Here is a 64,816-nt window from a genome sequence, read left to right as displayed (position 1 = left end):
TGCAGTTTGATTTCAGACTGCTGTGCCAGCAATCAGTGAGACTCCGTGGGCATAGGACCCTCCGAGCCAGGTGCGGGACACAATCTCCTGGTGTGCCGTTTTCCAGGCCTGTTGGAAAAGCGCAGTATTAGGGTGGGACTGACCCGATTTTCCAGGTGCTGTCTGTTACCCCTTTCTTTGACTAGGAAAGGGAACTCCCTGACCCCTTGCGCTTCCCGAGTGAGGCAATGCCTCGCCCTGCTTCGGCTCACGCACAGTGCGCTGCACCGACTGTCCTGCACCCACTGTTTGGCACTCCCTAGTGAGATGAACCCGGCACCTCAAACGGAAATGCAGAAATCACCCGTCTTCTGTGTCGCTCAGGCTGGGAGCTGTAGACCGGAGCTGTTCCTATGTGGCCATCTTCGCTCCACCCTCCTCTTCTTGTTTTATTGCATTAACCAGGACTTCCATTATTAGGATGTTGAAAAGAAATAGTGAAAAGAAACATCTTTGCCTTCCTCCTTAGTAGGAAAACTGCTAAATTTCTCACCATTAAATATGATGTTACTGGTTGGGGATCTTTGGTAAATATTCTTTATCAGGTTGAGAAAGTTCCCCTCCATCCCTAGTTTATGGATTGGGTTTTGACTTTTCTCCTGAATCTCGATGATTTTTGTTCCTGTCCATATTCTGCATTCTACTTCTGTCATTTCAGCCATTTCAGGCATTTCAGCCTGGTTAAGAACCCTCGCTGGGGCACTAGGGTGGTTGTTTGGAGGAAGTAAGAGACTCTGGCTTTTCAAGCAATGCTCCACTCCTCAGTACCATTTTCTGTGGCAGGCCATTCTTATATTGCAATAAATACCTGAGGCTGGGTAATATATAAAGAGGCTTAATTGGCTTATGGTTCTGTAGGCTGTACAAGAAGCACAGTCCCAGGCATCTGCTCAGTTTCTGGTGAGGCCTCAGAAAGCTTACAATCATGGTGGAAGGCAAAGGAACCCGATGTCTCACATAGTGAGAGTCAGAGAAGAGAGAGTGAGGGAAGAAGCCATATACTTGTAAACAGCCAAACCTCATGAGCACGCACCATCACGAGGACGGCATCAAGTGGATGGGGCTAAACCATTCATGAGAAATCTGCACCAATGATGCAGTCACCTCCTACCAGGTTCCACCACCAGCAATGGAGATTACAATTCAACGAGAGGGTTAGAGGGGTCAACTTCCAAACTATATCATTCTCCCTGCAGTTCTATCAGTTTTTGCCTCATGTATCCTGATCCTCTGTTCTTAGGTGCATACATGTTAAGGATAGTCATGTCTTCTTGGAGAATGGACCCCTTTATCATTTTGTACTACATCATTATCCCTGATAGTAATTCTTGCTGTATAGTCTGCTATTCTATAATATACCTATTTCTTCATTTTGGTTAGTGTTAGCCTGGCATATTTTTCTCCCTTTAATTTGTATGTCTCTTTACATTTCAAGTGGGTTGCTTGTAACCAACATATAATTGGGTTTTGTTCTTTGATCTGCTTTGACAATTTTTTCTTTTTTAAACTGGCCCAGTTTTTCCATATAATAATCTATCTTTGAATTGGTACATTTACACCCTTGACATTCAAAGTATTTATATATTTGGATAAACATCTACCATAATGTTACTGTTTTCTATTTGTTAACCTTGTTCTTTATTCCTATTTTTGTCTTCCATTCGTCTTGTGCCTTTGATGGTGTTAATTTGGTATTTTATTATTCTGTCTCTTCTAGTGTGGTTTTCTTGTGGTTGCCCTTGTGTTTGCAGTATACATTTACAAATAATGCAACCCCTCTTTCAAAGAATAATACACTGCTTCATGGGCAGTGTACCTTATAGTAACAAAATAATCCTAATTTCTCTTTCCTATCCCATGTATCATTGCTGTCATTCCACTTATATATAAGCACCCCTAAGTATGAAGACTATACACACACATACACACAAATATATGTGTACAAAATCAAATACATTGTTGCCATTATTTTGAATGAACTGTTAACTGTTAGATTAAGAATTGGTACCGTATGGAACAGGTTAGTGGAACTTACTATAAAATGCTTTTCTTTGGGGGAAATTTTTAATTATTGAAACTATTTAGGAGGTGCGGGATTACATGTCTATCTTTAATTAGTTTGAGTAAAATACTCATAGTAATTTGTCTATTTTGTCAGTTTTCAAATGAATTGTTCATAATATCCTCACATTTTCAAATTTCAACTGCACTTATAAAATTTTCATTTTTCCATTCTCTGTCTTCTTGCTCGATCTTACCAAAATATTTTGTTCTAGTGCTTTTTCAATAAACAAGTTCTGGCTTATTTTACTTGGCTTTTGTCCAGCTCATTTTGTTTTTATTCCTTTCTTAAAAAGGCACCTAAGAATAGATTTCCCCTCTAGATATCACTTAAACTGCATCTCATAAATCTTGGCATGTGCTTTTTTTTTAATCATTAACATCAGTATTTCCAAATTTTTTGTTTGGCCCCAAAGTTTAGCAGTTCTTTTCCAATTTCCAGAAATGTTAAAGAATCTCAAAATGGTTCTTCTGGTTTCTAGCTTATTTGCGTTGTGGTTAGTCTGTTTGATACCAATTCTTAGAAGTTTGTTGACTTACTTTATGACCTACTATGCTATATTGATTCTCAAAAAATACTTCATGTGTGCTTGAAATGAAGGTTTAGGCTCTAAGTCTTGAACGTGACATTTTATATACGTTAAGTCACAGTGAATGTCATTTCGGTATTTTTCCAGTCTGCAGACCATTCTTCTCACATCTCAAGCTCTAGATTCCTAAGTATGCCATCTGTAATCAAACACATACTGACACAACCTAAAAGAACATTTAGCTGTCTGTAATTCGCAAGCTTTTATGGTCCTAGTTCTATCTCCCTAAGACAAAAAAAAAAAGCTGGAAGTGGGATAATGAGGGTACCCCCTACACTGTCTTCACCCTGTGGTACTAGTTTCCCAGATAGTACAGGCAGACTTCCTCTGGTACACACAAGCTAGATTGTTTTTTAAAGAAACCACTGTTCTTTAAAGAAACCACATCTTTCATTCCTATGTGTGCTCTTTCCTAAAACTGATCTGGCTGAAACGGTGCCTCATGCCTCAGGACAAGGCATCATCCTTTTTTTTTGGCGGGGGGGACAGAGTCTGGCTCTGTCGCCCAGGCTGGAGTGCAGTGGCGCAATCTCAGCTCACTGCAGGCTCCACCCCCTGGGGTTCATGCCATTCTCCTGCCTCAGCCTCCCAAGTAGCTGGGACCACAGGCGCTCGCCACCATGACCGGCTAATTTTTTGTATTTTTTAGTAGAGACGGGGTTTCACCATGTTGGCCAGGCTGGTCTCGAACTCCTGACCTCAGGTGATCCCTCCTGGGCCTCCCAAAGTGCGGGGCGCAGGAGAATCGCTTGAACCCGGGAGGGAGAGGTTGCAGTGAGTTGAGATTGCGCCATTGTAATCCCCATCTGGGCAACAGAGCAAAACTCTTGTCTCAAACAAAACAAAACAAAAATTATTCTTTTCATACTTGACAAAACAAAGATATACCTGTTATCCATTCTGAATCTTACCAATGCACTTTGGAAAAAAATCTCCAGACAATTGGTAAAGGGACATTTAAAAATATTGGTGAGAAAGAGATGACACTGAGTTAAAAAACTTTTTTTGTGATTTAGCTGGTTTCTAATATTTTGCTTTCAACAAAATTGAAAGATGATCCAACTGAGTCATCAATTGATAGAATTATGGTACATAATTCTAAAGGTGTTGAAAAGATTAACAGTACTACACAAATTGCTTTTTCATCTACTTGTCATTTTGTACTATAAACAAAGATTCTCAGGATTTTAACATCAGTGAAAACAAAAATAGGAATAAAATTGGTACTAACTTTTATTAAGAAAACTCAGAAGACCTGTTTATCCCACTATAAGATACATTTTTGGTAAAACTTTTTGTTTAACAGATCATCAAAATTAGACTATAATTGTAGTAAACATTACAAGCTATAACAGATCAACCCCCAAAAACTCAGGTAGAAAAAAGGTTTGTTTCCCCTCACCTGAAGTGTAAAATGGTTATCCAGGACTGACAGGTGGCCCTCCTCTAAGCAGTAATTCAAGAAGCCATTTTTTTCCTTCTTGATTGTATATTTGAAAGCTACATACAACTATGCATCAAGCCAGTGGAGGGGTAAATGGCGTGGGAGGAATGCATGGGGGAAGTTACACCACCAGAACTGGAAGTGCTACACATCACTTCTCCTGTTTTACTGATTAAAACTCAGTTACATGGCTACCCCATCTGCAGTGGTGGAAATAATCTAGCCACATGACAGGAAAAGGAAACGGTTTGGCAATCACTTAAGTCTCTACCATATATATTTATATGGTTTTAATCCACTGTGTAGTTATACAGTATAAAATTGGAGAGAAAGTTTTTAAATGCCTAGAATCTTACAGTTATAGGAAACAATCTCAAATCTAGATGTAAAGAGGTGTCACGAAAGATCGTCATTGTCTAACTTTCAAACATAAAAAAGCAGGATAAAATTCTTTGGAGGAAGCCGGGCATGGTGGCTCATGCCTGTAATCCTGGCACTTTGGGAGGCCGAGGCAGGCGGATCACCTGAGGTCAGGAGTTCAAGACTGGCCTGGCCAACACGGTGAAACCCCATCTCTACTAAAAATAAAAAATTTGCCAGGTGTGTTGGCACATGACTGTAGTCCCAGCTACTCAGGAGGTTGAGGCAAGAGAATCGCTTGAATCTGGGAGGTGGAGGTTGCAGTGAGCCGAGATCACGCCACTGCTCTCTAGCCTGGGTGACAGAGTGAAACTCTGTCTCAAAAAAAAAATTGTTTGGAGGAAGTAGAGTGGATGATAGAGATCAAATCACTATGGCATTCAAATTCCTTTAGGTAAATGTTAAAGAAACGTAACAATTATGTTTTAAAACAGCAATATTAACTATATCCTAAATTCCTTCCAACTATTTAAACTTAAGATGAAAAATCTTAAATGTCAACTTTAAAAGTACCAGGGTCATAATCAAGTTTTTCAAAATTATTTTTTAAGTGCTTCTAGAGCTCCAAAATGCCCCCAAGAAGAAGAAACTTGATTGTATTTCACAATGAGAAAGGAATGAAGAAAAGTCTTTTGAGGTTTTCTCCTCTGTTCCTAAACTCTGTTTCTAAACTCTTCTTATCACCCTTAGAAACATAACCTCTTCAGCTCATGCAGAGCACTGTTGTAGGGTCTTGAATTAATTCACCAAGATCCCACCATCAGAGCCAAGTATTTTAGGATCTAACTAAAACTCTCCTAAGGGAATTTTCCTATTCTTCTGTGCTAGCCCTTACTTTGAATCTTTACATCATAATAAAAGAAATTCTAAGACACTGACAGAATATGGCCAATAGGAAAACCTGCCTTGAAACTCCTCATTAAATAGCCCTATACAATATTAATTGTACTGCTTTCAGCCCTTTGCCCAAAGGTGAAATTCTTCACATGATTAAGTGCCCTGGCCTTGCATTAGGTCTCTATAATTCTCTTGGGCAACTGTTTCAAAGGAAAGAGGTGATTTGACTATTTCTCTTATCTTCTCTCCAGACATCCAGTGACAATATTCTTACCCTATTTGGGACAATGAGAGGCATACTTCTCTCACTTTTTAATAAGAAACATAGAAAGCAACCCAGTATAATTTTTAAACAAAGAACTTTAAAATACATTAACTTTAGAGATTATATTTCTCCCTTGTTGCAATATATATTTTCGAGATGAGGCACAAATATCTTGGTATGATTCATATTGAGAATAATGAATCACAGAGAGTTTAAAGCTACTGCTTCCTATGAGAAGAAAAAATTGTTTCATGTGAGTGTCACCTCTAAAGAAGACACATAACAGACACTAGTACTCAACATTCATTGTATTTATTTTACTAAACAGTATGGTTCAAAAAAACACAAACCAGAAAACCTTTAAAACTAGTCCAACTAACTGGATGGGGCTGAATCCATCCCATCCCACCCCCGATCTTTCTATATATATGGACCTGGAACCCTATCAGACAGTGAGCATTCATGTACACTTTGTCTTTCCTGTTGAACATGAATAAACGTCTTTGAACATAAATGAACTTCTCTGAACCAAAAGAAACAAATGAAGTTTTACAAGATACAGGCACTTTATGTTCCCAGTTTTAAAAATAAGCCAAGTGAAAAATATTTAATAAAAATAACTGGAGCAGAGAAAGCTTTAGGAGTTATACCATTAGTTCAAATGACTTACACTCAATGCAAATAGACAGCATCAAACAGGAAAACAAACAAAAATTTAACTGAGGTTAATGGTCGTATTTGTAAAAAAAAAGAAATCCAATTTACCAAAATTGGAGAAAAATGGCCATTTGAATCCAACTTAAAGGTACGCCAATAATGTGCATTAAATCTGTGTAACTATGCAGCTGAGTAACATCTGAAAGCTCTGCAAGAGTGTGTGGTTAGTGAGAAAAGCAAAAGGTGCTTTTATTCCACAGTATCTGATTAAACAAAACAAAGCAATTTACAAAAAAAGTACCAAATGATACTTTAAAATAAATAGTTCATCATTTTGATGAATATATACATGTAAAGTCCACTTCCTGGGGATTTAGCTATCTAAAAGTGGCATATCACTATCCAGAGGTGCAGGAGCAAGTTCACATAAATAAAACAGTGTAGCTTCACTAGCTTCAGCTTCAGTCAATGGCTCCAGGCGAACAAGCTTACTTTGGGTTGGTTCTGGGTCTAGGCTGCTATCCAGAAGCTCATCAACTTCTATGGGTTTATCTACAGAGGACAAAACTTCTGATGACGCTGTTGTACTCGCCTGTTCAACAGAAGAAGCAGGGTTCCCATCGAGGAATGCAAGAAGTGGGAAGGCAGTGTACTGGATAAGCTGCTTATCTATAAAGATCAGAAAAACACTCTTTTATCACCAGCTTATACCGAGTTCAAGCTGAGGGGAAAAAAATGAAAACAGAGATGCACACATAGGCAATTACTACTCTCATATACCCAAACAAGAAATGACATGATGCACTATGTCAATAAAGTTTAAAATGTGCAAGTCAATAGTTCTTATTCGACAATTAAGAAATGAGGGGTCTTTAGTTTCCTAAAGTTAAATAGGAAAAAAAAAAAAAAAACTTAAAGAATTGTTACCTCACCAATTCAACTTTCTCTATATACTAGAACCTCGAAACACTATTCACATAACTAAAGCCAGCATATTCAATTGTTAAGACTACCCTTGGCTTGCACTTGTTTCTGCATAGGATTAAAAAAACCTACAGAGACTGAATACTATATTTATACCTACCTGGTTTGGATTTAGATTTTCTTCCCTCTTCCGAAACTGGCTGAACTACATTGTTCTTGGTAGTTTCTAATCCTTTATTCTCAGACTAAAAGAAAAAAATATATATATAAGTACTTGTTTCATATTTTATGTTTCTGAAAAAAATGAAAAATTGATACAATATGTAAATACTGGTATATTATCTGAAATATATGAGATGGGGAAACATCAGGAAAAATGGGCTACAGAGAGAGATCTGAGTAGAGATAACAAGACTGGTAAAGGAACTATTGCTGTCACTGAGGGGATAAAACAAAGAACCTGAATTAAGATGTTCTACATTAAGTATCAAATGAAGGGGGATTTCAACAGCAGAACAGATAGAATTTGTCATGAGTAAAAGATCAGAACGAATCAAAGACGACTGGTTTCAAAATGTTAATTGAGAGATAATTAACTAAGCAATTAAATTCATTTTAAGTAGTTTTGATTTAAAAAATGTATTATACATTTCACTCATAAACAGAATATTTAGCATAAGTAAACATATTTAGAGTAGCTCAGGATGACATAATGACATCCTTAAAACTATTTATCACTATTTAGAAGCCTCAAAGTTGAGGTGGTGTTTCTTCTTGTCCTTTCTGTAGCTCTGTCAGTTCTTTTCTGTCATTTAAATTGCTTCTTTGAACCACTTTCTTCTCTCCTCACATCTGATTGTGGTAGGGAAATTATATCTTTACCGTTGTTAATTTCTTCAGTGCTCCTTTCAATGATGTTCAAACTCTGAGGTGCAGAGGTTCTTAATTTTTCCTGTAAGTCCCAGACATCTGCAAGTCCCAGATCTACATGCTGGCTAAATATATATGGTGTAACCAACTGTAAACTAATTCCAGTAATTCCCCTGATATTTAACATAAAATGAAGCTGTGTAAGTTTTAGGATTTAAGAGAAAATAAGGGCTTCAAGATATAATAAAAACTACGAAAGCTCTCCAAAAGTGTACATAAAAATATTTCATCACTTAGCATTCGCAATAAATACATAAACATTAATGAAATAATACCATCTTTATTTTTAAGCTTCCTAAAATAGGTATTTTCCAAAGATGTCACTGTTATTCTAAAACATGAGAACCCAATAACAAATGGATTTCAAATAGACACCATAAAAAATGATAAAGGGGATATCACCACTGATCCCACAGAAATACAAACTACCATCAGAGAATACTATAAACACCTCTACACGAATAAACTAGAAAATCTAGAAGAAATGGATAAATTCCTGGACACATACACCCTCCCAAGACTAAACCAGGAAGAAGTCGAATCTCTGAATAGACCAATAACAAGTTCTGAAATTGAGGCAGTAATTAATAGCCTACCAACCAAAAAAAGCCAGGACCAGACGGATTCACAGCCGAATTCTACCAGAGGTACAAAGAGGAGCGGTACCATTCCTTCTGAAACTATTCCAAACAATAGAAAAAGAGGGACTCCTCCCTAACTCATTTTATGAGGCCAGCGTCATCCTGATACCAAAACCTGGCAGAGACACAACAAAAAAAGAAAATTTCAGGCCAATATCCCTGATAAACATCAATGCGAAAATCCTCAATAAAATACTGGCAAACTGAATCCATCATAAAGCTTATCCATCACCATCAAGTCGGCTTCATCCCTGGGATACAAGGCTGGTTCAACATACGCATATCAATAAACGTAATCCATCACATAAACAGAACCAGTGACAAAAACCACATGATTATCTCAACAGATGCAGAAAAGCCTTTAATAAAATTCAACACTCTTTCATGCTAAAAACACTCAATAAACTAGGTATTGATGGAACATATTTCACAATAGTAAGAGCTATTTATGACAAACCCATAGCCAATATCATACTGAATGAGATTTCATTTCCCATGCAAATTCTTATTCATAGTGGCCAATTAAGATTGCTGTACTGAGGAGTATAAGGCATCTGATTTATTAGGAAAGTGTTGTAATCCATGTTATGTAATACCTGTCATGAGCAAGGGAAGGACAGCTGATGTGCCAATTATTTGAAAACATTAAAATCTAGATTCAGAACTATAATGAAAAGTCACTCTCAAATGTAATTTTTCTACAGCATTGTAGAGAAAAATGCAATTTGTTGCTTAACTGCTTATAGTTTTTGAAAACTATAATCAAGGTCTTGGTTTCAGGAATAAGAAGATGATCCACAAATAAAGAATGACTCAATGCCCAGTCGCAAATAAACAACAAAGCACATTCACTAAATGAACAAATGATATGGGTCCATTCAACTTAAACAGTCCATGAGAATAACATTCAGTAATGTATTTACTGAAACACAGAGCATGTTACACAAAATCTTATAAATCCAGGTAAACTTATGGTCCACATGCCAAATTCAGCATGCTGCCTGTCTGTAAATGAAGTTTTTTTGCAACACAGCCAAACATTCTTTTACATATTGTCTGTATCTGCTTTCACACTACAATTGCAGAACTGCATAGTTATGACAGAGAACATATGGCCTGAAAAATCAAAAGTATTTACTAGCTGCCCCTTTATGGAGAAAGTATGCTAACCTCCAATATAAATTATCTGAATACTGAATGTATAATCAACTTCCTACTTCACAAATTCATAAATTTTTTAAGCTCTAAGTTATCCATAATGTAACTTTGAAAATATAAAAAGACTGGTCAGGTTTACACATGACAATAATCATTAAATTCCACCCCTCACCTTAATCACTTATATTTATTTGAGATGTGCTCATTTTTGGACTATAAAATAAAAGAATCAAAATAAAATTCTGGCTTCACTAATCTGGAATTTGGACTTGATTTACCTTTAACAAGGCTTACTAAACAATTTGGTACAAATAAAAGATAAAAGGAGTGTATGCCTATTCATAACAATAAGTTATATAAAATATAATAATATATAAACACCTGCTCTAATAACTTCAAATTGTCCTTAGTACTCATTAAAAACAAGTTCCACAGAATCTCTTGTCAACATTTGCTAAGCCCAAGTGCAGTTCCTACATGTTAAAAAAAAAATCCTTATTACTTAAAAAAAGTAAAAAATCCATACGTTTCAACTTCCCTTTTCTGCAATAAATAAGAATTCCTGAATTTTTACTGTATGCTAATGATAGAACTCATATGGGTACTATAACTTTTTAATAAAAAAGTTGAGAATAGAAAAAATAAGAATGTAAAATGCTGCCCATAAAACATGAAGAAATCATATTTTAGTTATTTGTTTCAATATACCAAGTTTAGTCAGGTGATCTCCCAGCACCAAAAGAAGTTAATTTCATACTGGTAGTTAACCCCACAAGTGCCAAAAGTGGGTAATAGTTCACCACATAACCAAAAGCTAATTTTTCAACTAGAATTTTATTATCTTGATCACACATACTGGGTAAGAATATAAAATGCTTTCTGTGGCTGGGAGTGACATTGCTCTCTACTTATTAGGACGTTTTTGTAGATTTTTATAGCTATGGGTCCTGAGCAACATGAATTAAAACTTACTTTTGTATTATTGATGTAATCTGTGGGATTCATCTGCACAGAACTAGTGAAAAGCTGAAAGACCAAACAAGAAAGACGATAAGTTTAAAAAATAATTAAAAATAATTGTGTGTTCAAAATTTTTATACAGCCATGTTGGGTGAAGAGATGTAGCCCCTGCACTAGGAAGCTTCTATACAGTTAAACAAGTTTGAAAGAGAAAAGCAGAAAGAAAAACAAACAAAAGCAGAACAAGCTAGACCATGCATTAGATAAAATTTCATGTTGTAAGAATTTTTCTAAAAAACATTGGGGTAACTCACTTGAGAAAAATAGTGGTTTTCACCTCCTCCCTTCTTCATTATTTATCATTCAATTTCATTTCCTTTATTTTTTTTCTCTAAATGTCTTTGGCCTTAAGTGGTGTGCAGGGTTGAGACCTCTGCCCTGACACTGAGCCTTCACTGAATACCTGGTTAGGTAAAAAATTTACAGAACCTGGTCTATGAGAGTGGCTCCTAAACTATGCCTCAAGTGAAGCCCTCTGACAAATGGCATATCTACTTGTGGTTCTTTTCACCACACCTCACAAGGAAAGTTGTAAGTGCTAAGATCACTGCTTGCTGCACTCCTCAGTCCAGCCAGTTCACAGATGTAACTATAAGTCATAAGCTTTAAAGTCATTAATTCCATAGAAATTTACTGAGTATCTTTAAGAAATAACTGACATCATAAAGATATCAATCCTGCTCTCTTGGAGCTTACAATCTAAAGGACAAGGTAAGACCAACATCGAACAGCAACACATGTTCAGATATAATCCAGTATTTTAACAGAAGATGGTGGCGCTCAAAAGCACTAAGGAGTTAAGAGAATGGGAAGGGAGGAAAGCGCACACAGAAACATACATAATGAAACAAAAGGGCTGATAAAACTATGTGATACATATCAGTACCTGGAGAGTATTAGGTTAGAACTTGGAAAGGAGAAGATGAGGGGAAGAACACATGGGTATAACACTAGCGGCATCAACAAAGAACACATGGGTATAACATAGCGGTAGGATATGTTCCAGAAATAGAAATAACACAGAAGTTCTAAGTTGAGTAAGTTATATACATAGGTTCGAAAAGTAGAGGCCACATCCTGTCAGCAATAAGAGCCTTGGGAATGGCCTGAATCATGAAATGCACTCACTGAGTCAGCCTTTTATGAGAAGGAACACACCAAATGGTTCACAGGATAGAATGAGGTGCAAAAAAGCCACAGGCAGATTCTTCCTCCATTCTCTCTAGACACTGATTCCCCTCTTTAAAGTTCCACATTCACGGTAGTCCTATAAAATTCCCTGGCTTTGCCTTTTCATTTCCTTCTCCTTTCTTACCAACTACTAACCTCAGAAAAGGAAGAAAGCTCAGATCCCTGAGAGTAGATAGTGACTCACGATAATCAATCTCTGCCAGTTTAGTTTATCACTCCCTAAGAAGCCTAAACCAAATTTTGTCCCTACAGAGAGTGGCATCTGAGGAGGACCAGCACTGTAAGCTCCTCTATTTTCCTCTTTGCCCAACAACCCCTGCCCACTAACTCAGGGATATCCTACATGTTATTCCCAGGAGACAAATGGTAGAAAAAGTAGATCATATATAAGCTGACACAGCTGGTTGAATTCTAAGGCCAGGCCTCTCCTGCTGTGACCCCACTCTGGGTTACCAGTACTGGTTCTGAACTCTTCAGAGAGAAGCTGTAAACTTTTCAGCACACTTATTCACATTCTTACCATTTTTGTCATCTCAGAGAACAAAGTAGCATAGGTGGACTTTCCATTTATGACAATACAGCATAATTCAAAGATAAAATAATGAGGGTCTTGGATGAGAAAAGCAACAGTGAAAACTGAATACAGGGATGGTTTGTGAATGCTATTTTAGAAAACAGGACTTAGTGAATGATGAGAGAAAGAGAATTCAAGGTGATTCTGTGATAACTATCCTCCTAAGTAAATAGAAGTCTAATACCACTACAGAAAATGAGAAAGCTGTAAAATGTAGCTAATACAGAGAATAAAGAAGTTTGTTGTTAAATCAAATAATCTTAAGAGCTAACTGATGATCCCAAAGTCACGGAATTAGAATTCAAGTCAAGTTTACTTTAGAAAAATGTTAAGAGCTGGATATACACATTTGAAAGCAATCTTACAAGCCAAAATCTCTTCACAGAGGAAAAATGGAAAAAGAAGAGAGAGAGAAAAAATAAAAGAGGCTGAAAGATTGGGTGCATTAGGGGATGCCCTTAAGTAGAAGATAGTAGAAAAAAGAAAAGCTCTTAGATAAAACAGAGAAGATTAGGGAGACAGGGAGAGAACAAAAAAGTACAGCACCTCTAAAATTAACAATAAAAGTTCTATTGTACAGAATACCCAATAATGTTAATAATAGTGTTAATTATTTCTAATTCTTGCCAACAGCCCTTCATGTTAGACATTAGCAACATTTAACAGATGGAGAAACTAGGCAAGAGAGAATAACTTTTCCAAGGTTAGTAACATAGCTAGTAAGTAACATAAGCCAATAACAGAACCCAAATTTGTCCAATTCAAAACAAACTTTCCACTAGCCCAATGGACTAATACAGCAAAAAGAAAAGAAAAATCACACACAGCGTACTCACAATGGAAAAAACCAAGACAACACAGGCAGTGCATTGTTAGAGTTAATAAGCAACACAATACAAAGCTTTAGACAAAATAGAGTAAAAAAGAGGTAAATATAGCCGCTCATTTCTAAAGTTTTGTAGTAAAGGAGTTAGAGAAGCAGAATGGTAAATGAACAAAGCAAGATGTCAAAATGGTTGTTTTTTTAAGATGGAGTAGATCTCTACTGAAGGCAGACAGGAAAGATCAAGGATAGAGGAGACAAATACAGAGGCAAAGGATGGGGTACAAACTGATTTAAGGAATTACTTCTAAGAAAGAATACAAGATTGGAAACAGAGTCATTACTTATGAGAGAATGAGAGTATAGTTAATTATTCTCTGTGAATAAGGGGTTGTTGACCGGATAAGGTCTTTAGGGCAAATAAATGTGGCAAATGTTTTAAAGTTGAATTAAAATGACCTAGCTGAAGACTGTAAGGATTTGAACATGGCCAGAATTATGGAATTTTATTTTGTTCTTGGTGATCTAAAGGAAAAATATTTTGAAAGGTCTCTGGATCTAAAGAGGGGAGAAGAGCTGATAGGATCAAAAAACACTGTCAGGTTACCGCTAAGTTGAAGTAGGTCATCAACATGGATGCAAAATTCAAATTAACATGTATTCATAAGATAGAAACACAGGTCAAAATGGAAAAGAAATCTTCAAAGAAAGTAAAATCCACTCTGTGAGGTGCTAATGATTTAGTAAGAATAAGTCCTTGGGCCATTGACAAGGACTGGTGAGAAGCAGAGGAGTAATGCAGTAAATTAATGAACTTGAAATAAGATTGAAGAGCAGAAAGAACTAATTCTTGTTTAGCCTGAGAGGCTTTTAAAAGGGTAAGAGAAGCTGCAATGTAAGGCAAGAAACACAGAAAAAAGACAATAAAATTTTCCAGGATAAAGAGAGAAAACTGTTCACAACAGAAAATGGGAATAGGAGACAGAACAAGATTCATCTGAGCACGACCAGACCATGTAGGAAGCTTTAGATAAAGAAGGGAGGAATAGCAGGAACAAGAGAGAACAGAGTAAGAAAGGTGGTTAGTTGCAGAAACGGTAGATAAGAATTCTCAGTCCAGTCAATATTGAGGTCAGCTTCATAGGGATGGTGGTGGGGATTGGAGCAGGGGAACCTTGTGACTCAAAATATAAAAATGTAAAAAATAAGGCAAATATATTAAAATATATTTGAGTAAAAAATGTTAATCCTCAAAGTATTAAAAGGTGTCTCCATGCTGTTTCCTGGCTATGTACCTCTATTACTAATTTCCACAAATTTCTATTTACTGACAATTCATTCTAGAGCAACATAAAACAGCAACAAGTCCAGACAAGGCATGAACTTAACAGTACTGCTGAAAAGATCTGATATGTTCTCACAGGGAGATTAGCTCAATTGCTACTCCAAGGCAGGTGGTAATCACACTCCTTCAATGTCCCAAACCTATTTTTTCATTCTTTCTGATAAACAAAATCATTAATTTAAAAAAAGAAAATGCAAAAACAACCTGTAGAATACAAAACAAGATGACGTACTGGTTTTTAAATAATATACATAAACACACAAACTACCAGTATAGCAAAGATTACCCAAAGTACCTACATCAACCAGGAGATCTGGGTCTATGCTAAATTGTCTTCCTGATAGCATGGCCTGGAAGTCCTCTAAACTGCAATCAATACTGTCAAGATAATCCAACAGCTCAACCCTAAGGAAAAAAAAATTTTTTAATCAAATATTAGATATCTTTGTTTTTATGTTTAAAAATCACCATTACAACTTGGCTAGGCAAGATATTTCTAGCAGCTGCTGCATCCTTACCAGTTCTTAATATTAAGAGATCTTATTCTAAAGTAGGAATTCCTGAAAATCTGGTTAACTGAAAATTCATAGCCTTTACAGAAAACTTTAGTATTTACAGAAAAACACACCCTGCAGAAACAGTCTGATTTACCTTTTTCCTCTATACTATTATAAAATGTTTAATCTCATTACTGATTATTACTAATTATTAAGTTTTCTTTGTTATAAATCCCTTACTAGAAATTACATTACTCTGTAGTTTGGATACACAAATATATATAATCACAAACACTGTATGTACACTCAAAGGAAGTACATCATCAAAGGAATCTGAGAAACTACCAGGAAAATACCAAGATTACTCTTGGGATGACTAAATCCCATTCATTACAGAACTCAACACTGACCAAAACAGAGAAAGGTGGACTATGTGGGTTCATCATCTGAAAGGAGGATTACTCAAAGAAATAGAGCATGTGAAGTGAACAAAGAAAGCAAATAATTTTAGACAACATCTAGATGAGCACTCACTTCCCCAAAAGATTGATGTTATCGTTCAAAATGGAATCCATCATAGTCACTGGATCTTCTGAGGTCAGACTGGATGAGCCATTTAGCTGGACAGCACTAGACATGAGAGGGCTGCTGCCATCACTGCCTGAACTTAGGGATTCTCCGGCTGGTTCACTCTGCTCTCCGCTCTGAATGACAGGTGCATACTCATCTTCATTGTCATCTTCAACAATGACAATATCAGGGTACTGGCTACAGCTAAATCAGCAATAAAAGAAGGAACCTATTACATTTTCAAATTTAATAAGTTCATACTATCCATTAATTCTAAATGGAAACTCTCTCCCCATACCACATACTGAAAGGCTTAAATTTCTTGAGCGAGCAGCTTAATCACAATATTGGTACTTTATGGTATAGAAGACCACAAAGATTGAATGAGAAGTGCTTAACTCCAAAATAAAAATTAAAAATCAATTAGTTTTCAGTATTACCTCCTTTGAGAGGAAGAGGAGGTGAGGCTTTATCTGGTTGAATAATTTAGCTTAATTATTAAGTTTAATAATCCAAATGTGAGAAAGATTATCAGTTTTTCAAAGAACAAAGTAGTTTTGAATTTTGCTCTGTAATAAGAAAAGTAATCAATATTTTCATACATTTTATCTCACAAACTCCTTACTTGGAGGGATCAGATATAACATCCTCATTAGTTTCTGGAATAACTGGGATATTTTCTTCATCTGCATTATCATCAGTAACATCATAAATAATGATGTCATCTGAAATCCTCTCCCTTGGCTTTAAACCTTCAGTCCTACTGTGTGGAACCTAAAAATTCAGAGAGAAAAATATATCTAAAAATCAAAATCATTGACTACCAAACAAGATATCATTTACAAAATAACTGGGCAACTACTATTTATTGAATCTCGGGGTATGCAAAACAGGTATGTTCTCTGCTCTTACGGAACTTACATATTAATTGGTACTAGTAGCACCAATTCACAGAGGTATGAAATGTATTAACTGCATTCTACACTTAACTACTTCTTTTACTGTAAGGGACCCTGAAGATGACATCCCTAAAAATGTTTCTATGGAAAGATCTTCAAATTTTAAAGTATTTTTCATGCCTCAAGAATAAAAAAGTCTTAGGACTTCACTGGAAATTTCAAGCACAACCAGACAGCCACCGTGCTGACAGGGATATTGTTTCAGCTCAAGCTGCTCTGTTTTGAAATGTGTTTTATTCTTATTCATTAAAGACTCTCACTAAGAGAAAAAAACGCACTTCACCTCTCTCAGTTACGTGTTAGCTTGGCTTTTTAGCAATGATTTTTTTTTTAACTTAAGCTACAGATATATTCAGGCTATAGCTGTATAACCAAACTAAGTTCAATCCTGTAAAGCAAACTAAAGTCATTATTAAAATGCAAAAAACCTATAAATTCCAACACTAGATAATAAAGAGGCAAAGGATGTGAAGTACTTTAAAATATATAAACCCAGTTAAAAATGTAAAAATCTTCATCCACTTACATGAGCCTTCAATCCTAAAAACAAAATAGGTATGCTTGATTATTTTCTAACAGTAGAGGGAAAAGAAATCAGATGTGAGGTTAAGTTTGATTGTCCAAGAACAAAAATCTTGTTACTTTAATAATAAATCTAAAGAACTATTTTGAATTCTGAAGTTTGAAAGTAGTAACAAAAAGATAATAAAAAAGATCTGGACTTTGGACTGGACTAATTTGCCACTGGATAGAAATCTGACAAATTATTCAGAAAGCCTGTGACAAAATGAAGGTAAAAATTTAAATTGCTGGAGTAAAAAGCAGTCTAGTTGGTGCACATTAATAAAAAAAGTTGAAAATAAAATAACCAATGTAAGAATAATCACATTAAATTATAATAATTACGTTTTCAAAATATTCAATTATTATATAATATTGAAATGAGTAAGCCAGGTGCAGTGGCTCATGCCTGCAATCCCAAAACTTTGGGAGGCTGAGGCAGGCAGATGGCTTGAGTCTGGGAGTTCGAGACCAGCATAGGTGACATGATGAAAATCCATCTCTACAAAAAATACAAAAATTATCCAGGTGTGGTGGCACACACCTGTAGGCCCAGCTACTCAGGAGACTGAGGCAGGAGAATTGCTGGGGCCAAGGAGGTGGAGGTTGCAGTGAGCCAAGATCGTACCACTGCACTCCAGGCTGGGTGACAGAGTGAAACCCCATCTCAAAAAACAAAAACAAAAACAAAAAAAACCAAAACGAAACAAACAAAAAAAGAAATGAATAAACTAAATCGCTGTGTTTAATAAATCTCAAAAGCAACACCAAGTTAAAAAAAAAAGCCACACTGTAAAATGATATGCACAAAATGATATTATTTATATGAAGTTTAGATATATGCAAAATAATACCAAGTACTGCTCCTGGATTCACACATACAAAATGGCCATGAGAATGATAGATACTAATTCAAGATAGTGATTACCTCTAGGGTAAGCGGGGAGAGTAAAGAGGGGAGACAAGAGAGGGGGAGAGAGAAAAACTTGGAAACAGGCAACTGGAACAACTAGATTTGTAATGATTTATTTCTTACAATAATCTAAAGCAAATAATAAAAAGTCACAATTTAACAAAGCTGTGGGATGAACACTTGAATTGTTATTCACCATACTTCTTTTTTTTTTTTTTTTTTTTTTTTTTGAGACGGAGTCTTGCTCTGTCTCCCAGGCTGGAGTGCAGTGGCGCGATCTCAGCTCACTGCAAGCTCCGCCTCCCGGGTTCACGCCATTCTCCTGCCTCGGCCTCTCCGAGTAGCTGGGACTACAGGCACCCGCCACCACGCCCGGCTAATTTTTTGTATTTTTAGTAGAGACGGGGTTTCACCATGGTCTCGATCTCCTGACCTCATGATCCGCCCGCCTCGGCCTCCCAAAGTGCTGGGATTACAGGCTTGAGCCACCGCACCCGGCCCACCACACTTCTTTGAATGCATGAAACACTGCCATAATAAAATTTAGTGTGAGAAAATAAATATAAAATAGACTCTAACTAAAAAATTACTTTATGATGATGATTATCAGTTGGTTCTTTGACTATGTGCTGAAACAGGTTTTTCTTTTGGGCTCCATTAGTGTTTAGAAGTAGAGGCCTGAAAACCAGAAGAATATGCAGTTCAGTGAAGCAAACATACAAGGAATTTAAACTCCCTCTATTAACTTACCCAAACACACACACATGCACATTCACTTTAATAATCAATACAAAATTTCAGTAACAATAAATAAACTTAAAAATGATTGCACCTTAGGAACAGAAACTGTTGGATGAGAGTATCTGGGACTTTCAGTTCTCTACTTTTCTACACTCTTTTTGTTATAATAAACTATTCTTTCCAGTTATACTTCATTGCTTACTGAACCACACAACTCTATGAACTGTATTTATATAGAAAAAAAAATAGATAATATCATAAGAACTAATTAGTGGAAGTAGTTAAGGCCATAAAGCTCTGATCATAATCAAGTTTTCCCCAAATCTTAGTGTTACACATCATTTTTTCCTTCCAATTATTCCTTTTGTCCATTATTCTTCTAATGTTTTAGCTGTGATGATAGTAGCTACTGACATTTACAGGTATCACAACCCATGGTTGAGATACAGATTTAAAAAGACTATGAGTGGCTTAAACTAAGAGAGGTCAAGTAAAACAAATTTTCATTTTTTTTTTTAACATATGGCCTCTTTTTAAAAATTTCCCTCAGGCCTTCTAATGCTACTTTAATAATGTGAATGAAAAGTGAGTATTTTGTGTTAACTGTATGTATGTCTATAAAGTGACCATTTAGGCTATCCTTATCTCTCACAAACATCAGCAGAACGATAAAACTAAAAAATAATACCACTCTAGAGATTTTAAGAGTATAATTTAACAAAGGAGAATTGTTCTTTTGGGACAACAAGCACATACTCAGCAAATGTAGGCTACTCGTGGTTAAACACTAAAAAGTCTGACTGTCTATATACAGGACATAATACTTTATCATAAAAACTTACCTTTTACGTTTTAAACTCACAAGTTGGTTATTTTGAACCAATGTAACAATAAACTGGACAATCTGAAAAAAAATATAAACAAAAATTATTTCATTATACTGTTAATTCTTTTGTCACTATTACCAAGTCTTATAAAACAAATTCATATAATAATTTGTCCTCTATTCTAAGTCTCATAATTTCTCACATACTAACACTTGAAATCTGGACACACCTTAGAACTGCTGTCTAAAGAAACAAACCAGCTTCCAGGCAGTTTATTTGTTTTGGTGATAAGTACCAAACTTGCCTGGCTATAGATCCCAACTTTTTTACTTCAAATACTTTGAAGATTACATTATGGTACAAAAGAGAAAACTGGTGTTTGATAGGCAACATTTGTCTTATACCAGGTAACAGAGGCAAAAGAAACTGTCAGTTCCTTTAGAATAATCATAAAATTTTCGAGTTAGAAAAAGGTGACGGACCAGGCATGGTGGCTCATGCCTGTAATCCCAACACTTTAGGAAGCCTAGGTAGGAGGATTGCTTCAGCCCAGGAGTCGGAGACCAGCCTGGGCAACATCGTGATGCCCCATTTCTAAACAAACAAACAAACTCTGCTTGCAACCAAAGAAAAAAAAGAAAAAGATAAAAGTTTATTGCCTGATTCTATAGATTAATGTTGAGACCTATCTGTCAAAACTTCCTACTGACAAGGGAAGCGAATCTTTAATATTTAATTAAATTTAGAAAGAAAATTGTCAAGACACACAAACAAGCTTTCATATTTTATAGTAGTGTTTCTTAAAGTGTGGCCCATAATACCAACAACACTAGCTTAGGAACTTTGGATATGTTAAATTCTCAATCCTACTACAGAATTGCTGAATCTGAAATTCGGATCATGGGATCCAGTATGTTTAGAAAACCCTTTAGTGTGACTGGATACTGATGTGAGTATAAGAACCACTGGCTTAGAGTATGTCTTGAAATTACATTGCCAATTTCCTAAAGGTGTTATAAAAGGTGAGGATCATATGGTAAACTATAAAAAGTAGTATATCACTGAGAAGCTATGAATAAAAGCCAAAATTTATTGGAGCACTATTTAGACTCTGTGCAGAAAGTGTGCTTATAAGCTTTGTGAAGTTACATGATTAAATAGAGTATTATCAATTAAAAATATCTATTGTATAGCTTCTAACAGTGAGCACTTCCTCACAAAAAAAGCTACTAATAGATGGTCTGCCTTATAATCAATATCAATTTTTCAATGGACAAAAATATAGACATTTTAACTGAAGAATTTCATAGTATTAGAGTCTATGAAAAGGAGGGTAGCCATTAAATTGCTTATTCAAGAGAAAATGTTAACAGCTAGTGAAAAGACAATATGTAAGCTTAAAGATATCTATGATACAACTCAACTTCAGTTTTTTTAATTAATAAATGTTATGGGAAAATTCTAAAAACTTCAGGTTGAACTTATAAGAACATCAATCACTGGCTAAATTAAATTTATTCTACATCTCAGTTCTCTTTTGCCACTTCTGGATCACATTACACAAGGATTTTTATCTGAAGAAGATAAGGCATCTAACATTTACAGCATGTAACTTCTGTACCTGTTAAGTCCTATAACTGGACCATCACACATATTATTCTCAATTAATCCATGGCTGAGAGTAAATTCCAGGAGCAGAGTAAAAATTATTGGTTGTCATCATGCATTATATAAACACCACTCACCAAAGCACAGAGATTCAAACTCAAATTTTAGCAGACAGAATGTTAGCATTCATGAAAAACTGAAATGTCACATAGCTATTTTATCAACTATTCTTGCTTTCAGGAAAAAAACATCTACACATTATAGAGTGTTGTAAGCTAATATATTACCAAAACACAGTTTTTGAAAAGTATTAACAGACTGTTTCCATAAAGTACAGGTTAAGGTACATCTATTGTTTTAAATCAACTATTCTTAACCAGGCTACACATTAGAGTTGCCTATGAAAGTTTTAAAAATATATGTATTTGGACTAAACAGAACTGAATTCTACTACATTCAACCTTCACCTGCACACTGTTTAAAAAAAAAAAAAAAAACAGTAAATCTATGTTGACTGTAGGCTACAGGCTGCAACTGCTATTCATCTTTGCTTTAAAGCCTTCTCCATTAGACCCTGATCCTGTCAGTCACAACCCTATTTTTAGTTCAAGGGCCTTCTAAGCAGGAGCAATCAGAAGCTCCCCCTCAAAAAACCTGTTGCTTAAACTCGGAGTCTAGTTTACTCATGAGCAAAAAATAGCTGCCTTAATTACTCTGTTTCATCTCTTATTAGCAAATGAAAGCTGATATGCAAAGATTAAATCACAAGGACACAACGAAACAGAGGGATTCCAACTCCTCTATTAAATTTTCAGCTCAGATACTAAAATCTAAAATTCATTTTACAACACTATGCTAACTGCTTTTCTGCACAGACTAATAACAGCATACACTGAGAAATCATTTTTTGAACTCATAATTTGGTCAACTGATTTGAAAATATTTGTCATTTATCTTCTGAGACTTTAACTATGCCTTTTATAATAAAAACCAACAAAAAAACAGTAAGGCTATGTTTTCTAATTTTAAAAGAAATTGGTAGTGTATTAATTATGCTCATAAAAATAAAGTATTTCAAAATTGTTATATTAGGCAAAAGATCATTTACTAAAAGCTACTGAGACATTATCTGCGAGTATGGAATAACCATCTTTAGCTAGTGAGAAATTTTTTATTAAAAATATGTAACACTTGGCTTAATTTCATTTCATTTTTTACTTCTATCTGTGCATCCAATATGTAAGAAACTAAGATCAATCACAGACACTCAATAAAGACCTTTTTGGGTCACAAACAGTACTCATTAAACAAATGCAAATTATGGTCCTGGGGAAAAGAGTTTCTTACCTTTCGAATAACTTGTTGCTGTTGTGCATGCTTTGCTCGTAATTCTGACACCTCCTTCCAAAGGGACTCATTCTCACTATGTTATAATTTATTAAGCAACAAAACAAAAAAAAGTCAATCAGAAAACCAGACCACAGTATCTTTAATTAAGAATACCAGACAACTTAACTACACTTGTTTTTACTATATATATTTAAGAGACCAAGAAAACTTTGGTTCAATTACATAGGAATGACAACTACCGTGACACAACTCCTGAATCATTCCTTTTTTTTAAAAAAAAAGGCGGAGCTTTGCTCTGTCACCCAGGCTGCAGTGCAGTGGCACGATCTTGGCTCATTGCAACCTTCGCCTCCAGGGTTCAAGCAATTCTCCTGCCTCAGCTTCCTAAGTAGCTGGGATTACAGGCATGTGCCACAACCAGCTAACTTTTTTTTGTATTTTTAGTAGAAACGGGGTTTCACCATGTTGGCCAGGCTGATCTCAAACTCCTAACTTCAGGTGATCCACCCACCTCGGCCTCCCAAAGTGCTGCGATTACAGGCATGAGCCACCGCACCCAGCACCAGAATCATTCCTTAAGTGTATTATCTGCTACTCATGGCAATAGATACACAGAAACTTAAGACATATGCCTACAGCCATATAGTAGTTGGCAGTTTACTACTTTTGACAATCTGGCTCATTATTTTTTGCTTAAAAAAAATAAGCTAATCTTTCGACTGTGGTTACCAAGTGAATTCAGGCCTTCCTAATCACCTTAGGAAACAAAGGGTAGTGATATATACCCAGTATTTACTATACTCCAAGCACTATGCTAGACATTTTATGTGTATTACTCATTTAAAACTTCTCTAAAAACCACCAAGAAATAAGTCATCATCTCTATTTTATAGATGAGGACACTGAGGTACAGAGAATTGAGGGGAACTGCTCAAGATCATACAAATAATTTGGTAAGTGTTGAAATCAAACTAAAGTCTGTCAGATTCTAAAACTATCTTAAGATCTATCTCAAGCAACAGCATATGTAAACCACTAAAATGTTATTCTGAAAAAGCATATCCAATAATGAACTAATAACTTGCCAAATATGAATAGCTTCTTCTTCGTTCACCTTTTTAAACTGAAACTGCATTATGTTGTTAAATGTTAGCAGCACGGATAATGCTGAATACCTATTAAATGCTTTCATTTTCCATCTTTTGTTAATCTCCACAAGTCATCTTCTTTAATCCAAACTAATACAAAAGGAACTGGAGATTTACATATAAGGGTATACCAAAGGAGATTTTAATATTTACTGAATAACTACTGTATTTTTATGATTCAAATTAAAAAATGTTGTTATCTGCTTACTAAATAAAGTAGGGCTGGGTGTGGTGGCTCGTGCCTGTAATTCCAGCACTTTGAAAGGCCGGTGTGGGCGGATCACTCGAGGTCAGGAGTTTGAGAACAGCCTGGCCAACATGGTGAAACCCTGTCTCTACTAAAAATACAAAAATTAGCTGGCACATGCCTGTAATCCAGCTACTACGGAGGCCGAGGCGCAAGAATCGCGTGAACCGGGAGGCGGAGACTGCAGTGAGGTGAGATCAAGTCACTGCACTCCAGACTGGGTAACAGAATGAGACTGTCTCAAAACAAAAACAAAAACAAACAAACAAACAAAAAGATAAGGAGAAGAAAGTTCCCTCTAAGATACAAAAGATGATTTGGGGATCACTTTCTTTAAGGGCTAAAACTGTGGTCCCAAGGAACTGGGTCAAAGAGCAGCTAGTATACACAAGATACATACAGTAAACAAGTTGTTAAATAAAATACACAAAAAGAGAAAGCCTGAAGCTTATTTAAAAAAGAAATCAAAGTTATAGGGTTCCTCTTTTAATGAAGATATTTGAGTTATGATTAACTAAAGTAACGTCCCACATTTGATATGGAAGAAAGAATATGTAAACTAACTACTCTTAAGCCCTTGGCACCTATTAGGATACAGAAAAATTCCAGCTACTTACTAAGAAGAGTTATACACCATCTACTCTATATACAAGTTATTAGTATGGCAAGTTAGAATAATGGTACCAAGAAATATAGTAAAATAAAATGAAGCATCTTTCCGTAGATAAAAGCTCTGAATAACACTTTTCCAAGTCTATACGAAATAAGTATCAAGCAGGGCAACTCTCTTGTATCATTGTTTTCCGATTTTTTTGTGTCCTACTTTTTCCTAAGAGCCCACACAAAGAAACCTTAAGGGACAACCATTAAACAAAGGATGGGTAACATACAGGGTTTTTATGTCGTATGCCCTCATTGTCTATGAACACCATATGAGCTAACCTAAGTAGAATCATATTTCCTACATCTTCTTAAAGACCTACTGTTTATTGCTAAGACTTATACATCAAACTGTTTTGATACGCTTAGGTTTATATCTTCTTCTGACTATCATAATTAAAACAATATTAGGGTAAAGTCAATGGCCACAAATCAAAGTAAAGGGAACCAATACTTGCAGAAAAATGACTTTTGATCTTGGCTTCAACAAAGTGATCTGAGTACTTACAATAAAACATCAGACAACCTCCAAACTCAACACACATAGACACATACCCAATTCCCACATTAACATTATATTTGGAAATAAACTTTACCTTTTTAATTCAGAAAGCCTGGACTCAATAGTTTCCTGTTTTATTTGAACCTTCTGAGCACTACTTATAATTTTTGTTAAATCTTCCTGACGAATTTTATTTTCTTCCGGTTTTGAAGATGAAACCTTTGAAAAAGTAAATTTAGAAAATCAAAGAAACAGTAAACACCCATGATTGTAATACAAAGCTTCCCTATTAGAAGAGGTTTTCGTAGCCTGTTCATGAAGTGAGATCTGGTTCCAAAAGCCCGGGATGAAATGCTAGGGGAAGAATAAACTTCAGAGCTCAATGGGAGAGAACGCAAGGAATAATCCACTTAAAAAAATTTTTTTTCATGTGTAAAAGTTTCCACAAGCAGGAATATCTTAGAGTCTTTTATTCTCCCCTTATGCCAAGCTCCTTGCAATTTCCCCCAAGCCTCTTTATTACCACATTCCACATTTAATTAAATTTATGCAGTAAGAGGTTCATGCCAGGCCATTTTCTTTCATGGTCCACCCCTTCTATAGAGTTAGTAAAATATCTTATTTTACCAAAAGATATTATGCATTAAAAAATATATTACTGAATGCATTTCTGAATGCCTACTATGTGGACATATTTATATTATTAGAAGAGACTTATTGTAGGCACTGGATGTACAATTACAAACTATAGAAAAAGCCTTCCAGGGAGCTCATATTCTAGGAGGAACTTACTTTTTTCTTTTCTTTTTTTTTTTTTTTTTTAAGCTAACTTAGGAAAAAAATACAGGGAAACAAGTAAAACTTTATTATCCTAATTCATCCCAACAAGGAACAGTTGTGCATTTCTGTACTTTCAACAGCTGAAATAAAAATCTTGGCCAAGCACACTCCAGGTCAATACCCTAATTAGCTCATGTTCACAATAGCTCACCTTCCTTTTAATATTCTCCAACAAGTCATCCTGTCCTTGTTTGAAGTAAGGATGCTGAAATTCTACAGGACCATCTCTTTCTTGCTTTACAATTCCAGAGTCGATATGTACTACTTTACGGAAACCATCTGAAAAATATTCAAAATTCAAATGACTAAAATAAACGAGTCAAAATTTGGTGGTGCTTGTATGGAATAATTTTCCTTTATCACCCTAATGGGAAAAAAAATGGCTTCATCAGTAGCTGATAATAGTACTCCAAATAAACTGCTGTCCATACTCACACATATTCAGTTGCCTCACAAAGCTTGCCATGTTATTGTGCTTGAAATATTTGGGAAGAATTTCTTTTGCAAATCGCTGCTCATCCAAGACCAGAAAACTTTGGCCATTCTGCAAGGGAAAAAAAAAAAGAAAAGAAAAAGTAAATTAGTTAAGTTCCTATGACACATGGTGATATATTTATACATCCCAAAACTGTCTTGAGTAGTCCAGTCCTTCCTTGATGCCTTCAGACCAACATTCTATTCTTGACAACAAGAACAAGAAACGAATTGCAATTAAGCAACAAATTGCAACTAAGCTTTTTGATGTCAACCTCAAAAGTTTAGGAACATATCTCAAACCAAATGCCACATCACACTCTATGGTGAAATATTAGAATTTCCATTAAAGCAGAAATGAGAAAATGAAATACAATTATGTAGCCAGCATAATTAACATTGTTTTAAAACTAGTGCAATTAAGACCAAAAAAAAAAAAAAGATTTTGAGAGGAAGTACCATTTTATAATTATTTGCAGTAGACATAATTGTATCTTTGTACAATCAATTTAAAAACCCTTTAAGAATTCAGTAAGATATGTGGTTACTAAATTAATATTAAAAGTCACTAGTGTTTTTCTCTACAGAAAACAAACACCTGGAAACACTACAAAAATAAAGTAATCAAAGTAGCATGGTACTGGCATACAGACAAACATATAGATCAATGAAATAAAATAGGCCAGAAATAAACCCTGCCAAAGGATTTTTGACAAGAGTGTCAAGACCATTCAATAAAAAAAGGACAGTCTTTTCAACAAATGGTGCTGGGAAAACTGGATATCTACACACAAAAAAATGAAGTTAGACCCCTACCTGATACCATATATAAAAACTCACTTCAAATCAATCAAAGACCTAAACACAAGAGCTAAAGAAACTTTTAACAATAGTAGAGCATAACATTAGATTTGGCAATGATTAAATGTAACACTAAAAGTACAGGCAACAAAAGCAAAAATAGACAAATGGAACTACATCAAATCTAAAAAACTTTTATGAAAAGAAGACTACCAACAGACTGAAAAGGCAACCCTCAGAACGGAAAGAAGAAAGTGCAAATCATATATCTCATAAGGAGTTAATATCCAGAACATAGATAGAACTCTTAAAATTCAAAAAGAACAAAAGACAAAAAAACCCCCAAACAACCCGATAAAAAATGAGCAAGGACGTGAGTAGATATTTCTTCAAAGAAGATACACAAACTGCCAATAAACAAATAAAAAGATGGTCAGTAACACAAATCATTAGGGAAATGAAAATCAAAACTAAAACAATATACCACTTCACACCCATTAAAATGGCTATTATCAAAAATGCATAAGACAAGTGTTGGCAAGGATGTGGAGAAATTGGAATATTGGTGCATTATTGGTGGGAATGTTAAAATAGTGTGGTTGCTGTGGAAAACACTATGATAGTTCCTTTAAAAATTAAACAAAGAACATATAATCCAGCAATTCCATTCCTAGGTATCTACAAAAAAAAAAAAAAACACACACACACGCACAACAAAAAAAACAACAAAAAAACTATAAAAGCAATGACTTGAACAGATATTTGTACCCCATGTTCACAGTAGCATTTTTCACAATAGGCAAAAGGTAGAAATAACTTCAGTATCCACCAACACATGGTGAAATATATATGGATAAAGTATGGTATATACATGCAATGAAACATTATTTCACCTAAAAAAAGAAATTCTCACAAGCTACAACATGGAAAGAACTTTGAAAACATTATGCTGTGAAATAAGCCAGTCACAAAAGAGCAAACACTGTACAATTCCCCTTATATGAAGTTTCCATAATAGCCAATTTCAGAGACAAAAAGTTGTCAGGGGCTGTGCGGAGGAAGGAATTAGAAGTTATTGTGAAATGGGTATAAAGTTTCAGTGTGGTAAGATAAAAATTTTTCTGGAGATGGATAGTGGTAATGGTTGCCTAACAATGTGAATCTAACTTAATGCACTTAAAATGGTTAATTTTATGTTCTGTATATTTTACCACAATTAAAAAAATTAGAAATTAAAATAGAATAAAAAATCCTAATAATAGTAGAAAAATGTTAAGTATCTAAAAATAAAATTTAAAAATATACAGGAACTTTAAAAATATTAAAACTATAGAAATATAAAAGACAAATGCAGTATTGTAAAGGTGTCAATTCTCTCTAAATTAACCAATACATTAAATTCTCTCTTAATTAAAAAAAATGATTTGTGGAGTAAAGATGAATTGATGCTATCATAACCAAACTTAGGTACTTAAGTTCATTTGTAAAAATAATTACATAACAACAGGCAAGAAAATATGGAGAACAACGAGAAGGAGTATTTTAACCCTACCCAATATAGATTATAAAATTATAGTGTTAACAATTTAGTACAAAAGAAGAAGTGATTAAATAGATGAATGGACTGACTAGAGAGGATAGATGAACCAGCAAATCTATCTGAGAATTTACCAAGTAGTAAGTCAAGATGGCATTCAAATAGGGGGTTAATCAGGACAGAAAAGGATTAAGAAATTTTCCATTTGGGAAGAAAAATAAGAGCTCAATGTCATCTCACTCTTTACAACCAAGCTTTTGGAGACATGACATAATAAACCCAGAAGACATACAGATAAAATATAAATTTATCCATGGAGACTGCTAGCTTCCTACTCTATCTCTACTGTCCTCTACTTTCTTCCTAACAGAAACACAATTTTGAAGAAAAACACATTGTGAAATTTAGAAGAGACCCAGACTCATAAATGAAGAATGTAGAGCAAAACAAATAATGATTTTCCCTTATTAGATTAAATTTACAACCCTTGACAATAACCAGTATTGGCAACTAGGTAATTATCAAAATTAAAATGCAGACATCTTTTCCTATCTTAAAAGAACTTTCCCTCTTCACGCCTTCTTTTTCAATCTACCCATTTTTCTTTTCCTTAACTGCAAAATTTAACAAGCAGGTATTTTAAACCCCCCTTCTCCAATTCAGGACCATCCACTTACTCTCACTGAAAACTGCTTTTGGTTCCCTCACTCGACTGAAACCAGATTTCTAAAATGTCAAATATCAAATTCAATGCCCTCTTTTCAGTCCTGATCTTCCTACACCTCTCTGTGGCATTTCATTTGGTACAACTAACAATCTCCTCCTTAAATGTTCTACTCTCTGGGCTTTGACGCTAAACACTGTTGAGTCTCTTACCTCTCATATTTCCTTTCAATTTTCTTCCACCTATCAAATAAGAGGTAGCTGTGTTTTCCAGGTTTTTATCCTTGATCATGGCACCATTCATATTCTTTCCTCATCCACAGTAGGGTATCTTATTACTGACTTTATTTTATATGATGATAAACCCATCTACAGCTCTGTCCCTGATCATCTCAAATTACACATTTCAATTTAAAATTGTTTACATTTTTTACACTGTTCTTTAACTCAGTATGTTCTCAACCCATTTCCTGTTTCCCCCGAAGTCAATCTTTTCTTGTGTCTTCCATTCTAGCAAGTCCCTTCCCCACTAAGTTACCCGACTACATCTGATGTCAAAAAAAAAAAAAAAAATGAAGTTAAAAACTCTCATTCTAACAGCTAGTAAGGGGGAAACATTAAAAACATTCCCTTTAAAAATTAAGAACAAAGCCAGAATCCCATGATAATTGCTTCTATTCACTCTTAGTTACTGCCAAAAGAAAAACGGAAGGCATAAAGGTCTGAAAGGAAGAAAATAAATGTCAATCACAGATACTATGGGTGTACTCAGAAAACTGAAATCAGTAAAACGATTTGCTCACTGATTTATTATCAATATACAAAAATTACTTGTATTTCTAATTACCAGCAACAGCTAGAAATCTAATTTTTTAAGTCAAGAACACCATTTACAACATATATAAGATATCCAGGAAGAAAATGAACAAAGATCCACAAGGCCTAATAGCAAACATAAATCAACAAAATGAATTTAGAAATATGCCTTGTCATGAGAATACACAACACAGAGATATGGATTTTCCCTAATCTGATTTATATAGTTTTGATGCAATTGCAGCAAAAATCCAAAAGGCTTTTTTTTTTTTTATGGAACTTGATTTTAAAACGTATGTGGAAGAGCTAAAGACCAAAAATACTTAAGGCACTCCTGAAGAATAGATTACCCTACCAAAAGACTTTTTCTGAAGCTATAGTAATTAAGACAGCAGAAGACAGGCACAGGATAAATTGTCCAATGGAATGGCATAAAGACTCCAGAAACAAAACCACTGAATGTTTGTGTCCCCCAAAATTCTATGTTGAAACCCTTGCCCCTGATATGGTATTTGGAGGTGGGGCCTTTGGGAGGTAATTAGGTTCAGAGGAGGTAATGAAGATAGGACTCCCAGGTTAGGTTAGTGTCCTTATAAGATAAGAGAGACCAGAACACACACACACACACAGTCTCTCTCTCTCTCTCTCTCTGTCTCTCTCTCTCTATGCCATTGGGAAGACACAGAGAGAAGGCAGCTGTCTGCAAAGCAGAGAAAGCTCTAACACAGGAGCTGAAATGACCAGTGCCTTCATCTTGGACTTCTCTGCCTCCAGAACTGTAAAAAATAAATTCCTGTTGTTGAAGCCACCTGGTCTATGATCTTTTGCTACAGCAGCCCAACTGATTAAGACAATATTTATATGTACTTGCGACATAAGACAGAAGTGGCAATATAGATCATTGGAAAAGGAAGAACTACTCAGTAAAGGTGCTAGACAACTAAAACGTAAAAAGCCACAAACTGGAAGATATGGCCAAAACATAAACTCGAATATGTAGAATACATAGGAATTCTCACAAACAATAAAAAACCAACAGAAAAATGGCAAAACAAACATTTCACAGAACAGGAAACACAAATGGCCAACAAACGTGAAAAGGTTTTAGACCTCATTAATAATCAAGAAAATATAAATCAAAACCTCATTGAGACAATGCTTTAACATCAATTAGATTGGTAAAAAGTAAGAACAATAACTAATACAGTTTTGAAGAGGTAGATTAACAGAAAATCTCATACATGGCTAATAGCGGAATAAGCTGGTGTGATCTCTTTGCAAGATAATTCGCACTATCTTGAGGTTAGACATTTCATATCCTATATCCCAGCAATTCATGTGAGTGTACAGACCTTAGAGAAACTCTTGCTTATATACACCAGGAGAGATATACAAGAATATTCCTAACAGCACGTGACACAGTTGATCTCTTTCCTGAGCCATTTTCTTTCATTAACTTCTGTGGGTTCACTCCCTTGATTTTCCTTCTTTTTCACTGTTCCGTCTCAGCCTCCTTTGCTGGCTTTTGTCTTCATACTCTCTAAATGTTGGAATAATACATCTTTTGGTTCCTTCTATCTTCACAGAAGACGATTTCATTAAGTCCCCTGGCTTTACCAGTTACAAGGTCCAAACTCCACCCTGAATGCCAAAGTCTTATACTCAACAACCTATTCAACATTTCCACTTGGACATCTTGGAGTGTGGAAGTCAGTCAAGCTGTTCAAAAATAGTCCTGTTTTTTTTTCTAACAGTGCACTTCCTCATCCCTTTTGAAATTAGGTGTGGCCATATGACTAGGCATGGTCAAAGTTAAGAAAAATTAAACAATTTTCAAGTTGTTTCAAATACTACTAGAGATCCATTTTTAATCTCAAAGTTAATATGCCAAAAAGAATCTCTAACATATCTTTCCTCAGCAAATGGATTTATCCTGTAGTTCAAACCAAATTTATGAATCATTTTTGTCGTTCCTCCAACCATAGTCAATTTATCAGCAAATCCTGCAGCTTTGCCTTCAAAGATTTCAAAGCTACTTTTCAATACCTTGACTGCTGCTACCTTAGACTCAGCCACCAATATTTTCAATACCATATAGGAAAACTGTGATAGTCTTCTAACTGGTCCCCTCATTTCCAATCTTCTTACTATAGATCTAGGGCCCTATACCATCTGCTCCTGCCTACCTCCCTACCCTCACTCTCCTAATTCCCTAAAGATACTCTAATCACATGGGCCTTCCTGCTTCCTTGAACAGCCACATTCAAGGCCTTTCCTTTTGTCATTCCCCTTTGGCCCATCTTTTCTAATCATTTAGATCTCTCCTCAAACATCACCTCCTTGGAGAGGCTTTCCTCATCACCTTACCTAAAATATCCACAAATCCTAGTCTGTTTATAGGCCAGTTATCAATTTATTGCTCCAAATTCATTCTTCATTGTCTGCTCTACAAACATAGAGCTGGGTTCCTTAAATAAATATCTTTCTTTTTCTAGGTGCCATGATGTTAAGGTTTGTCAGCAGGGGATAAAAGAGAGATATTACAAGAAAAAGGAGTTCTTTTTCCTGACTCATGTATCCTTGGCAAGCTTCTGCAGCGGAGGCAAGTTCTCCAGTGCCTAGCTCTTGATATTAATTGTGGTCAGCAACACTCAAAGACCATCAGCTTTCCCTGGTGCTCCCTCTCCCTTGGGAGGTTTCAAAGTAGAGTATCTCTAACAAGATATCTCCCCATAAACAGTTTTTTAGGGTACTCCAGAACAGGGATTTATAAACTTTTTCTTAAAGAGACAAATAGTAAATTAGGCTTGCAGATTATAACATCATAACTCTAACTTTGTAGTGAGAAAGCAGATATAGACAATATGTAAATAGATTGGGCATAGCTGTGTTCTATTCAAACTTTATTTATAAAACAGCTGGCAAAAGGACTATAGTTTGCCAACCCCTGACCTAGAGGGCATATTTCCCAGCAAGTTTTGAAGGATGCATTTCCAGTAAGTTCCACCAGAGCAACACCAGTGACTTCTCTGCTACTGAGTCATGGCCATATTTTTTCCAATAAGGTAAGAATATTAGCCTTGGCAAAAAGGGTTCTTACTTGGGCACTCTATCTCAGCCCTATCAATAGTGGCTGCTTCTTAAAACTATTCCTGTATTCTTTCAATTTTCTTTAATTTCCCTCATACAGTCAGTAACTCTATTAAACTTACCCTCTTGAAAATACCTGTGGCCATATGACTAGGCATGGTCAAAGTTAAGAAAAATTAAACAATTCTGACTTATGATTGCATCTTAACCAACACACAGTTTATCTTGTTTTTTTAAAGGCATTTATCACTAACTGAAATTATATTGATTGTGTTTTGCTTGCTTTTAATTTTTTTTTTTTTTTTTTTAAGAGACAGGGGTCTCAGTATGTTGCCCAAGCTAGTCTCAAACTCCTGGGCTCAAGCAATCCTCCCAACTCAGCCTCCCCAGTACCTGGGACTACAGACATGCACCACCATACCCAGCTTGTATTTGCTTACTATTTATTGATATCCACCGCTCAAATGTAAGCTCCATAAAGGCAGGCACTTTGGTTCACACTGAATGAATTCCTAATACCTAGCACACTATTAGGTCATAACAGATTCATAACAAATATTTGTGACTGACTAATCTTTGGCCAAATAAACTGAATTTTTAGAATTTCAACTATTTGATTATATAAAATAGGGAGACGGCAATAATCTCTTGCTATACCTGTGCTCGCTCTCTCTCACATACACTCCTTATTCATTCACATCACTCTATCTCTGCTTATTGTATTCCCTCAGTCTCTATTCTAAAATTAGTAAATAACTTCTTTGAGTGCAAATATTCACCTTCCTGTCTTTTAAATCTGTGAGGTTCAAGCAATACAACACAGAATCTCCCTCTCTAAGTATTTTACAAGGATGAGAAAACTACTACTGAGTGAGGTGGGAAAGATAGGCATCTTCTCCTTAAACCTTACCCACAAACGTTGGCAAGGGTCCAAAGAGTAGAAACAGTCGTTACTCTCCAAATTAACCTTTTGGCACTCTTGTTAGAACACTCAAAATATTCCTAATGATCTAATACTTCAGCCACATTACTTTAAAACATTTTTTGGAAATTTGTGACTTACCAATCTATAATTTTTAATATGCACCAGCCACTCTTTTAGAGTCTTTAGCTCATTCTTTCTCTTATATATACAAATAAAAATACTTGAAAATCAATCTTTCAACTTTTCTGCAGATCTATCTAAGTTGGATTTTACCCCCATCCTCCCACACTTGTAGTCTTTCTTATTTTCACTTTGCAATACTAATATAATGCAATGGTTGCTGGGATGTTCAAAACAATACTAGCACTTTGTAAAGTCCAAGGGCCTACTGCTCAAATTCATCCAAAACAGCTAGAAAACAATGGAAAAATTCTGTTTTTGCTCTCTCTCCCTCCTACCTACTTCCTAATTCATCTCTGCTGACATGAGGCAGATAGAGAAGCAGAGAATGCCAAAGGGCACAAAAAGGGGGAAAAGCTGGGTATGAAGTCTTTGATGGAAATCACTTCATTTTCTCAAACAATCTTAAGAACAGAGACAAAGGTAACAACACTGACAAAAGGATGACCTTCCAGTTCTTTCCTTCTTTTATACTGCTTCACTTCAGCATACATGGGTTATAACATTTCATTAACTTGTAAAGGCTGTTTTTTACTATATAACTTCATTTAACCTCTACAGCCTTGTCTCTGAATATCAAGTTTCACCAGTTGCTTCCAAGCTAATATGTGCCCTCTCTTTAGGACACTTAAGATTTAAAACAGCTTTAGGTCGTCTGACAGTACAATCTCTGTACTTGATTCTGACAACAGACTACCAAAGCCAAGAACAGTTATATAAAATTTTACATTTAAAGGAAATGTTAAAAAAAATGAAACTTTTCATTTTTGTTTTTCAGAAGAGTAACGGGAAAATGGAAATATGTAAAACATACTTTCTTTTCTTTCTGTTTTTTGCTGTTGTTGTTGTTGTTTTGAGACAGGATTTCGTTCTGTTGCTCAGGCTGGCTTGCAGTGGTGTGATCTCAGCTCACTGCAACCTCTGCCTCGTGGGCTCAAGCCATCTTCCCTCTTCAGCCTCCTGAGTAGCTGGGACTAAAGATGCACGCCACCATACCTGGCTACTTCCTGTATTTTTTTGTAGAGACAGAGTTTCACCATGTTGCCCAGGCTGGTCTCAAACTCCTGAGCTCAAGCAATCTGCCCATCTTGGCCTCCCAAAGTGCTGGGATTACAGGCATGAGCCACCACGCCTAGCTACATTATGCTTTCTTAAAGACAGTCTGGAATTAAGGCATTTCTATTATTTTAGAGTCAATAACACATTTAAGTATAATTTCAATTGTTCAGATTATTATATTCTTGTATTTAATGGTGAGAGGTATTATTTCACTTTTCAATTTTGTCATATTGCAAATTTCAAGGAAAATTAAAGTTATGTAAGTCTCCAGAGATATTATCCAGAGATATTACCAACTGTGTTTTCCAAAACACAGTTGGTAAGAGTTTTTTTCTCTTGCCTTACACTCAAGATAGAGAAATAAATTATTTTCCACCATTGAAAAAAAAAATGCACAAAAGGTTGTCTGGTTCCCAAAACAACTGCTTCTTCTAAAAGTTCTCAATGATTTTCATAGTATAAATGCTAAATTACCTCAACAGAAACACAACACAAGTTTGAAGGAAACCAGAAACCACCATAAACAGCAACTTTAAAAGGTGAGAGTACCTGGGTGCCGGTGGCTCATGCCTGTAATCTCAACACTTTGGGAGGCCAAGACGGGCGGATCACTTGAGGTCAGGAGTTTGAGACTGCCTGGCCAACATGGTGAAACACTGTCTCTACTAAAAATACAAAAATTAGCCAGGCATGGTGGTGCGCATCTGTAATTACAACTACTCGAGACGCTGAGGCAGAAGAATCGTTTGAGCCCAGGAGGCAGAGGTTGCAGTGAGCTGAGATCGTGCCACTGTACTCCAGGGTGACAGAGTGATACTCTACCACAAAAAAAAAAAAAAAAAAAACACGAACGTGATATAGCGTGATATAGTCTCTGCCACTTAGAAATTCAAAGCCTGTTGAGGACTATTATATCATCATTCCTACCACTCTCATTACATTTTCTAGGGATTTCATTTATTCATCAAAGAAAAGAGAAAGATGAAAGTAACTTATTTTGGTTTTTCCACCTAACATTATTGTTAAAGTTTTACTTTTCAGTGTTGGCACTGCTTTTAGAAAAATCCATGGAGAGCACGAGTGAGACAGCTGCCCAAGCAACTAGGCTTAGCCCTAGACAACATTTATTCAGAATTGTCCATTGACTTGTGGCAAGCAACATTTTGGTATAAAACTAAATATGTCAACTTGTATTAAGTCTAGTTCTATTGGTGGAAGACTGATCTGGGAGCTCAGAAATCTATTAGGATAGGGGTGTCCAATCTTTTGGTTTTCCTGGGCCACACTGAAAGAAGAACTGTCTTGGGCCACACATAAAATACATTAACACTAATGATGGCTGATGAGCTTAAAAGCAAAATTGCAAAAATATCTCATGTTTCTTTAAGAAACTTTATGAATTTGTGTGGGCCGCATTCAAACCCATCCTTGGCCACATGTGAGCCTCGGGTTGGACAAGCTTATGTTAGGGTGTTATCTCCAATCTTGGCGAGCTGTATAATTATGGATAAATAATCTCACCTGTCCAATCCTCAAATCCTCATCTATACAATCATGAGGCTAACCCAGATGATCTCTAAGATTCATCTCAAACATAATTTTATCTTCACCATTCCTACCACTCCATTTCATTTTCGAGGGATCTCATTTATTCATCAAACAATTATTAAACACCTAGTGTGTCTCTGGCACAGTGATCTCACTGAGCTTACATTTTGATTGTCCCATTGGCATATTAGAAAATTAGTTAACACATAAGCTTAAAGTTATAATGGGATTAAAAAATGGTTAAGTGGCCTGTTTATTTGGCTTAGAACTCATAGAATGATGCATTTACGGATCAGTACGAAACTCTCCACATTTGACACTGCTCAGAAAATAAGAATGTTATTAAAACACTGTTACTAATCAGAATTTAATAGGCCTACCCGGCATGATACTCTGATTAAAAGCAACTGCCAATATATATAGCCCCTATTTCTGGCCCATAAAAGACAAAAAGGTATGATAAAGCCAGCTTTCGTGGGGAGAGAATCTCAGTCCAATCTCTTAACAAGAATACATGTCTGAGTAACAGTCTGTGCTGATCCTTCTTGTCAACTTTTAATCCTTCTAACTGATGAAAAGCATGAGACATGTGTTTATTTTAAGTACACGCTAGTGGCTGGCTTTCTTATTTTCACTTAGCTTTGTACAATTGTACAGAATTCATTAAATGCTTAATATAAACACTCGCGCCCCCTTACTCAACTCCAAGCAGGGAGTGGGGCTAAAAGGATAACTCATTTGCTCATAAGGAACACACAAAAATTAAATCCTAGAAGGAAGTCAGAAAAAAGAACAAATAATAACACAAGGCAAGCTATGGTATTGCAGAAGTCAAAACTTCAGGGTCTTAACATGGTGCTCACTCCCTGTTAAGATAAAAGTAAATAAAACTGAGAGTTCCCATAATAGGAGGAGAACAGGAAAGAAAGGAGGACGGGAGATAACATTTACTCAGCACTTAACAGGTGCCAGGCACTATGCAGGTAGTTTTCACTTATTCTTCTCAATAACTACACATATGAAAACATGCCTCAATAGGTGATCATCTACCATAAGAGTTAACCACTTCCCTTCATAAAAATGATTCCAACAGCCTAGGAGTGTATTCTAATGCACATGTACTGTGGATGTAAATAATCATTTTGCCTAGAATCTTGTATTTGGAACTGAAATAGGTCTTGGGTCACCTAGGCAACCCATCCACCTTATGAACGATTTAACTTAGGCCAGACAAGATAAAGGGCTGGACTAAGGTCATCCTTGTTTAGAAGCAGAGTTGAGATCAAACCAATAATCAACACATCGATATGCCCCTCCGCTGGTAACTGTTCAGCAAAATTTAGTAACTACTAAGTTACTGACCACCTATTAGTACTTTATTAAAACAATCCTAATAATCCGATTATACAAATAGCACAGAATCTCAAAAGAATTAGTTAATTTCTATATATTTTTAAAACCAACTGATAAGCAGTAACCTGCGTTTGAACATATGTCTATTTCCCTGACTGCTCTCCACATAAAGATCCCAGATGCAAAGCAGTGTTGAGGGAACGGCGGGGGGTGATCGGTCGCTGAGGTAAAGATCGCCTCCTATAAAGCCCCACGTTGATGATCCTGGCCCTGGGCTCCCTGTCCCCTCTGCGATTTGTAACCCCTGAGCCGCGCGGTAGGACGGAGGATGAGTGTGCAGTAAAGAGGCTCCCGCGCCCTGGGCTAGCCGATTCCCCTCGCGACGCCAGGCCGGTTCCGAACGCGGACCGGTCCGTTAAGGGGCTGCCTGGGCCGCTACGCCCCGCGCGGGCCGCCCCTCCCCCACCGCGGCCTGAGGCGAGCGGCGCTGCCGGCCGGGCCCCCGCGGCTCCCCGAGCGAACAATAAAGGGGGTCCCCCGCGAGGCCGAACGCCAAGGCCCCGCACCGCGGGCCTCGCAGACAGCGTCGAGCCGCAAGGCCGCGAGAGACCACCCCACAGGAGAGCGAGTGAGAAGGCGGTTATTCAGGGGGTTCAGAGGCCGCCGTGGCCTGACCGTACCTGGCTCCAGGTGATGAACTCGTTAGTGTGGGTTTCCTCCACAAGCGTCCACAGCTTGCTGAGGAAAGCCGGCACGTTCGAACTCTGCTTCATTGTTAACGCGGCGCAAGGATTCCAAATTCTACACCCGAACGCGGTGGTAGCGGCGGCGGCAGCTCCGGCAGCAGCTCCCCGAGAACGCCCACAACGCAGGCGCAGCACATCTTGGTCCCCGCCCCCCAACCCCGCCAGGCGCGCGGCGAGGCCCAGAGGCCGGGCGGCCGCACGTGACGGACAAGTCTCCGCGCTCCGCCTGTGCGCGCAGTGGTTCCGCGCCGGTTCCGTCCCTGGCCAATCCCAGGGGCCGACTACACGACAGAGAAAAGCGATTGGCTGCTGCTGACATGAAGGGGGTGGGAGCAAAAGGGGGTGGGAGCAGAAGGGGGCGCTGCCTGCTAATTTGCCTTTTATACAGAAGCCTTGATGGTAGCAGACCTTCGGCTTGGGAGACCGTGTTTGGATATTTCACGTGGAAACAGCTTATGGTTTCTGGGCTGTGGCTGGGAGGCTACAAAAACCCTTCAGGGCCTTTGAGTCATAAGTTTGGCAGGCAAAGTGTGGTTTGCACCAGTTTAAAGAAAGGATCCATTCGCATTAGGAAAAAACCAGCTCTCAAGCATGATGTGCTAGGCCCCAAATTGAAATTCTCTTAAAAATAATGAATCTTGTTCTTACATTTTCACTGGGAGAAAAAGCTCTCTTTAAAATATGTTTATCAAAAAGAGCAGTTTAAATAACTCACTCTGTATTACTTAAAACTGTAAACCAGGAACTGCAATTGATACATCATGTGCTGTTTTTAATCCAGTCATCAAGTACCTACTCTGTACCCAGAATAAAAAGAAATAGACTCGTTTCTACTATTTTAGTTAATTAAAATAGTTGTTCCTGCGTACACTTTACAGATAGATTCTTTTTTGCCTGAGAGATTGGTATAGTGGAAAAAAACAATGGAAAAGGAGTCAGTAGATCTGAGTTTAGATAAAGCCTCTTGGACATTTTTCTGTATATTAAAATACACTGGTACTGTCATTTAGAGCAATTCCTTAGCCACCAGTGCCAGTTTTTCCCATTTCTTGACTGGGAAGATCTATCTTTTTACCCATTAAGAGTGTCTTTAATACTATAATGGCTGTGCAAATGCTTTGAAAATATGAAGTCTACAAAATTCGACTTTTTTTTTTTTGCAAAAGTCAGCATGTGAAGGCAAAAACTTACAAACAAGTCAGAGATAACATACAAAACTTCAACATAGGATTGGTTTACTTCTTGGGTAAATGTAAAATAGTACTATATATACACATACATATATATACATACATATATACATATATATACATACATATACATACATATATATCTTCCAATAAGCAAATATTTAGTGAATGCTGCCTTTGTGCTCAGCACTGGGATGTTGGCTGAAGCAAAATCAGATATATGGAGGCCTATATGTGATAGAGGAAGTAATATTTGATGAGCCCTTATATATGCCAAGGGCTTTACATATATTATTGAATCCTCACAACAACCCAATGAACCAGGTTTTATTATCCCATTTTCCCAGAGAAGATTCCGAGACTCAGAAGTTGATTAATTTCTTCAGTCACAGCAAGTAAATGGGAGAGAGTATTTATACCCAAGCTTTATTGAGCTCAAAAGTATGTGCCCTTTCCATTGTACAATGATGACACTGTTTCAAAGCTCCAGATGCTTATAGTCAAACTCAAGAAACAATATGACCACAGTGATCAGCACTCAATATATACAAAAAGAGCTAAATGTTTGGTATAAAATAAGTACTAGATAAGTTTAAAAAGACAGATTAGTAGGTTAAGGTGGTAAGGAAGGATTTCATGGCAGATAGGGACCTTAAGTTGGGTCTTGAGGTACAAATATATTTGAATAGCTAAAAGGAAGACAACAGAATGAGAAAAACCAGGAAGCTAATGATCATGTCTGTCTATGGAGGGCAACAGCTCAGGAGGTAAGACTGGCAGTGTCTAAGGAGGAAATGTGGCCTACTTTTATGGCATTATATTATTTTCTTCTAAAAAAAGAAGGTGTGGTTAGATAGAAGCAGAAACTCGTCTTTGGACATTCAAAGCCTGGGCATTCATAGGGCTGGGCTTAGTGCGGTGCCATACTTGGTTTAATGCTCTGTTCTCATCCTCTTGAAATTCTCAATTTTTGAACAAGGAACTCTACATTTTCATTTTGCAATGGACCTTGCAAATTATGTAGCTGACTCTGTTTCCATTGTATGGCATCTTACAGACCGTAAGTTTGAAACAAATGGTTCTCAAACTTAAGCATGCGTCTGAATCACTTGGAGAGGGGAGCCTTCCAGTACGCAAATGAGCAATATCACTTATCGGGTAGTATTTGTAATACTTATAAGGGCAGTGACAAGGATAAGTTATTAACCAGATAAGAAAACCTTGGCACCAGAAAATTAGATGATGTATCCAAAATCATCTAGTTAAGGCTGGAATTGAAACCAGGTCTTTCATAGTCTGAAACATGCTTTTTAAATTTACACCAATGTGCCTCAAACTTTAGCGCAGAATCACCTGGACAGCTTCTTAAAAAACAAATTGCTGCTTCTGCTTCCATGGCTCTCAGTAAGTCTGGAGTACAGGTTAAGAATTTTTATTTTTAACAAGTCCCAGATGATGCAGATGCTACTGGCCCTGGGACTGCATTTTGAGAACTGCTGTTATAGAGGAAAAATCAGTAAACTGAGCTTCCCTTACTACTAACATGTACAGACTTATTGTTATGCTTCACTTATTATTTTTTTTTTTTTTTGACAGAGACTTACTCTGTCATCCAGGCTGGAGTGCGGTGGTGTGATCTTGGCTCACAGCAAATTCTGCCTCCCGGGTTCAAGCTGTTCTCCTGCTTCAGCCTCCTGAGTAGGTGGGATTACAGGTCTGCACCACGAAACCCCGCTAATTTCTGTATTCTTAGAAGAGATGGGGTTTCACCATGTTGGCCAGGCTGGTCTTGAACTCCTGAGCTCAAGTGATCTGCCATCTTGGCCTCCCAAAGTGATAAGATTACAGGTGTGAGCCACTGCACCTGGCCACGCTTCATCTCTTAATAAAATCCAGATGTTCCAGGAATAACTTAAACTGCTATGTTTTTTCTATGAACTTATAATTGTTAATATTTATTATAATTAATACATTTTCTGAAAAACTAAGTATTGAATGAAGACTTTTTTGGGGGAAAAATTATAACTTGTTGGCTTGTTTGCACTTATTTATAAAACTGAGAGGGGAAGAAAACAAAATCAAGCTTTATCTCACAGTTATTTGCCACCTATAATATCCCTAAAATATCAGAAGAAACAGATTTGCGCCAGTGTCAACAATTTTGACATGTTTATAACACAAGAAGATAAAAATGTCACTTTCTTAAAGGAGTTGCCTCCTATTAACTCCAATTTAAAAAGCTGGATTATTTTCATGGTTCATTTGCAGCCTAGAATGTAAGACTTAGATTTAGAATAACATTCGAAAATATGAATGATCCAGACCTTTGTCTAGGAAATAGAAAGGCATATTATGGAGCAATCTGATGCTTCAAATCATCAGACGATGCCATAAATTCTGTCCAATCGATTTTGCAAAACTAATTGGAATCAACAGTGCAACCAGTATTAGCTTTTAAAGATTTTTTTTTCAAGGATAGGATGATTAAATCCAAAGGTGAACTGCATAGAGGTTTCCACCTATATTGCTATCTGGACAAAGTGTTGATTTTCCTCAATTTTGGAATGACTTAGGGGACCTTAGGCAAATCACCTAACATTTTCTAGTCCTCGTTCCTTATATATAAGATGTGAGTGAAAAGTATCTGCTATACTCACTTCACAGGGTGGTTTTGAAGATCAAATAAATTGTCTCTTCCTCCAGTCCACTTTCACAATCTTTATGGATCTCTTTCTAAAACACAAATCTGAAAAGATCACTTCCTGACTTAAAACTATTCAGTGACTTCCCATAATTTCCAGAATAAATTCAAACCCCTTAAGGGGCATAAAAGGCCTTTTCTGATCTGATGCCACCTACCATTTCAGTTATTGTCTACCATTGTTTACAACGACTTTCCCTTAGCCACACCTAATTGCTTGTAGTTACCTTACTGGTCATATTCTTTTATACCTCTATGTATTTCCATAGGCTATTGTCTCTGCCCACAGAGCCCTTCTTCTTCACCATTTTCCCCTACATTCTTCTTCAACCTTCCAGGTCAAGTACAATCCCGTACAAACATAAGTTCTTTTGTGAAACCTTCCTTGATAACGTTTATTATAGCACTTACTACATCATATTATAATTATTTATTTACATGTATTTTTCATTCTAGACTATGAAACTGCTTCAACATAAATACTATGTCATATGTACATTCACTTATTTACAATGACATTCACAGTGCATGATATATGTTAAAATATCAATAAATATTTGTTGAATTAATAAATGAATACATGAACAGGTAAAGGCTACCCATCCATTTATTCTTGCATGACTCCCAAATCTGGATTAGTTGTTCCTCCCATGTGCTCCTATAGCTTCTGGAACTTGACCTTCATAGTTTTTACCACACTACTGCTGCTCATTTACTTCTCAGCAACCCTTACTAGACTAGCAGATTGTGCTTGCATTGTTCACTCTTGTATCCTGAGCACTCAACACAGTGCTAATAATAACATAGGAACTGCTCAATAAATATTTGTTGAATTAATAATTTTAGCTTTTGAAATCCTTTAGATAAAATGTGTTCTACCTAATAATAAGGAAACCCCTTACAATTTATTCTCACAGTAGAAACCTTTTTGTTTACAAGAGAAGAAAATGAAGAGAAGAGCTTAAGGATAGCTCAACTGAGAAGCAGGCGAATGAGGAGCTGTTAGTAACTGAACAAATATTCGAATCCCGGAAATGCCAGATGTTAACAGAATGCTATAGAGGCCCAGGTTTGAGGTCACTTATATCTTCAAAACAAATGACAGTGGCAAAATGCTTAAGGACTCTTGAATAGGCTTGTGAGTATGTGAAGAGCTAGAAGACTGTGAAAGTTAATTTTTAAAATTTTTCAAGAAGCTTTCTTCTTCTAAGGCTACAACCTGGGTGCAAAAGACACTGGCCAGAGGAGCTTTTTACATGGGAAATGTGTTAGTACTGCTTGTACCAGACTTGGGCTGGAACTGCTCTACATTAAAACTCCAATCTATGCCAGATGTGCTAGAATCCAATCAGTCATCCAACTAGGGTGACAAACTAGTTCAGGTTTGCACAATACATTTCCAGTTTTAATACTGAAAGTCCTATGTCCCAGGAAATCCCTCAGCCCCAGGCGAACCAGATTGTTTGGTCACCCTAACTCAGCCTCTTCCAGTTATTGATGTTGGACAGGAAGCAGAGGCTCTTTAAGCAAAGCAAAATATTGTATAGCGACGATGTAGATATGGGATCTGGAAACGCGAATGCAGCTTTGGCCTTTCTGGAAGCAGTGTGGAGGCTCTTTCACAGGCACTCCAACAGCTAGCCGATAAATAGAAGGAATTGATGTATCCCCTCAACTCAAGGTCCCCGTGAAGGCTCAGACACACACAGAGAGATGTTGATAAGAAAGAAAATTCAAGGCTAAAAAACGTCAAGGACTGGAAACATTAGAAAAATGGAGTGGAATAGAGAAATGGCCTACAATATAAGCCTTCTGTTATTTCCACTAGAATAAAACCACGTTAGGATTTAAGTTTCTACTTCGCTGGGACTTGTCTTGTTCCAAGAGGAGGTGGTGTCCAAGATACATGGAATGTGTTAGGAGTTCATCTTTCTGGAAAATGTGGTTTAAGTGATCATTTTATTCAAATCATTTGATAACTAAGACCTTTGAGGTCCTCAAAGATGAAATGAGCTGAATTATAGGGATTGGATACGGAAATATACTCATAGCTTGAATATTAAACTGGAGAAATTGGGTTCAGTGAGGAGGTAGTCACTGTCACAGCTGTGTGTCATGATCTGATAGGTGTCTGTGAAGAGTTGGTAACCATTGGGACATTTCTAACCTCTTTAGAGTTTAGTCATCTACTATGAGCAGCATCCAGCTACCAGCCACAAAGAGAGACGACTTTTCTATTCTGTGCTCACAGTGTGGTGCAGTAGAGTAGAGATGAAACAAATGCTCAAACTGCTACTTTCTTGAGAAGGCATCCTAGGATAGAACTGAATGAATTCTGATCTTTCAGAGAAAAGTCTGCCATTGCCTGAATCAAGTAGTTGCTAGCACCTATTAAAGATTTGCGGTAGGGCGCAGTGACTCACTCCTGTAATCCTAACACTTTGGGGAGGCCAAGGTGGGCGGATCACAAGGACAGGAGATCAAGACCGTCCTGGCTAACATGGTGAAACCTCGTCTCTACTAAAAATACAAAAAATTAGCCAGGCGTGTGGCACACGCCTGTACTCTCAGCTACTCCGGAGGCTGAGGCAGGAGATTTGCTTGAACTCGGGAGGCGGAGTTTGCAGTGAGCTGAGATTGCGCCACTGCACTCCAGCCTGGACGACAAAGCAAGATTCTGTCTCAAAAAAAAAAAAAAAAGAAAATTGCTAATTAATGGCAGAACTCTTGATTTATAAAGCCCTCATAAATGGTAATTGTTATATTTGCTATAATTTACTTTAAAATACTACAATTTAAACAGGAGTATATAGTGTGGTAGTTAATTGTAGTCTGCACCCTAGGGGCAGTCAAGTTAACAGTTGTAAAACCCGAATTAGGAAGGCATTCTCCAGGGGTGGTTAGTTAGCATATGAAAGACTAATCTAATGCTTTTCCTATGAAGATTTTTTCTTAATGTTTTTTTTTTAATCAATACCAAAGTTTTGTTAACTAGGGTAATGGATGTGGAAATGATTTCTTTCTTGGTAAAATTAGTGAAGTTCAGGATATGTGTATTGACTGAAAATAGTGTATTGTCTTTCCCCATTTTTGACTAACCTGAGAATGGCGTTATCTTGAACTGGTAGCCTATTCTCTTCTCAAGGTGCCCTAACCTTAGGATCCTCATAGATCCAGTGTTCAGGGGATTTAGGTGGCCTGAAGCAAAAGTAAAAATAGAGGCTTACATGCCGTATTTCAGAAGTTTTAAAGATTACAAATCAAGCTAACAAACTGTTAAATAAAATATGTTCTAGTCTCCTAGCTTGAAAAATGTATCTTCATAATAATAAAATTAAAAGATATGTGTCAAATCATAGTTTTCAGCCGGGCGTGGTGGTGCATGCCTGTAGTTCCAGCTACCCAGGAGGCTAAGGTAGGATTGCTTGAGCCCAGGAGTTTAAGGCTGCAATGAACTGTGATTGCGCCAGTGAACTGCAGCCTGGGTAACAGAGTGAGATCCTGTCTCAAAAAACAAACAAACAAACAAATTCTCTCTCTCTCTCTCTCTCTCTCTCTATATATATATATATATAGTTTTCATAAGACACTAGGTTGGCAAAATATTTTTAAATTAACTTTGATCCAAGAAGATCAAATATAATTATTGTTTGGTATTCTGTTGATGGAGGAATGATGTTTTTGATGATTAATAAAATAGAGATATATAATTTGTAGATCATTGTATATTTATTCCATAAAATTATTTTTTCTGGCCTACATTTCAGTTACCTACATTTTTTCTTGCCTACATTTCAGTTATTTTTTCTTGCCTACACTTCAGATTCATTGTCACCATCAAGGTTGTCACATAACCTATGTTCTATTGGATCAAAGTATTTGAAATGTAGTTGTTTTCAAAGTACAACTGTATTTAACAACCAAATTTGAATATATTTTATAAAATGTATTTCCAATACATGTTAAAAATAGGAAAATTAAAGTTTTTGTACATTTTGTTTTAAAATATTTAGAAATGTCATAAAATTAAAAATTAAATTATAATTAATAAATTTCTAATTTAAAAACAAAATCATTCATATAAATTTGACATTTTAAGCTTAATATTTTGAAACTATAATCAGATTGTATTAAAAGTTTCAAAAAATAAACACTTTTCTCACTCTGAAGCAGCTGGCATGGGCATAAAGTAGTACAACCTGCAAATCTTGTGTCTCAAGGGCATAGGAGAAGAATTTTCCTGGAGCTGTTAGTTGCTGGAATGATGTTTAGAGTTACACTATGCCAACACGGAGTGCTGGATTCCAAATGATAGAAGTGACTGTCTGTTCCTTAATAAATTAATTTTTTGGTATGTGTTATGATATTCAGGGCTCTTTAAGGTGCTGGGTTCCAAAAAGAGATTTCTCCTCTAGATTATAAAGGCAATACTGCTACTTAGAGTAGATTTTTGTCACCTGACTTTCTTGAAAGTTAGCTGAATCCCACTGTTCGAATACTGCAACATATTCTATGCAACATACTTCATCAGGTTTATACAGCAGGGTGAATAACTTTTTGTGCCTTCTAGCTAATATATCTTTGTGTGTGTGGCAGAATTTCTGCTTTTTTCATGATGATTATTTTAATATTTTTAAAGTATAAACTTCTTTCTGGTGGTAAGGTTTTGGTCAACTCAACTTCACCTAGCTCTAACTCTTTGAAGCTACCAAAACGGTCATTGTGGATAATCAAATTGGCTTAGATTAGTTCTCAGAAGTGTAAATCTGGCAAAATTTTCTAAATTGATGCAACAAAATAGATCCCTACATTGAACTATGAGTTCAGTTAGCTGGGAAGCTAATTTTCAGTGCTGGGGGTCATAGGTTTTATTGGATATGACTTTGTAGGCATTAGTGGCTAAAGATATATTTCAAGACGTACTAAAAAGTACTATGGCCAATAAAGGCCTCTGAGTATCACTCTGTAGAGAACTCCCATTGCCTCCATGTAGGGATTATATCATTTATTTTCTTGATTTATTTGAACAACCTATTATTCCCTCTAGTTTGCATTCATACAGGGTAACTCATTTGACAACCTGGTGTCATCCTTCCAAATTTTCTCTATTTACAGTAGGTTATATACGTATTTATATGTATAAAGATAGTTTATTGACATTATTTTTATATAAAACATTTTCCCAATTTTTAAAATTTACTTTTAATTGCAGCAAAATATACACAATATAAAATTTACCATCTTAACAATTTTTAAGTGTACAGTTTAATAGTGTTAAGTACATTCACATTCTTGTGCAATCAATCTCTAGCATGCCTTTCATCTTGCAAATCTGAAACTCCATACCCATTAAATAACATTTATGCTTTTCCTCCTTCCCTCAGCCCCTGGCAGCCACCATTTTACTTTCTGTGGTTATAAATTTGACTACTCTATTACCTCATATATTTGGGATCATACAGTCTTTGCCTTTTTGTGACTGGTTTATTTCACTTAGCATGTCTTCGAGGTTCATCCATATTGTAAACATGTGTCATAATTTTCTGTCTTTTTTAAAGCTAAATAATATTCATTTGTATGCATACACCACTTTTTTTATTCGTTCATCAATGGACACAAGTTATTTCTACCTTTTGACTATTGTGAATAATGCTGCTATGAACATTGGTGTATATAAACAATTTTATGCATTTTGCTTTTCTCAGTTGATAATGCATGGTAGAAATTCTTTCATGTCAATTGGCATAGCTATAATTTATTCCTTTTAAAGATTCCATGATGTTCTGTGGTTTGTATGCAGCACAATAGATTCAGCCATTCTGCTTCTGATGGGCATCTGCTTTGTTTCAAGGTTTTTATTTTTTTTCCACTCTGAGATGCTGCAAAAATATTCCTTAAACATAAATTATTAAGCATTGGTGCTTTTATTTCTGTGGAGTAGTAAATTCAGATTTTCATGTATAATTTGCATGGCAAATCTATACTTTAGATTACTGTACCAGGATATAAAAAGAGCATGCTGCTGTTTAAAAAGCCCTACGTTTGAGCTAACAGAATGCTATTGTATACGTATCCAACACTATGACACTCCTAGCAACAAGAAATGTCAACATCATGCTTCTATGGCAATAGCAAATGTTTAAGCAAGACAGAGAATAATCTAATATTTAGTGCTGAGGGGTAATTTCACCTTTGGATAGAAATAAAAGGAGATACCTTTATTCTTTGTTATTTTCATAACACAATGCAAAGCCAGGAAACTATACACTTTATTACATGTGATTTTGGGGGGCATTGGTGGCTGAAGATATATTCTGTATTGCTTTTGGACCAATGTAGCTCTGGTTTACTTTCCACTGAATTAATTCATAATTGTCTGTAACTATCTCTTCTAGTCCTAGCCAGCTTTGAAAAATTAAGAGAGTAAACAAAATGAGCTAGTGTTCTGGTGTTTAGAGATATTTATTGAAATTGAGACCCAGAGAGGTTTGATTACATTCTAATAGGTTCACGATCAGCATGTTCTATATATATATATGTGTGTGTGTGTGTGTGTGTGTGTGTGTGTTTTGATTCAGACTTTTCCACTTTGAAGCCTATGTCTATCACTTTATGATTTACCCTATGATGACCCTACAAGAATCCAAACCAAATCTGGTATCCCAAGTCTCTTGTATCTGATGTTCCCAGAGTGAGTGCTTGACATCCCCTGTTCAAAGTGGCAGGCTTCCAATTTGACTCTCTTTAGCCTATAACTAGGCTGCACTCCAATTCCCATACAAGAGGCAGAGCCCTGCCGCCAATACCCACCTACTTGGCTGGGCTGATCCCTTAGCCCTTACTCAGGATCTTCCACAGGCTGGCTAAGACCTATAGTCACCAGTTAACAAAACTCTATTCTAATAAGAATTAGAATGTGTAATAAAGTTCTGCTTTTTTATGATAACTATTTTAATGATTTTAAGATATAAAAATCTGCAATAAACCAACAAATGAACATAACTGAACAAAAACATGTTTTGGTTCTCCTGTTTTGGTGCTTAGTGAGGTCATTGTGTGCTCTGATCCTGAGTCTTGTTTCCATCAGATAGATCATTTGGGTCTTGACGCTATGTGGTATGGACTGAATTGTGTCCCCTCAAGCTTTATTTGTTGAAATTTGAATCCCCCAGTACCTCAGAATGTGGCTGTTATTTTGAGATAGGGCCTTTACGGATATAATTGATGTAAAATGAGTCCATGCAGGTAGGCCTGATCTAGTATTACTGGTGTCCTTATAAGAAGGGGAGATTCAAATGCAGACAATACACACACCTACAGACTGAGGGGTAACTGTGAGAACACAGGGAGAAGGAACCCATTGGCAAGCCAAGAAGAAAGATCTTAGAAGAAACTAGATCTGCCAACACTTTGATCTTGGACTTCTAGCCTCCAGAACAGTGAGAAAATAATTTTCCATTGTTTTAGCAACTGAGACTGCTAATGTACTCTCTATAGGAGGACTTTCAACTATACCAAAACCTTGTGACAACCAAAAAGTCCAACTACTCTGGATATTAAAGCAACTTTAATAAAAACATTTTACTAACTTTGTTGATTTATAGTGACTGGATAAACTCATGAACACATTTTAATGGCTATTAATATTTTTTATTTTTATAACCAAAAAGTTAATTGTGAGACATTAAGGCATTATTTTAAGCCTAGGTGAAATGAGAATTATTTCTCCATATTAAAATTAAGATAATCATTGTGAAATTTGTCATTGGGTATAAAAAGTTTAATGAATGTGCAACACTTGATACCTAAGAATACAAAAATTGACCGTGTATATTTTAAGTGTTATCAAATGACATTTTCCCTTGGCTAGCCTAATGCTTTTAAATTATCCTTGAACAAGTAATTGGATGGATTTTTACTATTTATTTATGTATTTTTTTTTAAGATTTTATCATATACAGTACTTAATTTTCTAGGGATGCAACTTCTAGAAAAGGGAAGATTCAGTTTTGTTTTGTTCAGAACCTTACCAAGAGTTATTCACATCACCAATATGTGCTATTTATTTTCAACTGCACATGTCACTCCTCTGCTCAAAATTTTGCAAAGGCTCTCCATCTCCATCTCTCCACTCCAATTAAAGTCAAAGTCCTTTCAATGCCTACAAGCACCTATGTGATTTGTCTTCGCCCAACCCTGGCCCCTGGTAAAACCTCTGCACCTGGGTTGTGGGGATTGGGGGAAGACTGATCACATATTTCTTCTCTTAATGCTCTTATTTCTTTATAGATGTATTGGAGTCCTTATTCTTCAAACATGTTGGGAGCACTTTGTCTTAGGGTCTTTGCACTAACAGCTTCCTCTGCCTGGAATGCTCTTTCCTGTAGATATTCTCCTCCTGGCTTCTAAGATTTTGCTCAAATGTCATATTTTCTATGAGGCCTGTCCTGATCAGCCTGTTTAAAATTGTAACCTTTTTGATTACTCTCCCCTATACATCTCCAATTTCTTTTTATTTTTTCCACAAGGCCAGGGATCTTCATTTTTTTCTATGGATGTATTCCAGGAAGTGTGCCTGGCACATTATGAGTGTTCATTAAATATTTATTGAAAAAATGAATAAATGAATAAATAAGAGGAGAGCATCTTTATGCAATGCTATCAACTAAGTTAATAACCGGAGTTGAGTAAAGGACTTGGCATAGAGACAAGCTTTATTTAATGATGCATTAGCTCTACTCTACTGCAAGTTAGCAAAGAAATGGCCCACTCCTTGGGGTTCAAGAAAGGGTGTAGGCTGATTCTTAAAAACATGAAATAAAAATCAAAGGACTTGATTGCTGTTATGAAACTTGATTCTCTCAATAATAAATACTTGTCCAAGATTTTCCATACTAACTGTAAAAAAGCATTTGTTTCACTATTGGAAAATTTTAATACTAATGTATTTTGGGAATTCAAAATACATTTGCAGAATTTCAGCTGTTTAAATCAATCAGTTTTTGACATTTGATAACTCCTGCTCTGTTTCTTTAGCTAATTCTGGAAATAAACATTTTGATTTTTCTTATTTTCACTCTATGTCTGTATAATTGTGCTAATTACATAAAATGTCTATTCAGTCCCCAAATGGAAATTATTTTTCCAATTTACTTGTATCAATGGAAGGTATTACAGAAGAAAGAGCACATATTAGAAGTTTGGCAGACATAGTTTTGCCATTATTATTATTATTATTATTATTGAGACAAGATCTCCCTTTTTCACCCTGGCTGGAGTGCAGTGACGTGATCATACCTCACAGTAGCCTCAACTCCTGGATTTAAGTGATCTTTTACCCTCAGCCTCCTGAATAGCTAGGACTGTAGGTGTGTACCACCATGCTCAGCTAATTTTTGTATTTATGTAGAGATGGGGTCTCGCTATGTTGCCAAGGCTGGTGTTGAACTCCTGGGATCAAGCAATCTTCTGGTCTTAACCTCCCAAAGCACTGGGATGACAGGCATGAATCACCATGCCCAGAAAGCTTTGTCATTATTAATGATAGTGTGACTGTGGACCTCTCTGAGCCTCACTCATTTATAAAACCTCATATTTAAATAATGAATTTATTATGGACAAATAGACACATAATAGTTGGTGTCTAATAGATGTTCCATGATACTGTTGAATAACTCTGAAATGCTAAAATACTCTTTATTTGAGCAGTTCTTCTTAAATGTCTTTTGAGGTTATTTATAATTTTTATTTTCCATTAATGAATGTGCAGCCTTACATTTCATAATATTTACTCCTACACTTCTAAGATATGAAAGATATTGATTAGTTTAGCTACTTTTTTTGAGTGCCTATTAGGTGTCCTCGGTCATATTAGTTACACTGACAATTGTACAATACTTGTGGTCCCTGCCAAGAGGAATTTATGATCTAACGAAAACACGAAATGAAAATACACAAAATCATTAGCAAATAATTATTAACCAGGTAACACTGACTAGGTGTACAGCAAAGTTAAAGATCAGAGTGGGTTGAAGAGACTAGAAAATCTTCATGGAATGAATATGGAGTATTTGAATTGGTCCCAATTAACCCTCAGCATAACAACAGCATAAGAAATGGCTTTACACTCCTTAACACATTGCAAGAACAGTTATAATTACTTTACATTTATTAACTAATTTAGTTCTGAACAACCCCCCAGGAGTTAGATACTATTTTAATCCCATTTAAAAGGAAGAAATAAACTAAGAAAAGGTACTGATTAGTAATTGTGATTTTCAATCTTTCACACCAAGTCTATAGAAGGATTGAAAAGGTTTACCAAAAGGCAGATTCTATTATGAATACTGCAGATAAACCATCCTTACTGTAGGACAAATAATGTACAGAATTTCCAGCTATTCTTCCACATCTACCCCTTACTTCAATACAATTAAGCTATTCCATCTTTCTGCCTCAGTGTTATTAGGCATCTTGCTCTCCTCAATTACCTTTATGGATATCTTATGCGTCTCTCAAGAGCCCTCACAGTTTCTGTGTTAATGCCCTGTCCAGGATAAAAATATTGCATTTTTTCTTATGATACTGATATTAAACTGCCTTGTAGTTGTTTTGTATTTTATTATTATTATTATTATTTTTTTGAGACGAAGTCTCACTCTGTCTCCCAAGCTGGAGTGCAGTGGCATGATCTCGGCTCACTGCAACCTCTGCCTCCCGGGTTCAAGCGATTCCCCTGCCTCAGCTTCCTGAGTAGCTGGGACTACAGGTGCGCGCCCCCATGTCTGGCTAATTTTTGTATTTTTGGTAGAGGTGGGGTTTCGCCATGTTGGCCTGACTGGTCTTGAACTCCTGACCTCATGATTTGCCCTCCTTGGTCTCCCAAAGCACTGAGATTACAGGTGTGAGCCACCAAGCCTTGCCTTGTGTTTATTTCTTATGAGCAACAGAGGAAAGGAATTATGTCTTTTTCATTTTATGTTCCCCATTCATTCCTTACTGCTACTTCCCAACCATGATACCTGGTATGTCTTATATACTGTAGGCATTCGTTAAGTATTTATGAAATAAGTAAAGGAATGAATACAGCCAAGATATTGTTCCCACTTTGCAAGAGTGGAGAAGAGGTAGCTTTCTCAATAAATGTGAAAAGAAAAAGAGAAAAGGACATTATTATTATTATTATTGAGACAGGGTCTCACTCTGTTGCCCAGGCTGGAGTGCAGTGGCACAATCATAGTTCACGGCAGCCTCGAACTCCTGGTTCAAGCAATCCTCCCTCCTCAGTATCTCAAGTAGCTGGGACCACAGGCATGTGCTACCACATTTGGCTAATTTTTGTATTTTTTTATAGAGACATGGGTCTTGCTATGTAGCCTAGGTTTGTCTTGAATTTCTGAGCTCAAGTGATCCTCCTGCCTTGGCCTCACAAACTGCTGGAATGAGAGGCATGAGCCACCGTGCCTGGCAAAAAAGAAATTTTTTAAAGTTAATAACTTAGATTATAAAAGAAGAAGAACCTATAGATGGAAAAAAAGATAATGAGAAAAAGAGGGAAAATTATTAAAAATAAAAATAAATTGAAGGGCAATAATAAATGGGTTGAAATAAAATGTGACTGGAACAAATGATAAAATAGAAATAGCCAAGAACAAATAGGAAACTCTTGGAAAAAAGGAGTTGTGGAAATGAAAGAAAAGTGACAAGCAAACGAAATATAAGAGAAAGGCAACACAGAAGAAAGGAAGTGAAAAACATGGAACAGTTGAGAAGAGAGAAGCAAATAGAAATGAAAAGAATGCTCTGTGTCAACAGGTTTGTAACGGGGCCACCCTAAACAAGTTCTTCTTAGTAAAAATAATAAGAGTGTTTTGTTCTGGCTTATTCTACCCTCTTTGCACTCATTGGTATTGCTCATAACAGGAATCTGGAGATGCGGAAATATTTGAAAATGGCATTTCCAAGATATTTTAAAGATAAATGCATTAAAAAATCTTTTTGAGCCATCTATGACAAACCCACAGCCAACATCATACTGAATGGGCAAAAGCTGGAAGCATTACCCTTGAAAACTGGCACAACGATACCCTGTCTCACTACTCCTATTCACCATATTATTGGAAGTCTTGGTCAGAGCAATCAGGAAAGAGAAATAAATAAAGGGCATACAAATAGGAAGAGAGGAAGTCAAACTATCTCTGTTTACAGATGACATAAATCTATATCTAGAAAACCTCATAGTCTCAGCCCAATAGCTCCTTAAGCTGATAAACCACTTCAGCAAAGTCTCAGGATACCAAATCAACATACAAAAATCACGAACATTCTCATACACCAAAAAATAGTCAAGCCAAGAGCCAAATCAGAAGGCAATCCAATTCACAATTGACACAAAAATAAAATAGCTATGAATACAGCTAACCGGGGGGTGAAAGACCTCTACAATAAAAATTACAAAACACTGCTCAAAGACATCAGAGATGACACAAACAATTGGAAAAATATTCCATGCTTGTGGATAGTAAGAATCAATATAATTAAAATGGCCATACTGCCCAAATCAATTTATAGATTCATTGCTATTCCTATCAAACTACAATATTATTCTTCACAGAACTAGAAAAAAATATTTAAAAATTCATAAACAAGCACTAATAGCCAAGGCAATCCTAAGCAAAAAGAACAAATCTGGAGGCATCACACCACAGGGCCTCAAACTATACTACAGGACTACAGTAACCAAAACAGGCACATAGACCAACGGAACAGAATACAGAGCTCAGAAATAAGGTCATATACGTCTACAACGAACTGATCTTCAACAAAACTGATAAAAACAATCAATGAGGAAAGGCCTCCCCTATTCAATAAATGGTGCTGGGATAACTGGCTGGCCATATGCAGAAGATTGCAACTGGACCCCTTCATTACACCATATACAAAATCCACTCAAGACGGATTACAGACTTAAATGTAAAACACCAAACTAATTATTTCAATCTCCTAATTATTTCAATCAGTATGCTTTGCCCAGCCTCACGATGTGGAGTTGTGCACATGAATGCCGCTAAATCCAAGCCTGCTGTGAAATACTGGTCTTACGGATGTTCGCCGGCTGCCTTGCGTCTTCAGCTCCCTCTGCTGTTCACTCTCTGTTACTACTGCGACCTATAAATGCATGCAGAAAAAGACCACCTGTAAGAGAAATCTGCTAAAGAAACCTGAATCCCATTTTCGGTGGCCCCAAAATGGTGATAAATATGATTAATTTCTTAAGTTTCACTCTCCCGGCAGAAGAATTGTTCATTCTCGGCAAAACCACATCACTGAATGTACTTTAGAGAGTTGTATTCCCTAGGATCAGATTTTCCCCCTTAGTTAATATCCATTTTATTTCAATTAATGATAAAATATGAATTTACAGTTGGTGCTTCTCTTGGCAAGTATAATTTAAAAAATTATCTGGATGATTTCAAATGCACATGATTTCTCTGAGTTCTTTCAATGATTCATTAAGACTGTGGAGGCTAGGAAGAAACTGCATCAACTAATGAGCAAAATAACCAGCTAACATCATAATGAGAGGATCAAGTTCACACATAACAATATTAACCTTAAATGTAAATGGGTGCAATGCTCCAATTAGAAGACACAGACTGGCAAATTGGATAAAGAGTCAAGACCCATCAGTGTGCTGTATTCAGGAAACCCATCTCACGTGCAGAGACACACATAGGCTCAAAATAAAGGGATGGAGGAAGATCTACCAAGCAAATGGAAAACAAAAAAAGGCAGGGGTTGCAATCCTAGTCCCTGATAAAACAGTCTTTAGACCAACAAAGATCAAAAGAGACAAAGAAGGTCATTACATAATGGTAAAGGGATCAATTCAACAAGAAGAGCCAACTATCCTAAATATATATGCACCCAATACAGGAGCACCCAGATTCATAAAGCAAGTCCTTAGGGACCTACAAAGAGACTTAGACTCCCACACCATAATAATGGGAGACTTTAACACCCAACTGTCAACATTAGACAGATCAACGAGACAGAAAGTTAACAAGGATATCCAAGAATTCAACTCAGCTCTGCACCAAGCGGACCTAATAGACATCTACAGAACTCTCCACCCCAACTCAACAGAATATACATTCTTTTCAGCACCACACCACACCTATTCCAAAATTGACCACATAGTTGGAAGTAAAGCTCTCCCCAGCAAATGTAAAAGAACAGAAATTATAACAAACTGTCTCTCAGACCACAGTGCAATCAAACTAGAACTCAGGATTAAGAAACTCAATCAAAACCGCTCAACTACATGGAAACTGAACAACCTGCTCCTGAATGACCACTGGGTACATAACGAAATGAAGGCAGAAATAAAAATGTTCTTTGAAACCAATGAGAACAAAGACAGAACATACCAGAATCTCTGGGACACATTCAAAGCAGTGTGTAGAGGGAAATTTATAGCACCAAATGCCCACAAGAGAAAGCAGGAAAGACCTAAAATTGACACCCTAACATCACAATTAAAAGAACTAGAAAAGCAAGAGCAAACACCTTCAAAAGCTAGCAGAAGGCAAGAAATAACTAAGATCAGAGCAGAACTTAAGGAAATAGAGACACAAAAAACCTTTCAAAAAATCAATGAATCCAGGAGCTGGTTTTTTGAAAAGGTCAACAAAATTGATAGACCACTAGCAAGACTAATAAAGAGGAAAAGAGAGAAGAATCAAACAGAACCAATAAAAAATGATAAAGGGGATATCACCACCGATCCCACAGAAATACAAACTACCATCAGAGAATACTATAACACCTCTACGCAAATAAACTAGAAAATCTAGAAGAAATGGATAAATTCCTCGACACATACATCCTCCCAAGACTAAACCAGGAAGAAGTTGAATCTCTGAATAGACCAATAACAGGCTCTGAAATTGTGGCAATAATTAATAGCTTACCAACCAAAAAAAGTCCAGGACCAGATGGATTCACAGCCGAATTCCACCAGAGGTACAAGGAGGAGCTGGTACCATTCCTTCTGAAACTATTCCAATCGATAGAAAAAGAGGGAATCCTCCCTAACTCATTTTATGAGGCCAGCATCATCCTGATACCAAAGCCTGGCAGAGACACAACAATAAAAGAGAATTTTAGACCAATATCTCTGATGAACATTGATGCAAAAATCCTCAATAAATTACTGGCAAACCGAATCCAGCAGCACATCAAAAAGCTTATACACCATGATCAAGTGGGCTTCATCCTTGGGATGAAAGGCTGGTTCAACGTATGCAAATCAATAAACGTAATCCAGCATATAAACAGAATCAACGACAAAAACCATATGATTATCTCAATAGAAGCAGAAAAGGCGTTTGACAAAATTCAACAATGCTTCATGCTAAAAACTCTCAATAAATTAGTTATTGATGGGACGTATCTCAAAATAATAAGAGCTATCTATGACAGACCCACAGCCAATATAATACTGAATGGGCAAAAACTGGAAGCATTCCCTTTGAAAACTGACACAAGGCAGGGATGCCCTCTCTCCCCACTCCTATCCAACATAGTGTTGGAAGTTCTGGCAAGGGCAATCAGGCAGGAGAAAGAAATAAAGGGTATTCAATTAGGAAAAGAGGAAGTCAAATTGTCCCTGTTTGCAGATGACATGATTGTATATCTAGAAAAACCCATCGTCTCAGCTCAAAATCTCCTTAAACTGATAAGCAACTTCAGCAAAGTCTCAGGATACAAAATCAATGTGCAAAAATCACAAGCATTCTTATACACCAATAACAGACAAACAGAGAGCCAAATCATGAGTGAACTCCCATTCACAATTGCTTCAAAGAGAATAAAATACCTAGGAATCCAACTTAGAAGGGATGTGAAGGACCTCTTCAAGGAAAACTACAAACCACTGCTCAATGAAATAAAAGAGGACACAAACAAATGGAAAAACATCCATGCTCATGGATAGGAAGAATCTATATCGTGAAAATGGCCATACTGCCCAAGGTAATTTATAGATTCAATGCCATCCCCATCAAGCTACCAATGAGTTTCTTCACAGAATTGGATAAAACTACTTTAAAGTTCATATGGAACCAAAAAAGAGCCCACATTGCCAAGTCAATCCCTAAGCCAAAAGAACAAAGCTGGAGGCATCACGCTACCTGACTTCAAACTATACTACAAGGCTATAGTAACCAAAACAGCATGGTACTGGTACCAAAACAGAGATATAGACCAATGGAAAAGAACAGAGCCCTCAGAAATATGCCGCATATCTACAACCACCTTATCTTTGACAAACCTGACAAAAACAAGAAATGGGGAAATGATTCCCTATTTAAGAAATGGTGCTGGGAAAACTGGCTAGCCATATGTAGAAAGCTGAAACTGGATCCCTTCCTTACACCTTATACAAAAATTAATTCAAGATGGATTAAAGACTTAAATGTTAGACCTAAAACCATAAAAACCCTAGAAGAAAACCTAGGCAATACCATTCAGGACATAGGCATGGGCAAGGACTTCATGTCTAAAACACCAAAAGCAATGGCAACAAAAGCCAAAATTGACAAATGGGATCTAATTAAACTAAAGAGCTTCTGCACAGCAAAAGAAACTACCATCAGAGTGAACAGGTAACCTACAGAATGGGAGAAAATTTTTGCAATCTACTCATCCGACAAAGGGCTAATACCCAGAATCTACAATGAACTCAAATAAATTTACAAGAAAAAAACAAACAGCCCCATCAAAAAGTGGAGAAAGGATATGAGCAGACACTTCTGAAAAGAAGACATTTATGCAGCCAAAAGACACATGAAAAAATGCTCATCATTACTGGCCATCAGAGAAATGCAAATCAAAACCACAATGAGATATCATCTCACACCAGTTAGAATGGCCATCATTAAAAAGTCAGGAAACAACAGGTGCTGGAGAGGATATGGAGAAATAGGAACACTTTTATACTGTTGGTGGGACTGTAAACTAGTTCAACCATTGTGGAAGTCAGTGTGGCAATTCCTCAGGGATCTTGAACTAGAAATACCATTTCACCCAGCCATCCCATTACTGGGTATATACCCAAAGGATTATAAATCATGCTGCTATAAAGACACATGCACACGTATGTTTATTGCAGCACTATTCACAATAGTAAAGACTTGGAACCAACCCAAATGTCCAACAATGATAGACTGGATTAAGAAAATGTAGCACATATACACCATGGAATACTATGCAGCCATAAAAAAGGATGAGTTCATGTCCTTTGTAGGGTCCTTTGTAGGGACATGGATGAAGCTGGAAACCATCATTCTCAGCAAACTATTGCAAGGACAAAAAACCAAACACCACATGTTCTCACTCATAGGTGGGAATTGAACAATGAGAACACATGGACACAGGAAGGGGAACATCACACACTGGGGCCTGTCACGGGGTGCGAGGAGCGGGGGAGGGATAGCATTAGAAGATATACCTAATGTTAAATGACGATTTAATGGGTGCAGCACACCAACATAGCACATGTATACATATGTAACTAACCTGCACGTTGTGCACATGTACCCTAAAACTTAAAGTATACTAAAAAAATAAGTGATTACATATATTGACTCATTTAATTATCACAAGCACCATGAGGTATGTACTATTATTATTCTTATTTTAAAGATGAAGAAACTGAGGCATACTGGGGTTAACTAACTTGGCAGTTACACAGCTTGTACACTGTTAAGATATTTCCAAAATGTGCTTATATATGTATTCCAAGATTTATCAATTTTAGATATTCTTTATTGACTTACTTTGATAGAGGAGGACTTAGCTCATTTTTGCTAAGATTTCTTACATTCCCCTGCCTTCTAGTGTATTTCAATTAAAAATTTTATCTTCTATCTATTGCTTTAGTTCCTGCAGTTTTAAGATTTACACAATCTTGATTCTTTGTTTCTCCAACTATAGACAGTATCTTTTGTTTCCACTCTGCACAACATGGACAGGACCCCCACTCTACCCTTCAGTTCTCCAGCTTTCCCTTCCACCTGCCACCTTTCATCACTGTACTCTCACTTTTAATGAGCTTCATTCTACTTACACTGTTAACCACAGTGCTTTCATAGTTGGTCCATAAATTGATTCTAAAATAAGAAATTCAATAGACAGTGTTAATGTCATTATGATCAGGTAGATACCGTTCACTGGAGAGGTAAGTAGTGCATTATATCTATATTTTCCTTCTTCTACAATTGTTTATTTCTTGTAGTTTCTAATTGGCTTCTTCTTCTTCCTTGCATTATTTACCTTTGTTTCATTTTACATTTTGTTCAAAGTTCGTATTGTACAGTCTATGACATTGTGGACTTTTCCTCCACCTGGTTCTTTTGTCTGGAGACCGCCATCTTGCTGGGCCACAGAGTACAGCTTGCTGTTCTGGTGTTCCCCTGTCATCCTGGGACTCGTCTTCACAGCTCTTCTGAGAAAGACCCATTGTTGCCTGTCATTTTTCTCCCTCTTGGTCTGTTTCTTTCTTTTATAGGAATGTATCCTAAAGGAATTTCACCAGAAAGCACCATGGTAGTTAAATTTTCTGATTGCTTATGTGTCTGAAAGTATTTCTTTCTTTTCTCTCACATTTGATGGATGGTTTTGCTGAAGTACATGCATTTCAAGGTGGAAAATCATTTTCCCTCACAATTTTGAAAACCTTCTTCCATTGTTTTCTGTCAACGAGTACTGCTGATAACTCTGATGATAGTCTATCTTCTGTTACTTTTTAAACATTTGTTTTTATCTCCACAGTGAAAAATTTAAATATATTCTCTATACTTATTGTTTTGAGGTTTTATAATGTTATGGCTCAGCATATGTCTTTCTTTTATTCATTGAGCCAGACATACCATGGGCTCTTTCAATCTGTAGACTTTCACTGAATAAGTACTTCAGCTATAGATTTCTTCTATTATTATTTATTATTATCACCTCCCTTCTATTATCTCTGCTCCCTCTTATGTTGGATATCTTGGAGTAATCATCTTTATCTCATTTTCTCTTCTATTTTCTACTGCTTATCTTTTAGTTCTATATTCTGGAAGATTTTTTAGTATTCATGTTTTAATTTCCAATAACACATTTGCTTTCTTATTTTTACTTTTTAATAGTATCTTGTTCTTGTTTTTTGTTTATTTGTTTTATAGATGCAATAGATGAAATATATTCTCCAATATCTGTCAGGATGCAATAAGAAATCTTTTTTTTTTAAGAGTCCTTTTGTTGATGAATTACCTCTTCCTTTTGTGGAGTCATTTTTGCTTGTTTTGGCTTTTCTCATCCATGTTGCAGGTTTTTTTCTTGGTGGTTTTTGCTTGTCCATTTGACTTATGAAAGAGGTAATAGAAAAGCCAAGTGAGTTTCCATCAGGTACAGTTACTGTACTGGCAAGCTTTGTTTTAAGGTATGTGGGTAGGGCACTAAACATTATCATTGTGGGTGGGGCACTAAACACTATAATTTGAGACTCCTAAATGTCTGAGTTTCCATTCACATGCAAACTGCCCTGGTTCTTCCAAAGTATATTCAGTTTTATACAGAGAAGAGTGGCTCCTTCTTTCCTTCCTTCCTTCCTTCCTTCCTTCCTTCCTTCCTCCTCCTCCTCCCTCCCTCCCTCCCTTCCTTCCTTCCTCCCTCCCTCCCTCCCTCCCTCCCTTCATCCTTTCTGTCCCACATGTGTGAGCACTTTCTCTCTCTGACTTTCACCTGGGGTTAGGATGGGGATAAATGCAAGACAGTTGGACCTTCTGAGAAAGCAGAGGTTGAAGGAGGGAGGTGGCTGTGGGGGGAAGTAACAAGTTTCATCTGAAATCTTTCGAATTATCTGTTTTTACGCCATGCCTCACTTCAACTCTCCACCACAGTGGCACTTCAAACTCCTCAGTCCTCTGGTTTCTCGTGGACAGATTAGCTTTCCTCTTCTTCCCTTTCCATGTATGTCCTGCACAGCATCTTCCTTTGCCTTACTTTATTAGTTACTAGTTCATCACCTACTTTCAGTCTTCTGAAAATTTGCTAACATCATTTGTTGAGTGTCCCACTTTCTGTTCTATTTCTCATTGTTGATTTACACCATTTTTGTGTTTACTTATACTATTGTTTTCATTGGGTCTTGGGAAAGAGAGGAGATAAAGTGACAAACTTAAGTACTCTTTCTTTTATCTTGATTTTGTTTTTGCAAGAAAACCAAAGTGACCATTCTCATTCATGTATTTGTTTCTTCCTTCAAGAAATATTTAAGTTCTTACTAACTCTATGCTGTGCGCTGAGAATGTAACGATGAGCAAAACCAGAGTTTTCTATGCTCATGGGGATTCCCCAGGGGGTGGATAAGTGAAAGTGCATGACTTAGTCTCAGGGGGTGGGTTCCCAAAGAAAGCAAATTTGGATTGACATCTAAAGTATAACTGAAAATAAGATAATTAGATGAAAATGGGGCAAGAGGAAGAGCATTTAAAGAAAAAGTATAACATTTACCAAATTCTAGTCTTGGAAAAGAGAATGGTATTTAGAGAAACTGAGAGCATTCCAGTGGCTACAGCATGGAGGACAAAGGGAAAAGAAATGTGACATGAGACAGTGAAGCACGCATTGACCAGATAGGAGAGCCTTCTTAACTAGAGCCAGGCCCGGGATCTTGGCTTCTAGGAGCAATGGGAAGCCTCTAAAAGCTTATAGAAGGTTTCCAGGCAGAAGCAGTGCAAAGAGAACAGGCTGGCTGCTGTGTGGTGAACTGGGTGTGGGCCATATAATACAAGGCGATGATTGGAGGTTGTGACCATTGCCCAGGTCAGAGTGTTGTTAGTTTGAACTGGATTGTAGGAATAAAGATAGACAGGGGTGAACAGATTTGAGAGTTACTTAGAGTTAAATTAGTGGTTTGGATGATGGCTTAGATATGGAAAAACAGGAAGAGGGAGTTTTTCAAGGATGACTTTCAAGTTTCATGGCGCCATAGACTGAACAAAGGGGTGCGGCAAGAGAAGCAAACTGTGGAGTAAGGAACACAATAGCCCTGAATGTGTTGAGTTGAAATATCTTTGAAATATACAAGTAGAGAGGCTGAGTTACTTTTAAATATACAAAGGTGATAATATATTCTATATATTAATTTGGAGTCGTTTTCATATAACTATTAACTGAGACTTTAGTTTTGAATGACATTAATTAGGAAGAGAGGGTATATATTAAGAAGAGATGAGGACGTAGAGTTTTTGTCCTGGTTAGGTGCTTTCGATATAGCATAGTAAGACAATAAGGGACCTCATCTCATTTAAAAAAATTGTGTTTAAAAGCAATTGTAACAATT

The 64,816-nt window shown here is 36.5% G+C and overlaps 1 protein-coding gene across 2 annotated transcripts; it reads right to left on the bottom strand.

Moving 5' to 3' along the window:
* Positions 1-5,949: 5,949 nt before the first annotated feature.
* Positions 5,950-39,746, bottom strand: HSF2 (heat shock transcription factor 2). Of its 2 annotated transcripts, XM_003255640.3 has the most exons (13): positions 39,469-39,746; positions 26,778-26,886; positions 26,494-26,621; positions 25,597-25,721; positions 22,943-23,018; positions 20,003-20,064; positions 19,010-19,097; positions 16,612-16,760; positions 15,951-16,190; positions 15,219-15,324; positions 10,939-10,992; positions 7,398-7,482; positions 5,950-6,982 (listed from the first exon to the last, which is right to left on the bottom strand). In XM_003255640.3, exons 1-13 carry the CDS (start codon positions 39,559-39,561, stop codon positions 6,687-6,689), a joined length of 1,611 nt encoding a protein of 536 aa, XP_003255688.1. In that variant the 5' UTR covers positions 39,562-39,746; the 3' UTR covers positions 5,950-6,686. The 2 variants fall into 2 exon arrangements, with proteins under 2 accessions (XP_003255688.1, XP_003255687.1); XM_003255639.3 differs by lacking the exon at positions 10,939-10,992.
* Positions 39,747-64,816: the final 25,070 nt, after the last annotated feature.

The sequence above is a fragment of the Nomascus leucogenys genome, chromosome 3 (genome assembly GCF_006542625.1).
Source record: "Nomascus leucogenys isolate Asia chromosome 3, Asia_NLE_v1, whole genome shotgun sequence".
Lineage (NCBI taxonomy): Eukaryota > Metazoa > Chordata > Mammalia > Primates > Hylobatidae > Nomascus > Nomascus leucogenys.
The sequence above is the reverse complement of the archived record's forward strand: the minus strand, read 5'-3'. Positions and strand labels throughout refer to the sequence as shown.

Bases quoted from the DNA above. Each gene is read 5' to 3' on its own strand.
- HSF2 (XM_003255640.3), bottom strand. From the start codon at position 39,561: ATGAAGCAGAGTTCGAACGTGCCGGCTTTCCTCAGCAAGCTGTGGACG. The intron at 20,065-22,942 runs GTAAGAAACTCT...ATTTTTTTTCAG, and splicing joins AGCAACAAGTTATTCGAAAG to ATTGTCCAGTTTATTGTTAC. The intron at 16,191-16,611 runs GTAAGGAGTTTG...TTGCTGATTTAG, and splicing joins GTTATATCTGATCCCTCCAA to CTGTAGCCAGTACCCTGATA.